The sequence below is a fragment of the Vidua chalybeata genome, chromosome 15, assembly GCF_026979565.1.
Source record: "Vidua chalybeata isolate OUT-0048 chromosome 15, bVidCha1 merged haplotype, whole genome shotgun sequence".
NCBI lineage: Eukaryota > Metazoa > Chordata > Aves > Passeriformes > Viduidae > Vidua > Vidua chalybeata.
In genome coordinates this window covers 9,627,404-9,699,114 of record NC_071544.1, presented here as the reverse complement: position 1 = coordinate 9,699,114, position 71,711 = coordinate 9,627,404, and the positions used below count along the sequence as shown (strand labels likewise).

The 71,711-nt window shown below is 45.7% G+C and overlaps 1 protein-coding gene across 1 annotated transcript; it reads right to left on the bottom strand.

The window, feature by feature from the left end:
- Positions 1–19,445: 19,445 nt before the first annotated feature.
- On the bottom strand, positions 19,446–41,188 carry TGFBI (transforming growth factor beta induced). The gene is made up of 17 exons (XM_053956894.1): positions 41,031–41,188; positions 36,721–36,819; positions 30,162–30,226; positions 29,152–29,309; positions 28,047–28,211; positions 27,220–27,366; positions 26,386–26,527; positions 25,628–25,840; positions 25,352–25,489; positions 24,966–25,111; positions 24,666–24,802; positions 24,023–24,153; positions 22,027–22,151; positions 21,014–21,116; positions 20,736–20,815; positions 20,327–20,351; positions 19,446–20,161 (listed from the first exon to the last, which is right to left on the bottom strand). Exons 1-17 carry the CDS (start codon positions 41,138–41,140, stop codon positions 20,106–20,108), a joined length of 2,040 nt encoding a protein of 679 aa, XP_053812869.1. The 5' UTR covers positions 41,141–41,188; the 3' UTR covers positions 19,446–20,105.
- Between the last annotated feature and the right edge of the window lie 30,523 nt (positions 41,189–71,711).

The window sequence follows — 71,711 nt, the reverse complement described above, 5'->3', positions numbered from 1 at the left end:
CCCAACCTTTCCTGGCCCTTTGATAGTTTAAAACCATTATCCTTTGTCCTAAAAAAGAACAATTTAGGTTAGATACAAGATTTTTACAATGAGGGTGGTAAAACACTGGCACACATTCTCCAGCCAGGTGGTGGATGCCCCATCCCTGGAAACATTCAAGGTGGGATTGGATGAGGCTCTGAGCAGTTTGGTCTAAAAGGTGTCCTGGGTCATTACAGAGATGTTGCACAAGGTGACTTTTACAAGGTCCCTTCCAAGCCAAACCATTCTATGATTCTGTGACCCATCACTTGTTGCCTGTTCCAGCCTTTTACCTCCCCTCCTTGGCACCCTGCAGGTCCCTCTCCAGACCCACAGCTTTCACTCAGTGGCACACGTGTGCAGATGTTGTTTTGATGGCTGATTGAGCAACATCTCCCTGCAGCAAACTCCAGGCAGCACTGCACCAACATCTGCTTCAAACCCTGTTTCCTCAGTGTCCCAGATGTGATTTCAGCACAAAGTCATGTTTCATCAGTAGCTGAAGCAATGATGCTCTAAGGATTATGTTGTCTGCCTCATCACACTGAGTGCTGCCCATTAGCACTCCACAGGCTTGAAAGAAACAATTCAACAAAAACCAAAGAGCTACAAAGGGGAAAATATTCCCTACAGCCAAGTTGAACTCCCACTGAATTCCCTGTAAGTGTTTCCACTGACTCCAGGGGGAATTTGCTCCAGGGCCAGTCGCTATCCAGGAGGCAACCTATAAATGGATGATATTTCTGTGTGAGTCATCTATATGTACAGCCAAATTTAGCTTCTTTCTCCACTAGGTCTTTTGTCTTGTCGTTTCTGTTTATGTAAGGAGCTCTGTCCTTCTGTCACCTCAACACTTTAATGACCAGACACTTGACATCACACACAGGGTGGTGACCATGGGCTGCAGAACATGAAGCATCACCTCCCAACTTTCTGCTTGAACATGAATTTATTTCTTCCTTCATGGAATCATAGAATTGTTTTGGTTGGAAAATACATTTAGGTTAATCAAGTCCAACCCAACACTGCCAAGCTCACCACCTAAACCAAGTGCCACATGTCTTTTAAATCCCTGCAGGGATGGTGACTCCACCACTGCCCTGGACAAGCTGTTCCAGTGTTTGACAGCACTTTCAGTGAAGAATTTTTTTCCTAATATCCAATCTAATCCTTCCCTATTACAACTTGGCACCATTTGTTCTCATCCTGACACTTGTTACCTGGGAGAAGAGACCAGCTCCCACCTGGCTACAACTTCCTTTCAGGGACTTGTGAAGAGCAATAGGGTTCACCCTGATGTCATCATTTCCTTATGAGCATCACCTTCTACAACTGAAATGTGTCCCTTCTATTTTGATACAGCACGTTGGCATGAAGAAGAAAGAGGGTTTCAGAAGACCACACTGGTTTGTAAAGGTGTTTTGTTAGATGGCACCAAAACAGGTGCTTGCCCAGACTCAGGTCCAGGGAGCACACTCAGGAGGAGTGAGGCTCCCTGGCATCTGCAGCAGTGCTGTGGTTGTACCAGCTGCAGTAGTTGCCAGCTAGCTATTGCATCCTCCCTCACTGATAACTTTGTCTAAACAGCAATGTAAGAGCATGGAGTCTGGAAAAAGATATCTGGAATTCATGATGGGAGATGGCTTTCAAAGTGAGAACACAGCACTCAGCTGTACCTGAAATCTGGTGAGCAGCAAGGGAGCAGGGAAGGAGCTACACCCCCAGCTTTGTAGATCCAGACACCAGAAATTAACCAGCAAATTCTGTGGCTGGAGAGCTTAAAAATGTTTGAAAGAAATAAGCAGCCTTATCTGTTAAAAGGGTTTAAGCAATGTGAGACCAAGAGAGCTCTTCAAGAACACCCAGAAAAACAATCAAACATAGGAAATAAATCTCTGTCTGCTTTCCCAAACTACCACTCAAGTCAATTTGAAGTAATTTAGAAACACCTGATGTGTTTGGAGAGTGGATTGCTGAAGACACTGGCAGGGAGAAGTAATGAGTAGAGAGAGAGGGCATTGAGAAGTGATGAGACCTCCCTCAGACCATGTGTTTGAGGCATAGGAAGAAATGAAAGCTGTTATTACTCAAAGGAAACATTTCCAGAGCCAAGAATTATCCAATTAAAATAAAGGCAGATAAATACAGGACGAGCCTGAGGACAAGTAGCAACTCCATATTCCCAAACTGGCCTTCTGTAAACAACGTTTTCTGCCAGAAACTGGGCTTTCTGGAAAGACACAGCCAACCCCCACTTTAAAGGGATTCTTCTGGGCAAACAATTTGTGCCCTGAAAATACAATCATCTCATTTGCCAACCTGTGTACTGCTGACCTGTACCTCAAGCACGTCACATCAAAGCCAAGACTTTTACCAGCCACATCCCTCCCTCCATGAGGACCCATGGCCTCAAACACTCACAGGCCCAGTGCAGAATGGGATGTTGTCAGGGAACAGCACCTCTAAGCAGTGTGACAGGATCACATTCAGAAAGCAGAAGAAATGCAAAAGCTCCATCTCCTTGGCGGCTGTTTTTGTGCAGGAGCCAGGAGAGATGTGCTTGGCTGGCTGCCTGCCGTGCCTGAAACACATCCCTGCCCATTTGGACCTGCCCAGACTTCACTGACTGCATTGCATTCCCGCATTACTTGGCTTAGAATCCTGGAATTGTTAAGGTTGGAAAAGACCTCCAAGATCATCAAGTCCAATCTTTGACCTAGTTCCCCTCTGCCCACTAAACTGTGCCACGAAGTGCCACGTCCATTTGTTTCCTGAGCACTGCTAGGGATGGTGACTCTGCCATTCTACTTAGCGGCACGATTGGCCAAGTGTAATCCTAGAAGGTGCTGAACTCCCACATTTGTCATAGGCTACAGCCAGAGGCTCAATGGCAATGTCAGAGATGGTCAAAGTAACTTTTTTCAAGCTATGGACACTGGGTGCGTAGTGGCTGCTTCCAGTCGCCTTCCTGGATCAGCTTCCCTACACACCTCCATGCTTTTCTTCCACACCTCATTTCTTGATGTTAGAAGTTAAATTGTCCTCACCTTGAAAAACAAGAGCTCAGATTTTCTTTGAGGGAGGAAAACATATTAAAATAGAAATATAAATGTAATATTACCTCTAAAAGAATAGTTGAATGACAGTTCATTTTTCCACCTTAAATGTAATTCTCAGATTTGAAAAAGTCTATTAAATTAAATTTAATTAATTTATAGCAACAAAATTAGAATCTAGATACCTGGAGAGATTTCCTTTCATTTACAATTCTTCTGCTTTTTTAATTGCTTGGCTCAAAAGCAAGCAGAGTTTTTCTTATCAGTCTTACATGCTTATTGTTAATTTTCTTCTATAAACGAAACTCCAGATATCTTCCTTGTAAAAGCATGCCAGAATTTACAGTGGCACCAAACCACAGCAATAATTCCTGCAGAAACTAAGCAGATTTCATTATTGTCTACGTGTTTTTCACATTATAGGAAAAGGTTGGACAGTTCAAATGTCATATAAAAGGTGGGATCATTTTACTAGAGGAGAAGACTGGAGGATCCCAGTCCCTTGATATTTTATAGGTCTAATTCCTCCCACAAGGCAGGGAACAGAACTATAGAAATACATAGAAACAAAAGACTGAAACCTTGTAAAATACTTCTAATTTCAGCAGAATTTGGACCAGCACAGGTATGCAGAAATAACCTTATTTTGCATCTCTTTCAACTCTTAGAGAAGGTTTTGGCATCACTTTTAGCTCGAGAGACTATTGCTGCATGAAACAGGTCTGCAAGGAGGTTTGTTAAACTGAGGAAGGAGCCAGAAGACCTTCAAGGGAGAAATCCATCCTGGAGGCCAATGTCTAAATTCATCGTTAATTCTCTATTCACCTTGTGCAGCCCCAGGAATTCCAAGAGTGATGGGAGATTAGATGTTTATCTTTACATCCTCTCAGAATCCCCTTAATTTTATTTCTAATTTTAAGGAAGCCTCATTTGTCTCTCTCTCCTCACTCTCTCCTGCTATAACCTCTTGTTTGAAAGTTTAGGGACTACAAGAGCAGGTCATGCCAAGGGACAGTTCCTCAGTCTGGGTGGAAGAGTACAGCAAGAGAATAGCAAATGTCAAGAGTCCTTCTTTCTTTAACCCTGAAATTCACTGTGATTTGGAGTATCTGCAGGGCAAAAAGCCCATGAGGTTGTTGGAGAAACCAAGTGCACAGAAATAAATCTTCTACCATCACACAAGAACAGAGGCACTTTCAATCTGTCATCACTAATGGCAGGACAGACAAGTTCAAGAACAGCCTTTAAAGCTAAAAACACATTGTTAAAATGTGAAAGGGTCCAGAGGAGAAACAGAAGCCCAGAATAAACCCCCCAAAACTTGAGGAGCCTCATACCTTTGGCCTGTTTTCCACAAGAAGAGACAGAGAGGGTGATGCCCAGAGACCTACATCTGTCCACACTGGAGCTCAATTTCTCCCCCACAGTTTATGTACATGGTGCTGCTGAACTGGTGGCAGAGGAAGGATTTAAAGGATTTAAGAGAATACTTTTTCCATTTACTAGCCCACACCCAGGTTGTTCCACTTTTCAATGGAGTAACAGAAAGTCCACCAAGTCCTGACACTGTTAAATAAATTGAAATCATCTTAATTACATGGCAACAGACACATATTTGTGCTGATGTTTAACAGATGATAAAGAAATTGAAACTTGAGATTTGTAGTTGATTTTTGAAAGATTTCCTAATGAAACCTTCAGTGCTGACTCCAGAACAGTTCTGTCCCAGAGAGACTGAGGCTCCAGTGTGCCTTAACATCACTAGCAGTGATTGCTAGAAATGTTAAATCAGGAGCCAACTGGTGGGTGCATGGCCCTTGCCTGGCTCTCCATCTGCATCAGCATTCCAGGTTGCATAGTGGAATAACACAACCACACAGAGAGCCACAGTGTTTGAAAACCACAGGGCCCAGGCAAAGACCTGAGCTTTTTGGTTGCAATAGAAACAAAATATTTTGTGACTAAAATCAAAGTTAAAAGCTTTCTTCAAGACCTTAGGGTCATGCTTAGAATTTAACATGTTGACTACAACCAAGGAAAAAAATGGCACATGGTAGAGCAATAGCCAGGAATCCTAATGGGTTTGGTACCTAGTGGCATTATCCTGGCTTTGGTTTTGACCAAGAATTACTATTCAAGTAGTGTGCCATCAATTTTTTTTTTATTAAAAATTAGTCACATCTGAAGGGAGGGAACTGACATCTCTTGGGTTGAGGCTCAGTGAAATCAGTCCTGGTTCTACAGGGCAAAGCAAAGGCACTTCTACTTGCTATGAAACATTGGTTAAAGTGGATCACAGGACAGTAGCCTATATAAAACAACTTTGTGGATGGTGAGTTGGCTGCAAAGGAAAACCCTGGACACAAAATATTATAGACAGAATGAAAGCTTGAAACAGCAATAAATTTAAGGAAATGTTTTCTGAAATCCCTAGGCCGTCTATGTACAGTCTGAATATATTAAATCTGTTGTGCTCTTTCCACAACTGAATACTTGACCTGCTTGGAGGAACCCTATGTGAATAGGCAAATAACTTGCTTATATTTTCTTTAGCAAAACTGCCATTTTTGATGGCACTGGACTGTGAGCATTGATACAGCAAGTTGTTTTCATTTTCAAATTGGAACAGAAAAGAGGATCAAGTAACGTGGGAGACCATCCCAGGAAAACAACACAAAGATGTGCAAAACACCGTGACAAGCAACATTCTGCAACAGCTACCTCCTGTGCCCTGCTCCTGTAGGAGAAACTTCAATGTCTGGAAAGAACAGCCAGTGCAAAGCAATAGGCATTTCCAATGAGAAATTCTAGTTTCTTTACCTGTCATTAAAATTTTCACTTTTGTGTGCAGCCCTTCCTGACCTCCTTTTCCAAGTGCTTCAAAAGAACATTCTCTTTCCATTAGCTGCTTACCCTTTGCAGGACATGGCTGCTTTGGAGAAAACAGCCAGAAGCTTATTCAAAAGGCTACAGTTTGGACATGAATGCAAGAAGGGAATATCTTTCAGTATTAAAAAGACATTTTCCATTCAAATTTAGATGTCAAGTGAGTAATTCAGCATGTGGAAGGCTACTGCTGGGAAGAGATGTTCGTGTGGTAGTTAATGAGCAGAGGTCATCCAGCCCTTACAGGCTCTGGAACAGCCTGGCTGCTGGAGACGAGACAAGAGGAGCTGGACTCAAAGTCTTATGGCCTCAGCCCAGCTCTGCAAATGAGTCATTCTGATCTGGGAACATTTCTTCAGCACAGCTGCCTTCAGATCAGAGAGCTGACATGCATGGCTGAAGTCTTCAGAGACACAGGAGAGTCAGACACTGTTTCCAACATCCCCCTCAGAAACAGGGAGTTCAAATGCTCCAGGCTCCACTTACACACCCTACTTACTCAAGTACTACAAGTGCTGAAAATGGACAAATCTTCTCCATAAGTGTTTTCTCTTGAAAAACACCCAGAGATGCAGAGCAGCAGATCAGCTTGAGGGAATGCACAGAATCCCAGAGGAGGCACCTGGGCCAGCCTGTTTGTGGGCTCTCTTGAGGGAGAGGAATCCCAGACACCTTTACTAGAGCCAGTTCTTTGCACCAGCGACAGAAGGGAGGCTAAGGACCTGCTCCTAAGCATCAAGAGACACCTGGAGACCAGCATGACCTGTTTTAAGAAAGTTTTGCAGCTACAGAGCAGTTTTCAGTTGCCCTTTGGCAGACCAAGGCCTATTCTACCAAGTGTGACTTAAATAGCTTTACCTTTATTGCCATGATTTAATGAATTCGGGAGTAGCAGGAAAAACTCCAAGTAGCTCCTATATTCATCCAAATCTTCCATTTGCTTCTGACATTTTTTCTTTCCCTTCTCCTCCCTTGGCCTCCCAGGGCCAGTAACATTCCCATGCCATAAGCTGGAAACAATTAAGGCAGAGACAACAGAAAAACATCCTTTGCAGATTAGTTCACGTAAGTAATTGCATTAGCCTTTTCAGCAAACTGTGTTGAAGCCAAAAGGCTCCTGGCTTCAGTGGCTGCAGGAGGTTCCAATTAATAGTCACCCTTGAACAAATAAAAACACAGGATTGCTGCAAGTGACAGCAGTTCTGCTCCTATAGTAATGGTGTGACACAGTTAGGACTTATCTGCCAGAGACATGGATATCTATTCTCCAGAAACAAATTACTAGAACCAGAAGAATGTGGATGGAGTTTATAGTAAACATCATTACACTACAACCTTACACTAGTGGTAGGTTTTCTACATAAGGCTCATAAAATGCAAGGCATCTGTCTGTGCAAAATATAGAGTGATGGAGGAAAAAATCCTCATTAAAATCCAACAGATGAAACACAGAACAAATTCCAGAGTCTTTGCCAGATTGAGCTAGCAGCAATTGCAGCCACTGGAGAACAAGCCTTTATAGATGTCTGCATCCCATCAGCACATGGTTACAGAAGGATGGGTGTTGGAATCCTGGATGCTGAGAATTTTGGACTTTCTGTTCTGAAAGGCACAGACTCACAAGAGGACACTACATTTCACCTGAGGTTGTGGAGAAGATTTTAAAAATTGATTGATAGTACTGGGATTACTGGGTATGTATTTACTTAACGTTTATTTGAGTGGAGAAGCAGATTGCCCAGGGAAGCTGTGGATGCCCCGTCCCTGGAGGCTTTCAAGGGCAGGTTGGACAGAGCTGTGAGCAGCCTGCTATGAAGAGGCCCAGGGGAGTTGCAACCTGGTGATCCTTAAGATCTCTTTCAACCCACACCATTCTGTGATTTGCTGGTCTGACAGCAGTAGCCAAAGCACTTTTAGGGCTGAGCAGCACGGGGCTTGCACTAGGTAATCTTCAAAGGTCCCTTCCAACCCAGACTCTTCTGTGATCCTTCCAGCACCATGGGAGCACGGAGGGGCCAGACCAGGAGCTGTCTCACACCCACACGAGGCAGGCAGGTGTTGGGGCAATCACAGAAAGGGCTGTGAGCTGGTGCTGCACCATCACACACTTAAATTCTGGATGTGGTTGAAATTTGCAAGGATAGCAGAAGGTTTCCAGAAAGGTGTGGGCTGAAGGAGACAACTCAAGGGTACATCCATGAATAAATCCCTGGTGGGTGAAGCTCTTTTAGAACTCTAACACAAGTCTTTGCTTTTGGATCAGTGTGTGGCACATACAAGTCACCAAAGGGTGGGACTGTCAGGGATAAGCCCAGCAAGACATATGTGCTCCAATCCATGGGGTGAACAAGCCTGGAATTGCTCAGAGGTGGGTGCCCAGGATGCTGGGCACTGTGCTCTTGCCTCTGAGCCTGACACTGTGCTATAGCCTGAGCTGTGTGTTGTTGCATGTGAGTAGGTTCAACCACAGCTTCCAATACAGCAGAGCCTCAGAGCCTCAGTCCTTCTGAAAGATCCAGTTTCAAAGGTCGAATGGAAATTTTGAAGTTATAGTCATTGCTTTTGTGATGAAGAACCAGAAGCAGACTGTAAAGAGGCAGGGTAAATTTTAATGCATGGGAGGATTTAATCAAGCTATTCCACTATTGGAGCCAGGAAGAGTCAAAACCTACTGAAACCTGACAAGTTAATTCTCTACATTGTGCAGCCAAGAACAGATGCAAACTTCCTCCTAAATCCCCAGCAAGTTCTGTGTGCTCAAGGGATGCCTCATGACTGGCCCATAGAGCACTGGGTGGCAGCTTAGGGTAAATCCTCTCCTCCAGAAACCACCTGGAGCATTGTGAGGAGCCAGCCAGCTCAGGAGCTGCCCGACATTAGTTCACTGCACTGCCTGAGTCCTCCCAGAGCCTTGTATGATCTCCTGGATGTCTCAGGTGGGGAAAAGCACCAAGCTGCACCTCAGGAATGGGAGAGTTTCCTCTTGCCTAAATCCATCCCAAAATACCAACCACAGTTTCTCCAGTCCAAGTGTGAGCTATGCTCTGATTGTCTCTATCTCTTACCACAAGTCCCACCCAGGTTAGAACAAGAAAGATTTCATTGTGCTGAAATTTTACATTCAGTGAATCAACAGTTCCCAGCAAAGAAGGATTTCACTGGAAAAATCCTAAACCGGATCTAATTTGCTCCTAAATGTAATAAAAATTCCAGACCAGATCCTCAAGTGCTGCAGCTCCAGTGCCCGAGGCAAGGAGGAATGATGGCACCTCAGCAGTGAGCTGGCACACAGTACTTTGGCCAGCTGTTTTCCTTTTGCTCTTTAGGGACTTCCCAGTTTACCTTAAATAACCCACTTTGCAGTGGGCAGCTGCAGTTAGATCTGTAACTTGCTCCTTTTCCCCTGTCTTGCTGTTCCAGCTGTTGGTGATCTCTTGCTCTGAGCTATCTGAAATCCTGTGTGTGGTTGTGGCTGGTGCAGACCGACATGCTCACGATTCAGTGTTTGCCTTGGTCTGCAGTGAGTCAGCCTTGCCTTCCAGGACATGGCATTCTACTCCCATGAGGTGCTCTCCACAAAACCCCACCAAAGAGACTCTTGGCATTGCTCTGCTCCTGCCATTCCCTATGAATCCATGGAGTCTGGGAGAAGAATGTCAGAATAGAACCTTTGTACTTATTTATGTTAAAATAGAATTACAAAAAAATGGGTAGGAATCAGATAATGCCCATCCAAGCTAATGGGTACAGAACAAGAAGTAACTACAGCCCAAAGCCACAGAGCACCCTGTCCTGGAAAGAGCAAAGTTCTTTCTAAGCCAGGTTCTTATTTAGAGCTTAGTGGTAGGTAGCCAGAGTTTTCTCATCAATTATGCAGAAAATGGATTTGATTGCTGGCCTTTCCAAACTGGAATTGTAAACAGAGCTTCTTGTCACAGCCATAGCATTTGACCACAGTTCAGTTGCTTTGCCTTGTATCTGTGTGTTTGGGATGCTGCTGAATCCCTGTGGCCACAGGAAGACGTTGACCATGGAGAACCTAAACAGGAGTCACAGGACAGCAGACAGGCAAGAGCTGGGGCTGTTCCAACAGGGCTGATGCACAAGGGCACAGAGCCAAGCTCAGGTCTGGGTTTCCTTGTTGTCATATGCAAGATCCACATCAAGGCTTTGAGCAGCCCTTGGGAAAGGCCATTGGGGAGGATTATGAAAAGCCATACCTGGAGGGAAGGTTTGTGTGGAAGAGCAGCCAGCTGAGTACCCAGAGTGACACTGCTAGAGCTCTAGCAGTGCATCAAAGAGCTCAGGGACTTACAGCTTACCCGAGGGCAGGGAAATGCCTTAGCTGCTTTTTCAAGCCTCTTTGGTGACACTGGGTGCTCCTAATGCTTTATTCCCAGTTAACTCCTAGTTAAGTATTAACTAGGAAAGAGACAAAACATTTCCCTTTGCTAAGAGATGCCCCTCCTGACTGCCTACACATCTGCAGAGGCTCAAAGCCACATTTCTTTTGCACTGTCTGGTTTGAATTAGACTCAGGAACTTGCTACAAATGCCAAAACATGGAGAACTCGTGACTCATGCTCCGTCATGCCTGTCCTGGCCCTGAGGATCCTGGTCCCTCCTGTCCAGGAGGGAAAGGAAAACCCAGTGACACTTTAAAGGGTGTGGCAGGAGGGTGCTGCAGATACAGGGAGCTGCTAAGGAGTCTGTACATCGTGTGTGTACTCAGCCAGGATTTGAGAGCAGAAGCCAAGCCCCTGCTGCAGGTGACTTAAGGTCTAAGATGGATACATTCCTCAGCAGGACAAACAATTCCTGAGGGAAAAGTCACTCAGGTATGACAGACTATAGCTTGGCAAACCTGTGCACTGAGAGAGATGCAGCATGCAAGGGAGCTTGAGGATTGACTCTGTGGTGACAAAGAACTACCAAGGTTTCCTGTTAAAAACCTTTGAGAACATTTATGGGGATCAGATCCAAAGGTCCCCACTTTTCAGGCTGATGAAAAATTCCACTTTGTTTTCTACATATTATCTGGAGTGACAGTGTGAAAGAGTAATGGCAGTGAGAAGTTTTCTGTCATGCATGGGGAGAGAACAGACAGGATTTCTGACAGTACCACCTGTCTGGAAGGATGGAGACTGAGCCTTGCCTTTGGCCCCATGTGCATCTCCCAGGGTGCACGGGTACCAAGTGAGAGAGACCAAACCTAAAAGCTGAAAGGAAAGTGGGATTTTAGAGATGAAATTCCCTCCGTTTTCCCACATCATGAATTTCTGGATAGTGAGCTGGCAATGTAGCACACGACATTCCCAAGGAAGCTGGCAGGGACCTCTGAGCACCTTCAGTGTCTCTGACTGCTCAGCCAGCATCACTCCCCTTCATTCCACACCAGGCTGAGACCCTCCTTTGTCACAGTTTCACAATAAACTCAACTACTCACAGGGCTGCCCCCTGGGTGCTTTATTTCCCACCCAGAATTAAAACAGATCCATTCAAGTAGAAAAGCTATGAATAAATTTGCTGCTGAACTCCACACTTTAAACTGCAATAAAAGCTTCCTGAGAACTTACTACCATTAGTCTCTAAAATTTACAAGATTTCTCAGAACTTCATTTCCTTGGACAATCTTTTTGCCTCTTAAGATGGATTCTGCTCATCAAAACCCACCCAGAGGGTGCAATGCAATTCAGTCTATGCACTGCACAGCTCACCATGTACCATTGACCTGCTTCAAAGAAAATTAACTCACATAGAGGAAGTGGATATGGATTTGCTACCAACAGCCAGAAGTTAAAACCAAACAAACAAATTCTCAGCATCAGAGAACTTTTCTCTTTCCACTGAGGTACTATAGTGAATTGGAAAAAAGAGATGAAAAATATCTGTATATGGAGGTAATTGTGGGGGTAGTATTAACTGAGTTATTTTGATGATTTATTTTTCAAAAGAATCAAAATTGTTGATCTGCACCTCATTTTGAAGATTAAGAATACAATTTCAGATTTTATATGGGCACTGAGGACCTTTGCTTTATTCCGTCTCTATTTTAATATCATTGACTAGGAAATGACATGAATCAGTTTTTAAAAGCCCAATAATGCTTTTTTTTGCCTGAAGTCGTGTTTAATGAATTCATGAATGGCAGAAGTTGTTTAAAACAGCTAATTCCAGGAAGATTTAGTGTTACTTTTTCCCCATGTTTTAGCGTTCAAAAATATTGTTTCCATAGCAAGTACTGAATGAGCAGGAATAAGAAAGTCCCAGAAAAGAACTTGAGTGGGGGAGTGGTGGGGGAGGAGGGGGGAAAGAGGGGAAAGTCCAAAACATGAAGTGCAAAATAAAACAGGGCTCCATTCCCTCAGGTGGCCACTGCCCCCCCCAGCCTGATCCCTGGCCCATTGGTTTTAAGTTGTGTATTCTTATTTTTTTCCCTTGAAATTACATTAACCATGTCTGTGTTGAGATATAACCTAATTTTCTCCTTTAAAGCCACCTCCTACATCACTGTGCAGACACACTGCTTATATGCAGATAGAAAATGGCCTGTCTGAAAGAACCAAGACTTCAAGAAATCATGAACTTCCCTCAGGATATGGAACACTGGAAGCCTGTTGCTATTTAGACTTTTTTTTTTTTTTTTAAATACTGATCTTAGCTACAGTTTACTTTCCCCACTTAGAAACGTGGAAAAGTTTGTTCAGCTTAAAATTTCCTGTTTGGCATCAGCAGCTGCTGGCTATAATATTTATAAATATTTCAGCAGACATTTCTAGGGAAATCTGGTTGCAATTAAGCGGTGAGTGATGGGGCTGTGCCGTCCCTCACTCCCAGGCAGGACCGAGGTGACCCCTGGGAGGAGAGGGGCTGCTGCTGGGTGAGCTGTGTGTGCTGCAAGGAGAGTGTTAGCAGCCAGCAGCCCGGCTTCAGGGGGTCTGTTTGCAAACAGCAAAGTGAAATCACTTGCCTGTGGTATCCAAATATAGTAGCTCAGGAGGAACATTTGGTCAGCAGGCCTTGGGACCACCTACTCTGAGCATTGCTCACTGTGCTTCCCTCGGCCCCAGTGCCCTCAGGCATCCCCAGGCTGTGCAGTGCAGAAACTTCTCCAAGCAAAGCGACCCTCCCAGCCTGCCAGCTCCTTACATCCCAGCGTGCCATCCCCTCCCTGGTACACCAACCTCAGTGTACCCCCGACGTTCATTAATATGAGCTAAAGATCAGCAAGTCAGAGTGAAGGGCAGAAGGAAGAGCTCAGATGAAGGCAAGCCTTTGATTCCTCTGGCAGGTGTGTCCACAGCTTTCTGAAGCATTCACCTCTGCAGAAGGAAAGGCAGGTTACTGCCCCTCAGGCAGCCACACCTCACTTCAGGGCTTCCCAGGGCAAATTTCTTCTCATCTCTTTTAAATAGCCTCCAATATGATCTGAATTGATCTGGTCCTTAACAAAATAAAGCCTCCAAACATCTCAACATCTCTTGGACTCAGATTTTTGAGCAATTGATGGATATCATCCTGCATGGACAGACTTTCAACCCTGGGTGTCCCACTGCTCTGTGCTGGGCAGAGAGGGAGAACGTGGCTCCCCAGTGAGCCAGCTCGCTCTGGGAGTCAGCAAACCCAAAAAACAGTCAGTGGTGTTGCCTCAGGAACCACTAACCTGAAAGAGCAGCTGCCCTTTTTACTGCAAAGGTGCTAAGCAAGGGAGAGGCTACTCAGAGGAGTGGCAGGTGGAGAGGATACATGTGCCAGTGAGCTGCTTTCCCCCCTGCTTTGGTTGTTACCTCTCTGATGCTACACCAGGGTGTAAAGCCAGGGCACCCCAGAGCCTCTCCACTGTGTCCCAGTGACACCAGTCACATAGCCAGGGCCAGCTGGGGCCTCATGGCAAGCAGAGTTTCCCATGGCCAAGCCCAGGCAGTCAGGTGTGAATGAGCATCATTCCTGCCCTGTCTGCACTCCTGGTGGAGGGCATCTCTCAAGTCTGCACCAGGAGCTCTACAGCACAGGGAATGGTTCAGGCCATCCTACTGTGGCTCACAGTTCAATGCTGATCCTGCTCACTGTCCCATTTTTTGGGTCCTTAACTCAAAGCCTCTGTAGCTTCAGAAAACTTTAGAGCACAGGTCATTTTATTACAGTTTACCTAGTTTATTTCAGAGCTACACCAGCAGGCATGTAAGATAGAGGCAGCCCAGAAGAAGTCCATAAAATAATTCTGCAGTAAAAAACTTTTATGGGAGAAGTGACTTTAAGTTCCTCATTTGATGGTGTTACGTAAAAAGAGGCAAAATATGCTGAGCAAATAAAAGGCAGAATGGCACAGCCTCACCCCCAGCCTGTTTCCTGTCCTATGCAGTGGCACCACGAACTCCTTAAAGAGCAGCATTTCCTGAGCCTCAAGTGCTCGCAGATGCTGCTGTCCTGGAGCACTTTCTGCTGATGCTCCTCAGTTCCCCTTGCCTTGCGTGACTACTCTGCAGCTTGGCTTTGTTTATTCCACTTTTTCCTGCTCTTTAGTTACGAGCCACAGAAAGGAACCAGCCACTTTTGCTGCTTCAATCCCTCGCTGCTGCCAGCGCACGTCCACGGGCAGTGGCGGGGTGGGTCCCTGCCATTCACATGAGCCACGATTGCAAAATCAGGTCCCTTCAGCTTCCAGGGCAGGAATCACAGAGTCACATAATGGTTTGGGTTGGAAAGGACCTAAAAGATCATGTAGATCCAAACCCCCTGCCATGGGCAGGGACACCTCCCAGTAGGCCACGATGGAACTACCATTGTCAGGGACAAGTGTGTCAATATTTCTGTCTGAAAACTTTGTGTTCTGGGTGATAAGAAGGGTGAGGATCTGTTGCCTGGCTTTGTGCAGGACTAGGTGTAGCCAGTCCAGTCACACATCCTGAACTTTGAGATGCCAGCTCCAGACTGGAAGCCACATCAACACCTGAGCGTGTGTGGTGCCCAAACACATGGGTAGGGGAACACACACTTGTGCTGAGCACGGGATTAGGATGCCCAGAGTTTACAGCAGATGGATGTATCTTCAGGTCACTGTTATAAAACCAGCCTTAATTATAAATTCATGACCTCTATCATGGTCATCATGATACTTGATCTTCCTTCAGAGCCATCCTCTGGCTCTTCCATTGTGGAGGTTGGTAATTTCCCAAGTGCTATGTGTACAAAGATAGTATTGTAATCCTTGAGGATTATCTGGGATCTCCACCTAAAGACTCCTGACAAAGGTAGTTTATCCCAATTGCAAACTTCGAAACAAAGGTAGAAAGCTAGAAGACTACACAGCAGCATTGGCAGAAATCCTGAAATCCAGGAATTTATCCTCCTGCCTCTGCAAAATTTAACAAATGCCCTGAGATGGCCTCCAGCTTCTGCACAATTATTTTCCAAACAGGAGATCTTGATTCGTCTCCCAGAAGGAGCAATTAAAATAGAATGAGTTTTGCATTTGCCAGCTAATAGGGCTTGATGCAGAAGCTGCATGTGAAAGAAATGTGTGATTTCCAATTTCAGATGAAATCCCCTTGGAAATGCTGAACAGAGAAAGAACAGGCAAGTCAAAAGCCAGAGGCAGCCAAGCCCTCTGAAAAGCTGCAGAAAAGCCAAGGGTAAGTGTAGCAGGACAGATGTGCATGGGTCAGCCCATGGCACTTCTGTAAAGAGCTTTTCAGTGTCATGAATGGCATCATCCAGCAAACCAATCCTTCCTGTCATTTTCCTTTCCAGGAGGTGAAAACAAATCCTTAGAATATTCTCCCTTAGCAGGAGATGCCTTCACGTGGCACAGTGCGTGGCTCACCAGACACTGCTGCCCTCTGCTCCTGCTCCAACTGACTTCTCCTAGGAAAAGTGCTGAGCTTTTGCAAAGTGATCATAAAAATCTTACAAAACAGTAAGGGATCATTCACTGTTGGAAAGAAGGTCCACCTAAATATTTTTCTTTGGAGAATTTACAGGTTTCTGAAAAATCTCTCAAATGTGTCTCCAAAATAGACTCCAAAGAAAAACAATGCAAGAGTTGCCTGGGCCACACAGCTGAATGCCTCTGATCCCAACTTCTCCTTTGAGCCTGTCTTTCACCAGCATTACCATTGCCATTGTTTTTTCTCTTTGCTCCTCCTGGGACACCAGCTAACTTTCCAATAAATCACATGTAGAAGCAAGAATTTCCCTACAGCACAAAAGCAGTAGTACAGTTTTCCAGTGACAGCATATGAGTGGCTTCCCCCGTCTTCAGGTGACCCCTTCCAGAGGTCACCCTCCTGCAGCACATCTGGCTGAGCTGCCTTGGCTTCACTCAAGCCTCTGCCTGGCCTTTGACACAGGCAAAGGCTTTTGCCTTTCCACTGCTCCCACACGGAGGCACAGAGCTGCCTTCGCCCACCCCGCAGCCCTCCCAGCCTGGCTCCCCCACCAGCACTCGGGGCAGGTCAGCTCCAAACCTCCTTCCTTAGCCAAGCACACAGAGCTCCAAGATCCCCCTGACACTGGAGGAACACGTGTTTTCCACTACAGCCCTGCATGTGAGATCTCCCTTGGAACAAAGCTCAGCGCTGCTTTTCCTCTTGCCTTAAATATCTTTGCAGAAGGCTGCCAGACAGCAAAAGAATTTTCTAGAAGAAAAGCACCTCTGGTTCATATCTCAAGATGTAAATGAGCAAAACCACAACATGAAGCTTCTCAAAACACAGCATTTTGCAGTCAGCATTTGCTTTCCCAGCCCTTCAGAGGCACCACCTTCTGTTCACTGCTCCAAACCTGAAGCACTGGGGCTCCTCTGGCTCAGGAGCGACCCACGAGCAGCAGCCTGGCCGTGCTGGCATCATTTTGGGACATAGAGCACACACTTAAAAGCTGTATTTTTCCAAAATGAATTTCTGCATGCATTTAATTACTTTGCTTTACTGGAACTACTGCAAATGAAGGAATCATTATTCTAAAAAATAAACAAGGGCAGCTGCACATCCCTGCAAATTCTCGATAGAAAAACACCCTTGACTCCTAAGGAGGGAAACACAAGATTCTCCTCTAAAAGACTCTTATTTGGTCTCAGTTTGCTGTTTTTGCCCCAGTCCTGAAGGGAGTTCCTGCGGAGCACAGACGTGGTTCAAGGTCATGGTGACGTTCAACCACATCCTGGGTTTCATGTGGAAATACTCTGACAAGACTGAGAAAGCAAACCACCCTGGTGCAGCATGGCTCTGTGCTGAACACCCCAGTGCTGTTTGTCCCTGAAGGCCAGTCCTAAATGCTGCTCATCCCAAGGCTGCCCCAGCCCTCACTCAGCAGTTTCTGAGTCGGGCTTTGCTTCTTCCCTTCCCTGAGTGTTATCTGAAGACTCCTGCAGCTCTGGGAGGGGATGGGTACCCAGGGGGGTTCCAGCTCCTCCATCACACCACAGCCCTTGGCTGGGACATCCCTCAGGTTCCCACACCCAGCTGGGCCCATGGGAGCTCTCTGCCCCTTGGCAGCACTTCCCCAGGGAAGTTATGTTTTGCCTCAGCACGAGCAACTTCCTTCTTTCTTTCACTTCCACCTTTTATCATATTTAAAAAATATTAAAAATATTTCTTTAGAAAATGACAAATAAGTTTTTATTCCCATCATTTCAGCACTCCTCATTTCCCTATCTTTCAGCTGCTCTCCTCTTGCTTCATCCCTGGGCACCCCTTGAAGGCTGAAGCGTTAACATCTCGCTCCCCTTGGTGGAATAATTGGCAGCACTCACCCTCACATCACTGAATAAGGCACAGTGACAAATCCATGGGGAAAAAATATCCCCAAAGTGTCACTGAGTCAAAGCAAGGGATACAGTCCCTACTGATCAACCCAGACAGCTCAGCCACTGATCAAATCCATCTGTGTATCCCTCCCTGAGCACAGAGGGATGAGAAATCAATTTGGAGCAGGGTAAGCATTAAGAACTCTCAAGAGTTTCCACCATGAGCTGTAATCTGGAGACACCAAAATCCTGGGGAGCTGCCCAGCAGCCTGTGGGAAGGCACCCTGTGATGGCTTCCCAGGTTGTAGGATCCCAGGGAAATGACAGAGCCAACACAGCAGGGAGAGCAGCCCCCACCCACAGCACTGTGGGGGCTGCTGCTGGCACCCCACAGCAGCTCAGACGATGGAACAGGCAGCAGGAGTGAGGGAGGGAGCCCTGCCAAAGGACCAGGGAGAATAAGCAACAGGAGAGAGCAAAAAGGGAATTGGACTGAAAGGATAATGCACCTTTATCTACTGGAAACTGCCGGGACTCATAAACCTGGTGACCCCCCAAAAGCAAGCCTAGCAAAGGCAGGCCACACAAAAAACACAAAGAAGACCATCACCCCATCACCACACCTAATACCTGCCCAGGAACCATGGAGTGGAAAGCCAGGGCTGTATTTCCAGGAGATGAAAACTGTTGTTTCAGCAGATGGGACTGCTCATGGTTATTAAGCTCATCTAAGCGGTTTCCCCTACTCCTGTCTACTCAAGTGGCTTCATTTTTCAATGAAACAATTATTCACCAAGCCAGATGCCAAGAAGCTATAAACAAGGGGCTCTCACCTGGATGAGGAGCAGACCTACTTTCCACCTTTCCAAGTTGTGAGGACTTTATATCTCTCAATTATGAAGGAAGAAAAAATAAAACAGCAGATTTGACATAGCTTTCCCTCTTTTTCAGGCTTTGGAAGGAGCAGTAATTAGTTTAACAGCAAGAAGCTGAGCCTCCCCCAAAATCCAGTCCCCTGATACAACTAATCTGCCTTAGGTTGCTGGGATTAGGTGGCTGAAAGTGTTCCTCCTCAGCCTGAAATACTAGGACTGTATCATGCCAGAAAAATAACAAATAAAAATGAGGGGGGTGGGGAGAGGAGTCATGAAGAAGAGAAATAAAAAAAGAGATAAAAGAAGAGCTGGGTATTTTTCACACATTTGAGTTATGCAGATGACTCCAAGCATGTGGGATTTCAGTTTGGGCTATTAATAGAAGGAGAACTATCAGGGTATTTCTCTGCCAGAGCAAGCAAAACAATCGGAGTCTTTTGTGTTCTGCACTTGACACCCTCTTTCTCTTTTTTGCCTCCTACTCCTGGGTTTCACCAAGGTAATAACTACCAGGGAGTGAATCTAAAGCCATGATGGGGAGTGAATGCTGTTGGCAGCACGGAATGTGGCACTGAGCTCCAGCTGCCAGCAAAGGTGGCTGAGCATCCAGCAGGAAGGATGTGCATGGCTGTCCTGTGCTCCTTGGAGAGTGCCAGTGACTGCTCATGAAAGCACCAGCAAAAAATGATGCCAGGCCAGGATCAGAGAGAAGAAGTGCTCTGCCATTCCACTCAAATAACTGTTAGACCCATCAATGTTGATCCAGCCAAATTTGATTCCCCTTCTTCCCAATGCTCAGGTTTGATCACCTGGTGCCATCAGACAATTCAAACCAAGCAAAAACCCAACCAAGCACTGTCATCACTTTTCATATTTATATTTTTGATTTTATTTTTAATTTTTATTAAAAAACAACCATTATTAAAAATTAATCATTTACTGGAAGGCTTCAGCCAGGGAGAACTCTCATTTTAAATCTCATGAACAAAATGCAGCACAGTTATAACCCATAGGCAAAAAAAAGACCCCAGTTTAAAAAAAAAAAGAAAATACTTCAAACCATAGCTTATAACTATGCAATTTTCTCAATGTCAATAGAGAGAATTTTGTTAAAAGCCTGTAGATCAGAATTTCATGGAAGACTTTTAAAATCCAAGGGAAGAAGGAAGGACATGCTTGTTTAAAAAAAAATAAAAGGCCCTTGGATGTATCTATCAAGTCCAAAAAATTGAAAGTTGGAATAATTTTATTTAAAAAAGAAACAAAACAAAAATGAAACAAAACAAACAAAAAACCTCAAAACATTTCCTTGGTCTGGGAACTTTAAAGTCAAAACCAAATAAAAATGGTCTTAAAATATATACATATATATGGCTTTTCATTTTTCCTATCCATTTCATTGCAAACAAAAATAAATTTAAGGGTGGTATTTGGTTTTTAAAAACGGTTCTGTCCTTCTCTTCAGCTGTCAGCCAGAGTGGATGGGATGGAGGCACTGACTTGTGGTTGTTCACAATGGGCTCAGAGTCCCCCCGAGTTCTCTTTCATCCTCGCCAGTATCCGGGAGTAAACAGGAGCTGCCAAGGAGAAGAACAAGTTGGGTGGGCAGACACAAACCATCCCCCTGCCCCTCTCCTCCCAGTCATGCTGCATCTTGCTTAGAGCAAGAGAACACAAGAAACCTCTCTTTAAGGGATGGGGGACACATGGAAATTAGAAATGAGCTGGAGAAGTTGTTTTACCTAGTCGAGGATTCCTCTGAGAAACCTGCATGGAAAGAAAGCACAGGGTTTGCATAAATGCAACACTCCAACAGCCATAAGAACAGTTTGCATGTCAATAGAGTTATCCTTAAAAAAAAGGATCTCCAAAAGCTATGGATGGGTGGCTCTTCATTATTGGAAGCTGATATATAATAGTACCATGCCAAGGTTACATTCACAGTGTGCTGCAAACTGAAGCTTTGTGTCACAAAATGTATTATTATTTCTTGTATTATTAAATCATGCAAGAAGAGAGGGTGGATCATTCCATGGAACACATACACTCACTTTCCTTAGAAGTCAGCATATGAATGTGACATGATCTTCCAATAATTACTATCAAAATGTGATTTCAGCAGTTTTACAGTGAGAGGTTTTTCCCTTTTACCTTGGATAATGCAGATGCCTGTTTGAAGATTTCTAATGCGGGATCTGCAGGCTCGTCACCTCTTTCTTGTGGCCTTGAAGCTAAGGGTGGGACATTGAGAGCATTGAAATACTTGTCAGAGCATGCAGGCTGCTTCCTTCCACTATTTTCTGCTGAAAATCCCACAACAGACTAATCTCTCCTCACCAAACTGAAGCAATTGCCCCATGTCCCCAATCCCTCCCAAAGCAGTTTTGCTGTAACAAGGTTGCTCTGGACATTTCTCGCCATGGACCTACCCTGTGGCTGTAAGACAGAATTCACAGCATAAATGACACCATTTGTGGCCATGATATCACTTTCAGCAACAGGCTCCTTGTTGATATGTATTACGTTGTTCTTCTGTTCAGTAAAAGAAAAAATAAAAATGTAGAAGATGAGAATCTTCTGTTACTTCCAATGTTATTTAAAAAAAACATTCACTTTGCATTCATTCATATACTGGATGGCTGAGGGCATTTTCATTCCTCTTGCCAATTAAGGAGACTATAAAGACAAATTGTAGCCCGAGCAGTTTGTCCTGGAATGGCTGGCAGGCTTTGGACTGCCTCAGTGCAACTGGCTGGGAATGCTGTCCCATGGCAGCAGAGCACATCCACCAGCACCCTGCCAGGGGGATGGCTGTGGAGATGGGACTGGGACAGGGCAGAGCAGTCCTGGACATGGGAAGAGTCCAGGATGCACACTGGCCAATTCAATGCACTTGGAAACACAGTCCCTTCCATTTTTTTTTCCCATTGTGTTTTCTTATGCATAGAGTGGGCCGTGACTGCTTATTTTCTGAAATTATTTTTTTCCTCAGTAGAGGATCCTACATTCCCTTATGTAGTGCAGAGATTTTGAAATGAAATTATATATCTAAATAAACTCTGCTGCGCTAAAGGAGCCCATGCAGAGATCATTTTCATTACACAAAAAGATATGTTAGCTGAACAAGCTATTCATTTCATTTATTTATGTTTTTCCCCCCATGACTCAGAGTTAAATTTATAGCAGCTCCTGGAAATCATTTACAACTGGTCTTCTGGGGAGAAAGCTGAAGCAAACCACATTTCATTCTTCCAGCCTGTTGAACTGAACGATGGCAACAGTCCCTCCAGTACAGCCCAGAAAACACTGGTGGCACCGTGCACACATTCAGGAGATGCTCCCACACCATCCAAATGAGCACAGACATGCTTTGGTCCATGACATGGATGACCAAACACTGGACAGCCCTGCTGACCACAGAAGCCCATCTGAGGTGACTCACCATGCTGACTTCCAGTTTGTCTCCCTGCATGGATTTCAGCCTCACCAGGGCGGTGACCGCGCCGCTCACCAGGATCTCGTCAGCCACGTGGAACTTGAGGATGTTGGCAAGCTCCTTGGCATTACCTGCAGGAAGAAAACCTTTACATCTGCAAACCAGCATCAGCAATTGCTTCCCATATCTCACATGCTGGAATGGAATTACTTGGAAAACACCACAATTGTCTGAAAGTGTGAAGAACAATGTAAAATTGAAACAATAAACCAAAACCAAAAAGTAGGCAGAAGGACCGGGTATGGGCAGGTTCCCAAATCCAGAAGGACACTCTCCCAATGTCCCACCTTGGTACCTACCAAGCCTGCCCTACACATGAATTCTCTCTTTCTTGTGTTTTCATCCCTCATTCTCTCACTGTGCCAAGTGAGAACCTGCTTCTCAGAATGAACCTGCTTCTCTTGCTGCTTTCACTTCCCAGGGAAGTCTGGGATGGGGTGGGGAAAGACCCATGTGAAATAAGGAAGCAGATAGGGCATTCTGGTATTTTCAAATGTCACCAAGGCCAGTGTCACTCGGCAGCAATCCTCACAGCTGGGTAAGAAGGGGAAAAGTGCAGGAGAAGTGACACTAATGCCTCATGGACTGATGGCCTGATACCACCCCACCCCACTGAGTCTCTACTCATACAGCTGTGCTTTGAAACAGATTTTAGGAAGATAAGGTGCTTTCCCTGCACCATCTGTTTTCCAGAAGAGGTGCTGACATGCACAACACAGGCCAGTAGCACTTCTTCATCTTCTCCTTCAGAGGACACAGGGCCACTGACAAGCCACACAGACAGACAGAGTCATGGACAAGCCCTACAGACAGCTAGTGCAAAGGTGGCCTCCATCCACAAGGCAGCTACCTCAGCAAGGGGGACATTTTCTTTCAATGCTCTCAAAGACTGTATACAAGCTTTTTTCCATTATGGTTTTCCTAGGGTGGCCATAGTTCACTCTGCACATCCTCACCAGCACAATCTACTTCTTCATCAGAGGCATAAGCTAAACATTTGTGTGAGAAAAGAACATCTGAAGTGTCTACATCTGGGAATCTTCATTCCTGGAGCCATTTACAATGGCTGCAAAACACTTCTGAAATATTTATATATTAAGCGTAAGACTGGACTGATATTACTGGTTCCTTATCCCTGCACTTAAAAGGATAACCAGCTACCACGGGCAGATGCTTCCCAAATTATGACATCAATGTTTGGCTGGGTTTTAATGACAAGAAGACATTACATTCAAATACCTGACATTGTTTCCAACCACAACCAGTTTTCAACATGAACAAAATAAAAGATCATGCTGCTTATCCAGAAGGGAGTTATTAAACATCCCCGTGCTTTTTTCCACACCCAGCCTGCATGCCTTTGCTTTTCAGGATACTGGTCTTCATCTGAGCTAGAATGGTACATTGTTGGCTTCCCAGGATTAGACTGGACCTCCTGCTTTGTCCATGTACATGGAAAAGGAGAAACAGCCCCAGCCTTTTATTACTTAAATTTCATACAGTGTAACTTGAGGCTGTATGTGGATCATGTCTTCTCTTTGCAAAACTTACTGCAGACACCCTGATCCTGTGTTGTCTAGAGTCACATTCTCACTTCTTTTATCCTTGAAAAAGGCAGAGGCCTCACTGGTTCTTTTAGAAATATCTGGGAGTTATCTCACTTATACTACCAGTACAGCCAAATTAAAAGTCACAGTGAGTTTATGACACACACTACAAACATATCTTCCAAGAACACAGGCAGTATAAGCCCCACTTGGGGAATTCAGTGCCACTCTCTGCATCCTCAGCTTCTGCTCATACAATCCATTGGGTAGGAAGTTCATGCTTCCAACAGACAGAGCTAAAGAATGAGATACAGCAGAGAAACTTGGCCATTCCTCCTGGTATCACAGCAGTCACACACAGCAGCTCATCCCCTAAATGTTCTGGAGATGCTCACCCAGCAGTTTGTTGAGCTCCCCCTGGGGCATGGCTTGGAAAGCTTCGTTTGTGGGAGCAAACACTGTGAAGGTTCCCGGCCTGTTCAGGTTCTCTGTCAGCCCTGCAGACTGGATTGCAGCCACCAACGTACTGCAAAGCAAACATGCATCAAATGCTTCACTGCAAAACACTTCTCTGGTCAGCAGCATGCTGGGTTCAAGAGAGAGCTGGGGAGTTACAGTTGTGAAATCCTGCTGGGGTCCAGCAAATCAAATAGCCAAAATGGTGGTTAGGGAGGAAATGAGCCTGTGGAGTCCAACCAGAACATCTGAGAAGTGGCAAAGCAACCTGGGAGTGCTGACTCCGTGGGGACCAGATGGTATGGGGAGTCAGAGAGGTCTGGCTACAGTGGATCTGATGGGCAGAGATGGCTTCAGAGACAGATTCTTATGGTATTAAGGGAACCACTTATTCTTGCCTCACAGTTGATTGAGGGTTATTTGAAGTTTCACTCCCTGTAATTTAGAGAGGCCATGGTTTTGGATGATCCTTCTATGCTGAAAAAACATATACATTGTCATGACTACGACCCATATTAAATATAAACTGCTTTGGCAGCTGTTCTGATTCTAACTGGCACTTGGGAAGAGCAGAAAGGTCACCTGAAGCGATGGTCTGCCTTGAGAACATCCATCACTGAGCCTGTCGGAGGAGTCAACATTTTGTCCACACTAAAGAGGGTCCCAAACCTTCCCCTCTTGTCATGGGCAGCAATGCAGGCGTTTTCAATGCAAAGGTTCTGCAAACACAATCACAGAAAAGAAGGCTTCATTAGAATATGCTTCAAAAGAGAGATGTTGGTACTTTCCACAATGCTCTTCCACTTTTTACACGATAGCTGTAGCATTAGAACACTGAGCATCACCCAGCCCCACAGAGCACAGCACATGGGGAGGACTCACATTGCGGTACACGAAAACTCTCAGCTCCTTGTCCCCCAGGGTCTGCAGTTTCTGTCCATGATACAGGTATTTAGAGGAGAGCTGGTCTTTAACAATGTGGTTCAGAAGCAAGTTTCTCATGTTGCTGTCAATAACAGGGAGTCCATCTACAGCAAAAAAGCATGGAAAGAACCAGTGATTCACTTTAAATGGCTATTGAGACACTAAAAACCATTCAAATACAGAGCATTATCCACATCAGTTTTAAATTGTAAACCTAGATGCCACTGCCTCAAGGCATTTGAGAGAGGATTTGCATATTTGTGCACTGAAATTTGGCTGAAAACTGTTTGAAGGAGATCTGTGGCCCAAATTGATGGAAGAAAGGGATTTAATCCCTGGTTTACCTTTGAACACATTATTCACTGGGGCAAGGAGGGTCACTTGCTCACTGCCAGTTAGATGAGAACTGAGACCAGCTTGTCTGAAAAGGTCTGTAGACTTGGAAACTTCAGATTCTTGTGCCAACTCAAACACAGTCTTAGCTGAAAAGAAAAGCAACACATGGTAACCTTGCATTAAAGGTTATTCACTCATCACTATGCCCTCTTAATCCAGGATTTCCTTGGCAAAACAGACAAAAGACAAGCAGCAGAAAGAATGCTGCAGAGAGGCACCAGTACCTGAGTCTGGGATCAGCAGCTCATTAACAAAGTGTACAACGCCGTTGGTTGCCAGGACATCCTTGTTGGCAATGATGGGCTTCCCATTGAGGGTCAGCTCTTCCCCACTGCAGCCCACATCCAAGGTGGTTCCTTCCAGAGTCTCCATGGTCAGGCCAGCAATGATGGCCTCAGCACACATGGCTGACTTCAGGATGTGATGGTTCAGCAGGTCTGTGAGAGAGAAGGGTGCCTTAGTGAGCTGCAAAAACCAGCTATGAAAGTATTGCAGCTTTCAGGGATCCTGTTCAGTGGCCAGGGTGTACTCCATAAAATGCAGTCATTTTTAAATTGAGCTGATTTTAATTCCACAGCCTGTGAAATAAAATGCCTAAAAAGAGTCACTTTTTATACACTTCTGCCAACTTCAAAAGGCTTAATGTGGATACTTGACTCACTTATCAGGGGAAGTTACATTGATTAGATTTTACTTTTCTTGCATCTTTCTGGATCAATAGAAATCATCACCGCAAAAAGTGGTAAAAGAAAACTCAGAAAAGGGACAGCTTCAGCTCCCTCATCCATATCTGCTATGTCTACACATCAACAACCAAAGGGAGCTTGGCTGTCCAGTTAAAAAAGATGGATTCTGTCACATTTGTTTAGTGCAGCTATTATCAGAGGGTATCAAGAACTGTTGACTTGTCCTTGAGAAAAAATTTAGAAGAACTGAAAAATACTCTTCAGTCTCTCAATAGCCTCAGTAAACAAGCACTTACCCCTCAGGGCTTCTGGGTCTCCCAGGATCCTGTTCAGTGTTTCTCGTGGGATCTTCTCAAAGGCCTCGTTGGTTGGAGCCAGGAGTGTGTACTGGCCTTGGCTTTCCAGCAAGCTGCTGAGGTCAGATGCAGCCACAGCAGTCTTCACAGACATAAGGAAAGAGGGAAAAACACATTCAGCCAGAATACAAAGGTCAGGAACTTTGTCCAGGGACACACTAAGGGCCAGACTTATTAAGGCTTTTATAATTTCAGAGGACTTAAAAAAATTCCTGAATAGCTTCATTCAGCACTTTGGTCCCTTTAAAAATTTGACCCACCCCCACGGTTCTCTGGTGTTCCAGAAATTTGAGTACAAGAGCCCTTTTTTTGGCAAGACTGAGAGCTAGTTTGAATACCCAGATATGCCTGGAAAGGCTCACACTACTTCCAGTGAATAATTCAGATCAGAACCCACAGCTGGCTAACTGCAAATCCCCTGTGCATTTTCCTTAATTTGGCAAATACCAAGGCAAATAAAACAGGACACATCAAATTGAAACAGTTAACGTCTCCAAAGGCTAAGACTGCCCTACAAGAGTGAGGAGACAGACTCAGTCTCTCTATTTTTTGAGCAGCCATAAAAGGGTGGCAATTATTGCCATAAAACCCTGTTTGCACTGATAGAAAATGCTTCTCTTCCTAAATCAAAAGGAGCTACATTGGTACAAGGATTTCATCAGCAGCTCCAGGGTCACAGCGCAAAACACTGGCAAAGCTCTTCAGGACAATTCACTGGGAGTGGGATGCCTGAGCATCTCTAAGGAGACGTGGAGCAGCCATGTGTTGACTGACCCGAAGGGTTTCCAGGCTGTCCTCAGTCTCAATGATCTGCTGGATGGTGTTGGTGGTGGTGGCGATGACTTTGTCGATGACATGGACCACGCCATTGGTGGCGTGGTGGTCGGCTTTCAACAGCCTGGCACAGTTCACAGTCACAATCTGCAGAGGGAAAGACCCATGGGCGTTACATGCACTAAAACCAGAAGGTAAAGCAGCCCCTGCTGCTTTTCTATTTCAAATGCAGCAAGCACTTGATTGAGTCAGCAAGAGCAGGAGTTGTATTTCCTTAAAATACACACCAAAAGTGAGAATGTTCTATCAAGAATGTTTGAAATATTTCAAGCTTAAAATGCTTTGAAAATCATCAGTGGTTTTGTCTACCCTCAAGACCAAGAAAGTAAGCCAGAACCAATACTTGGGCAAGCAGTTACATGATAGCGTGGGCAACTGCCCTGCAACAGCACTGAGGAGACCAGCTGCTTAAAAATATTCTTTTCAAACTCCTTTATAGTATGCATTTTGAATCAATAGCTGTCAACTTAAGCATACAGAGTCCTGGAGGTCCCAGGACAGTGTAGGAGCTGCAAGGCAGCTGGAAAGCAAGCCTGCTGTGGGTAGGTTTAATATGAGGAAGAACTTCTTTACTGCAGGTGACCATGCACTAGAACAAGTTTCCCTGAGAGGGTGTGGCATCTCCCTCACTGGAAACATCCAGAACCATGTGGCACAGCCTTGTGCCGTGTGCTCTGGGACAACCCTGCTTGAGCAGGGAGGTTGGACCAGGTGACCCACTGCAGTCCCTTCCAGCCTGAGCCAGGGTGACTCTGTGAATGCCTTACCCCGTTGGGATAGTGGTGGATCTGGATGGGCAGGTTCTGGTACATGGAGTTGAGTGTGGTCCCATGTTTCAGATCATCCGTGAGGACCCGTTTGTCCACCATGTGGTAGCGGAGGGCGTTGAGCAGCTCAATGTTAACGTTACTCACTAAGGAATCCAGAGTTTCCTGAAAATCAGAAAAATCAATTCTTCAGTACTGAGTGCAATTAGGCATCTGTTAGAGAGTACCAGGAGGTCTGGCTGCTCCCAGGGTGCTCCCAGCGTGGGGGTGTGGGCATGAATATTAAGTGATTCATTCAGCCTCATGCCATTTGTGTAAATTAAGAGCTCAGCTTTCTCAAATCTTTATCTTTTGCCTTACAAAAGCAGCCAAGAGCTCTGACACCCAGTCCTTGTCTCACAAAGGGATGATTGCAGCTCCAGAGTGGGATCATTGCATTGAAATGAGCAGTTAAGGCAAAAGGGCCACTGACAAATACACTTAAAGACCTTTCCCAATAGCATCATCCCTGCAAGGGGCTATGCTGGGGCATTTGGGACAGAAACTTGGCAGTGGTGAGACCCATAAATATCCCCCCTCCCTGCCCTAGTAGTTGTTTGTGTTCACAGGGATGCTCAGCTGGGATGGGAGCAGCAGCAGGACAGCAGTGACCACTTCAGGAGGGGAATTATCACACGACATGGAAAGAGAAAATCAAAATGAATGTAAAGGAAATGTGTATCTAATTGAGCACGGGACACAGTCATGTGGGACTTACTGAGGCTCCATCTGGGACTGGCTATTTGTACAAATTAAGAACAAACAGAATGGCAATGTAAGGGTCAACAAGAAAACTGGTAAGTGATGGGAAGCTTCTTGCTGCAGGTCTCAGTTCAATCTCTAATGGTAACAGGCAGGGAAAGCTGAATGAGGGGATTTCTACATCCACATCTCTGGTGATGGGATCCTTCAGAAGCAAAGCTCTGGAGCTGATGAACCAGTACAATGAAAACCATCCTGGAAATCCACAGTCCTTCCTCTATCAGTACTATGTCTGTCCTGCCAGACCCCTGCAGAGCTGGCTCTCCACTAGGGAAAATCAGAGGAAGCAGAGGAATTATCTTACAGCAGACAAGGATGCCCAGGCCTCGTTACTGGGAGCAAAAATTGTAAAACTTCCGGGTCCTTCGATTTCTGGCCTCAGGTTGGAGCGGTCGGAGTAGAGCTGTGTGGTGGCAGACCCAACTACTCCCAGGGTTTCATAGATGTTGGAAAGTGGCAGAGCTGAAAGAAGAAAAGGTTAAGTTCCCAAAAACATCATTCCTCCTTCTGGCTGAATTAAAGCATAGCTGGTGAGTTTGAATGGACTTATTCTGGGTTTATACAAATGTGATTTAGGCAAGCAAAGATATTGATTGCTTTCACCCAATCCTGTTTGTATTCAGGCTTTTGGGATTTGGTGTTGGACACTGCTGGTCTCAGAGTCCATTGACCAGCCCATGTGGTTAACTTGGAGGCATCAGACTTTTGTGGAATGAAGTGTTCTGAAAGCAAAATCAGAATATGACTTTCTTCAATAAACCCAGTTTATTCCCCCCCAGTATCAACTGAATTTTCTCCTAAATAAAATTTTGCTAACCCCATGCTTGCCAAAATGTTCAAGGCCAGGTTGGACAGGGCTTGAAGTAACCTGGTCTAGTGGAAGGTGCCCCTGCCCATGGCAGGGGCTGGAACCAGATGAACTGTAATGTGCCTTCTAATACAAACCATTCTATGAATCTGTGAAAATAAAAATGAGCAGAGATTGGCAGAGCTGTCTATTACTCTATCATTCCTCTGAATGAATTTCCAATACAGATATATTACTTGCTGGAATAAGTAGTTCCCTATGGCCTTCCCATGCTCGATTAAGTTCAATTACATCCAAGGTTCTAAGTTGTCTGGAACATTTAACATGCTTTGGAGCTGATCTGACTCTTGGCAGGTGCTCCACTGAGTCCATTTTGGACTTGTTCATGGCAATATTGTGCAGAAATTGCAAAAATCAAATCCACTTTGAGCAATTTTCTAACATTTCCCTTTACTAGGCAGCTGTATAATTTTAAGAAGTCTAAAAAATGTCAAACATATTTTTACCAGCTGGGCAGCCTTTTTCTCCAGGAACTTTTTCATATCCAGGACAGCACTCGTAACTGATTACTCTGCAATAAGAGATGGATACAGCAGATTAACCAGCAGTGTCTCACAGCTTTTTCTCTACTTGATATAATTCTGGGTCCATCCATATTGGGGATGTTTCCAAGCAGACTCTCCATTAGAAATACAGACTTCAACAAAAGACTAACCATACTTTCATCTCCGTCAGGGCTGCATGTTGCCAGTTTCTCCACAGAACAAAAGCAGACAAAATTTCTTTTCAAAAATACCCTTTTCAGGAGACTTTATACAAATGGTGGGTGGAAACTGATTCCACAGTCCCAACAAGACTGCCAGTGCTGGTTCATCTGGGCACATTTCCCATGGGATCTGGGGATCTCCTCGGCTGACTGCTGCTGTCACATCTCATCACTGTTCAGGCAACACCCGCAGCTCCACCGTGGCTGTGTGACCAAACCAGCCAAGTGTTTCCCTCTCTTTTCACCCTGTTTCAGTCCACCACCAGAAACTATTTGCTTACATATGGCAAAACCCACAAGACAGACCTGGAGGGAAAGGAGAACCCTGTTCTCAGGTATGTGCATTGGCACAAGGACTTAAGAGAAGCCCTGCCAGGAGAAACTCCACCAGGGGTGGGATGTGCATCCACAGGCAGCCCGGGCAGTACCACAGCTCAGCTGTGTCCCTGTGAGCAGCCTCAGAGAGCACTTCCTTCTGACTGGCAGCACTTTCCCCCTGTAAAACCAAAGGGGTCAGAGGCACCATCCCAGGCTGTCCTGCTGATTTGCAGACCCTGAATAAGCAAGAGCTGCCTGAAAACTGCATCCATCATCTGCAGCTCAATGGGAAACAATTGGCTTGATATTAAGAGGGAGAAGAAAAAAAAAAGAAAAAATGAAAAGGGAAAAAAAATCAATCCATAAGTTGCCTGCTTATTTCTCCCAGGGGATTCTTTTACCAATTGCTCTATGCTTGGTGTGAAAGTTACAAGGCCACCTGATTGATTGATTCCCAGGGAATAGGTGTTCTTCCAAGGACAAGCATTTCCTCTGTGCTCCTAGATGAATTTAAGCAAGCAGGATGCTCTATTGTTAAGGGTCAGCATACTCACTCAAAGAGAGAGGAAAATCCTCCAGCTTCAGATATTTGTCATCATTTTAACAAACAGTAGAAATGCCTGGGTTTTAATAGGGAATTCTTCAGGGTAATTAAGAGCCAGAAAGTGAAACAAATACCTGCTTTTGTGTGACAGAAGCAAATAAATTCTGTGTCACGGTTTCCTAAGAGAATTACAAACCAAACCCAGACTGATTGTCTAGACATTATATATTCCATGTGGGAAAGAGTTTGCCTAAAGCAATCCCTTCCTTTGACTACTGGAGATCTTAACACCCTGCTGCTCTGCTTTCCCAGCCCCCCTGTCATGTGTTCATTGGAAACACACACTTTCTCCCCCCACCACTTCCCTCCCCTACCTCCAATTTTGCTTTTTTTCACCCTAGAAACTAAATCCAGTCTAGACAGTTCCCTTGGTTCGGACCTGTAATCAAAGATGAAGAGCTGATTAAAGAGAAATCATTCCAAAGTGCTGATGAAGGCTTTAAAAGCCTTACTTATAGATCAACTGGAGATTAATGAGCTGCTTCAAAGGGGCAGGACATGGATGCAGACAGCCTCTGACACACTGGCTCAGAGCTGCCCCTGGTGCTTGCCAGGAGGGGAGGGCACAGGGAAGGGATGCAGATACCTGGTCAAGTGGAAGGTGTCCCTGCCCATGGCAGGGGGGTGGAAGTGGATGGTTCTTGAAGTCCCTTCCCAGCCACACCATTTTGTGATTCCATGACTGCACCTCCTGCTTTTCACTGGGTTTGTGGGCATCTCCAGCAGGAAGGGAAGCTCATGGCAAGAAGCACCAGGGCAGAAACGGGGCCAGCTCCACTTGGGCAGGGACTCCCTCGAGTCCCCTGTCTCACCCTCCCTCTGAAGGTGGCCTTCAGCATCACCTGGTGTGTGTCTGGCACATCACCATTCTGAGCTCTGCCAAACTGCTGCAAAGGGCCAGAGGAACACAGAGGTGCTCAGCCAAGGGTGGCACCTACAAGGAGCCAGAGATGAGGGTCATAAAACACAGCTTCAGCTTCACAGCTTCAGCTTCAGGCATTTGGCCTCCCATGGCTGGTGTGCCAGGTGGAAACAAAAGACCACTCAGCCCACACAAAGGCACCACTGAAGGGGTGGCTCAAGAGCGGCCCCAGGGCATGTCCCCAGCTGGTCCTGCAGCCACCTCCAGACCTCAGAGAGGAGCAGCAGAGCCGTGGCTGAAGGATGCTCTGCATCTCCGTGCTGCCTTCCCCCACACATCCATGGGGGAGGGAGGCTGCTCTTGACACATCCTGCTCCAGCTGGGTGAGAGCCACAGTCTGCTGCCCAGGGAGGAGAACTTCCCTTGAGCACCTCCCAGCCACTGCTCCACACCGTGGGTTCTGCACAAAAGCCTTTGGAATTGCCCAGTCCCTCCCTGCTTCTGCTGTCTGCTCAGGGGCCACAGCCCAGGCACCGGGACACAGCGGTGCCCGCGATGTGGATTAGCTTAGCACTGCCCTCACACAAAGGGCATTTGTCACCCACCCTGCAACGCCTCAACCACAATTTCCTGACCTCCTCAATGAGTAATTTCAAGTCAAATCTATAGTTTTTTAGCCTCTGGTTTTGAAACATTATTTCTTTAATGTCTATTTGTGTCTGCCTGCAGAAGAAAGCTCCTTTAGTTAGGCTTTTATTAGTCATTGTTCCACTGCTGTTGCAGTCTTAGGAGCTGAAATTAAATTTAAAGTGCATTTTTCAAGGTAATAAAAATAAGCTTAGGCATATATTAGTGAAAAAAGATCCATTTGTAATAATTTCCTGTAATAAAGCCCATATGTTTTGTTTTTCTAAAATAAGTGCCAGTAATTTTTTTCTAAACTGAGGAAAGTACATCACATGAAAAAAGGAAAGTTAATTTAAAAGGGGGAAAAAAAGGAATCTATTAATGGGGTATTCCTCAAAAAATAATCAAAACCAAAATTTATGAGTTGCCTTCATTCTCAAGACAAAACAGTGTGTGGAGATGAGTTTCATTGTAACCCCAACTCTGGAAGAATGAGCCCAGTGTACAAGGGAAGGAGGAAAATATAAAATACACAGGCAAAATGATGAAAATATACTCTTAATGAACTATTTCTTTGACTTTGGAATAACCAACAGTGGAAAGTTACCTAATTACCAAAACACTTTTGTCTCAGCACTCTTTGAAATCACAGCAGTGTCAGACTTCTTGCCAACTATCTTATCTCACTTCATCAGCAAAGATAAAAACTCTACATAAATCCTCTACCTAATTTATCTGTAACTGTGTGAGCCAATACTTCAGCAGAGAAAAAAAAATTTAAAAAGCAGATAAAGAGGTAGAAGTCTCCTTCTGATGCATGAATTAAAATTTCCATTGTGCATGAACAGCCCCAGTGGAGTTATTCCACCCTTGTGGGCCAGAAAATGCCTCCCAACCATCAAATCTACAAAGCCCCCAGAGTCTCCCCACCGAGGTGTAACCCCTGTGTTTGTGCCAGCAGCCACGGAGGAGCTCAGCACTGCTCCTGCTGCTCCCCAGGTCACTGAGCCCTCCCAGCCTGGAGCAGCACCCAAAGGTGAGGCACACTGAGCCAAGACTCCAGACCAAGCACATCTGTGTTTTTCAGGCTGGCTTTCCTTGCTGCTCCAGTCTCTCTAAGCCTCCCCATGCAGGATGTGATCCTTCCACAAGGAGTGAAGCTGTGCTACAGGCTGCAGCAACTGTTCTGCCTTCCTTGCTGGGGGATGAATTTCCCTGCTCAGAGCCAGCTCTGCAGGAGCTCAGCTTTGCTCCTCGGCAGTTCCTGCTCCCTCACTGACCTCCCTCCCACTACCTGTTTGAAAAAGTGCTCAGAGCAGGAAAAGGAAAGAAACCAAAGCAGTCAAACCTATCGTCCTAGAGCCAGGCATTTTCACCTGCAACACTCACAGCTTGTGGCACCACTGACCCTTCAACAAATACAGGGGAAAACAGCCAGGTCAAACGTGGTAGATGAGATGGGCCAAGTGTCTTCTCCCCAGAACTGCTGCTCTCAGGTGGGAAAAACCTTTCAGGAGGAGGAGAAAATGACCTTGCTTATGCAGCTCCACCATCCCCCCGGGGCTGATGGGGGATATCCCCCTGCATGTGAAAGGACCACCCACAGCTTTAGGAGAGGACTGCTGACTAGAGATCCCAAGCAAAGGCTGGATCTGCCCAGTTATGATAAATGTGCCAAATCCTGATTTTTTCTAGGATTTAAGGGTGTTCTCAAAACCTCTCATGGGCCAGCTTAGTCCAACAGGAAGGGCCAGTTTGGAGGCTCATGCTGAGCACCATCAGCTGTGCCCACCTGATCTCGTGGGTTCTGACAGCTGAGCACGCCACAGCATCAGACTCCTGACACTGCTGTAGGAATTTGACTGCTACAGCATAATGCATCCTGTCCTTTATAGCCCAAATGACTCCTGATTGCTTCCATATGCCAGGCACACCACGTCCAGTGGGAGCCATTCAAGCAAACATTTGTAATCAGAGCTGTCCCAGGGCCCCCCGGAAAATCTGAGTCAAGGCACGTGTCTTTTGTTCTGCACCAGCACTGCTAAAGGAGAAAGCAGGGCCCAGGCTCAGGAATGACTGGGAGGAGAGAAGACAATAACACCCATTGTGGAGATGATGTAAAGCAAAGAATAGTGAGCAAATTCTGTGGATAATGGAAAGATTACCTCATAGGTTAACATGCAGGTTAATGGTCTGTGTGCTTTTCTCTCAGTGATGCATCACTGGGTGAGACACTTGGGTAAAAGCAGAGAAAATGAGGTAGAAGAGATCACCCCGTCTCCTCAAATGAAATCATGAAATACTGCCAGATGCCAGTTATTCCACCTCCTCCTTGAGATAAGTGGATGGGTTTGTCTGTGCCAAATACAGCTGCACACTTGGTTTACATAAGGTTAGTTTCTCACTTGCTTCAGAGCTAAAGAAATCCATGGCTGGGCTGCTTTGCCTTTCAGTGACCACAGCAGCAGAACTCTCCCACATCCACAGCTGAGTCGTGTTTTCTTTGGAGACGTACTGAGCTACTCCGTTATCAGAAAAGGCAATAATGAAAGGCAACTTGTCCATTTCATGTCAAGAAGCACCATTATTCAGCCAAGATGACAGCCTGAACTCTAATCACCCAAGCTAAGCCTTTCCAAAATTTTGTTTGTAGAATTAAGGGGAGGGAATCTGGTTGCTTGTTTTTATATTATTGCTTCTCCCTTTTTTTTTTCTGAAAAGACAATTGGACATAAGGAAAGCAATGGTATATGCACACTACATGGTACAGGCAGCAATACATCCTCCTGAAGTACAGAATTTTCCTCCTTAGGGCAAATTCATGTGAAGTACAATGAAAGGCCAAAAGCTGTGCACAGCCATGTCTCCTGGTTTGCTTCCCTCCTCCCCACACCAGCAGCACACATGAATCCTGACAGCCAGGTGTCACAGCTAAACCAACAATGGCAACCCAATGCTGCAGTGAAGAACAGCATGTTGCTATAAATCTAATTACAATTTACACTGAGCCATAAGGGAAACAAATGAGATTATTTTCTTCTCTCTCTTCTTGACCCTGCAGATCCAGGATGAGACCTGACCCACAGCTCTGATCCCACAGCCAGGGCTGCTCAGGGAATCTTTGCACTGAGCCTGGGTGTTGTGATGGTCCATGCTGTGGGCCAGCAAGGGAGTCCAAAAGCCCAGCCTGGAGTACAGCAAGGAAAAGATTCTCTGCTCCTGCTCTACAGCCTGGCAGATAGTCAAGCATGCATAGCCTTAATTATCTGCTGACTGCATCTTTCAAAGGAATGTCCCGAGGCTGCTCACACAGATTCTTCATGCAACAGCTACTTGAATATTATTGTTTGCAATGTTAGACGTGGAATTGGCCTGCAAGTCTGATTAACTTTCCTGGTGGAGTCAGAGAGTGTTGGCTAAAGCTGACACCTCTTTCCATTTATTTGTTTTCCCTTCCAAAGCAAACAGATGGAGATGAATTTTACATTCTCTCCAATATCCATCAGCTTCAGGCTGCCTTTTTTCCCCTTTTTTATTTCTTAAATCTAGGCAGCATTGAGCCTATCATGGGGACAGACGGTACTAGAAAACATCTGGCACACACTTCATTACAGCACAGAGAGCTGTATAAGTATATATAGAAATGCAATTAGAATAAACCATCAGGGTTTACGTTTACGTGGCACTTTTCATTTTTAACATCAAAGTGTTTTAGAAAAACAAATATTTCTTAGGGGGTAAAAAGCTAAAACAATTTTTAACACAGACACATGTGACCCACACACCTTGGGCTCTGACATCCCACATCTGCTGTCTGCTTCTGCAGCCCAGCACCCACCTCCACAAGGGGGTCTTTGGGGAGACCCTGTCTGGCACTCAGAGACTTACGTGGACTTCCCGCAGATCTTCCTCTGGTACCACTGCTTGCAGTTGGTGAAATATTTCCTGTTGGTGCCGATCAGCTTCTGCACCGCGCACACGTTGGGGCTGCAGGGAACAGAGCAGGAGAGGGTCCTGTAAGCCTCCCTCCTTCCAATGCTGACCCCCAATGCACAGCCAGACCCCACCTGACAGTGCCTGGAAAGCCCTGCTGGGATGGCAAGGGAGGAAACCTTGAGAGCTGCAAGTCAACTTGCTCAATTTAGGCCTACAATGACTATGATGAAGTGGAGGAAGCAGTGAAAGAGATCTCTCCTGACTCTGCCAGAGTGTCTCTTTCTTCACTGAGTACAAATTCTTGACTTTTTTCCATGTTCCACCTCTCACCAAAATATAAAGAAATTAAGTAAAAATCCTTTGGTCAGAATTTCCATGGTGAGCATCTACTTAAAATTCAAAACTCAGATAAAACCCAAGAAAGTTATGCAATAATACAAATCCTTGCAAAAGAAACCATTATTTTATTATCTAGGACATAAAAAAAGATAAGACAGATATTGATCAGTCTACAGACTTGCATCAAACCCAGAACTCTGGCTGTATGATAGACTCAGCAAATTCTGGACATGGATGCTGAGCTGAATGAGGGGGAAAGGAGCAGTGGCACTGCTCTCCCCTGTTTCAACACACCAGATATGACAGCACAGATCAAGAGGGGCTGCACCAGCCCATAAGGTACCAAGAGCTCCTCCTTAGCCAAAAAACCTGGTGGCTGGTGTTCCACGTGTGAGTAACCCTGCTGAGAGCCGACTGCAGCCCTGCAGCTTTCTAAGAAGTGGTATCACCGTGAGCAGAGATGTGGTCAAGCTGGAGCTGGGAATTTCTCTGCTGCTGGTTTGGCCAGCACAGCATTTCCCTGCACTGCCTGGCTCACCATCTCTGTGGTTTGTGGCCAGCAGCCCTGGCCACGTGTGTAGGCAAAACGTGGTCAGCACAAAAAATATGATTTATGGATCTGGGTTGCAAGGCCATCAGCTGCCTCTGGGCTTGACCAGAGGTGTAACAAATGCTCAAGCAGGCTGAGGATGCTTAGCTCAGCTGAGGCTGGATTCCACCACCATGTCCCAGTTGCAGCAGCATCACTAAAAGTATGCACAGTATTGGCTGCCAAGCAGATGAAGGGAAAACAAATAATTAAGCAAAACACATAAATCATCACTTCAGCCTGTCAGAAGTGCTCTGTGCTGTCCAAGGCAGATTTTTCATTTGCACAAACAACACTCCCAATGGGGTCTGGAGATGCTCTTGTGAAGGTCTTGATGTGCTCAGGAGAACAGCCTGTGTCCCGCTGCGTCTGACCGAGGCGCTGCCCGCTTGTCCCCCAAAATGAACAAAAGCAGAGTTTGCAGCCCAACCACCAGGTCCTCCTGTGGCCGTGCTTACTTTTCAGCGGCATCCCAGAACGGGCCAGCCTGCCATCATTAGCATGAATTAACCTGAGGGTCTCCTATACGCTGGCTGACTCCAGTGCCAGCCTCCGCGGGAGCCTGGCTTGCCTTCAATGAGCCTTTGTTGGTGCGGCTGCCGCAGGGCCCTGCGTGTCCCAGGCACCTTCATCCTGCCCCGAGGGGAAAGAGAGGACCTGTGGGACCTGGGGAGACTCAGCTCATCGTTTCTCTTATTACTGCCACGTCCAGTAATGGTAGTTTGTTTCTTCATTAAAGGATTTCATTCCGTTTCTGTATATAAGGCAGGGAACAAGGAGCAAGAACCTACTGAAAAAAGGTTAGAAATCACAAAACCAAACTTTCAGCTGGTGCAAACTGGCCCAGACTCAGCAACTTCCAAGCCAAATCATCACTTAGAGAGACGTCTGTGCTCTCTGACTCAGCCCACCTTGGCCACCCGGCCCTGCCGTGCCGAAATATGGTTCCAATTACATCGAAATTCCAAACCTTGCCTCGATTTTAGCATCTGGCTGACGGCAGTGGACAATCCCTCTAATATTCATCTTGACAAGCCTGGCTACTGAAGGACTTGTTTGATCACTTCCCCCACATCCCCAGGAGCAGCCTGCCAAGAAAACTCTTGTGCCTCCAGGACAGTACTTAACTTCGTTGCTCCCTCCTCCCTGCCTGGGACTGCAGCTCTGCGGGGCTGCTCCTCCCTCCCTGACTTATGGGGGAAAACTTCTTTCCAGTTTTTCCTCAGTGTGGAAAAATCCCTGCTCAGGATTGTGTTATCAATGATTCCCGCAGGCACGCTGTAGTAGCGGCTCCCCGCATTGCATGTTCTGGTTCCTTGCCCAGTCTGGCTTAAAATTAATTTGTCAACACTCTTCCCTCTCCTCGTTGGAGTTCATCACCTCTGCCATGCCGTTCCCAGCCAGCCGCGCTGACTCCAGAATAAAACTGCCTATTGTTCCCCTTCAGCCAAAGCCTTTTGCTTGGCAGCAGCAGCTGGGAGCTGCTGGGACAGGGGCTGCCCTTGGGAAGTGGCTGAGAAAAGCAGGACTTAATGTACAGCCCCAGATACCTGCAATGGCTGTGGCCACAGCGCTCCCCAGCAGCACGTTGTGCCCACAAAGCTGGCTGGGTTTGGGAAGAACACTCCTACATTTTCATCTTCAAATGTTAATGTTCCTTATGCACTTTTCAGCTCCTCTCAATGACTTGAGCTGGTTCATTTAAAAAAAAGTTAATTAAGACGTACAAGTTTTGCTGTAGAGCCAAGCTCTGCCTCCCAACTCGCCCTCAGCTCAATAGGGGCATTGATGGTGTGGGGGATGCTCACAGCAAAGGGTGGCAGTGCTTGTTGCACATCCCTCTGGAGCTGGCTCCTGCAACACACCCCACATCCAGAATGTTTTTGGCTGGTTTTGTGCTGCTGTATCTCTTTGGCACATCATTAATCAATGCTCAAAATTCCAAGTATGTTCAAAAGTTAGCTTGGTATAAATCACTCTCTCCATCAGAATGGGAGCAGTGAGCAAAGAGCTGTGGTCAGCTACACTGGGTTTATCTCAACTCAGATGGAAGTTCTGGCATTCCAGTTCCTTGTGTTTTCCAAAGATCTCGGGCACCAGAGTGGACCAGAGTCACATCTTACCCAGTGCCTCTGGTAATCGCGCAGGGAGAAACGTAACAAGCTTCTCTCTGCAGAGATGAGTGCACTGCTTTACACCAGGATTGCCCTAACTTACTCAGCCTGAGCAAACTTCAATCTCAGGGCTATCAGCAGAACTATTTACTTCATTTTGCATCACACAGAAATGGTGAACAAGATTCACTGTATTTCTACGTAAATCACTGCAATTCTGGCATTACTGACCTATTACAAATAAATATCAGCTCAGAACTTGCCTGTTGGATTGTGTCCCTGATCAGGCATACAAACAACACATCCCTTGTCATAAATTCTGACCTAGATCCCTGCCAGAGAATGTATCAAATCGCAATATTTAAATCTTGGGAGTTTTTTTTTTTATTTAAAGCATTTCATGACCCTGCTTCCAGCAATGCACTTAAACAGAAGCTTCAACTCAATCACTGTCACCATCCTGAGAGATGGAAGCCAGCTGAAAGGTCTTTCATCCTTTTACCATTCCTAATTCTTAATACATTTTAAAAACACTGGGAACAACTATTAACACAGGGTTATTTTTCTGCCTATTAATGAAGACTCAAAGTACTCACTCTGTAACAGGCTGTGTATCAAGCAAGAGAGGTCTACATGCATTTTTCCATAGGCCTAATCTTGTAAGGTTTATGAGTAAATAAGTGATTATTTTTGTCAAGAAAACTTCTAAGACTAACTGAGGTTTCCAGCCAAAGAGTAAGTTGGTGCTGACTCCACAGAGACATTGAAGGGATTTTCCTTTTTTTTTTTTTCTTACAAATTAGTAAAAACTAGAATTCTTTCCATAAGATCTTTAATGGCTCAATATCTAGGGATTTTTATCCCCTTTTTCCTTAACAGAGATAGACTGATAAAGAAGCATTGAAGGGTCTGAACTGACATCTGCAACACTAAGTTTCGTGATGGAAAGGGGGAAAAGTTACCGAAAGAAAAAAGTTACCAGGGGATGAAAGAGAAGGAAACGAAAGCAGCGGTTGTTACCGAGAGAGCTCCCCACGGTGCCCGCACGGCCCCGGCTCGGCGCCGCCTCCGCGCCCGCACAAAGACCCCGCGGGGCTGCGCGGGACGGGCGGCACCGCACCGGGCGCATCCCCCGCGGCCGCCCGCTCCCGCCGGGACTCGGGCAGACGTAGGGAAAAAAGGGTCTCAAAGAGGTTTCCCCCCTCCCTGCCTCCCCTTACCCGTGCTGCCGGCCGCGGAGCCGGCTGTGCTGCAGGACCTGCTGGTACGGGGACTTGGCGGCGGCGGCGAGCCCGAGCGCCAGCAGCAGCAGCGGCAGCGGGCGCGCCATGGCCGGGCAGCGGGACGGGACCGGCACGGCACGGCTCGGCACGGCACGGCACGGCACGGCACGGCACGGCACGGCACGGCACGGCACGGCGGCAGCGAGCCCCGTTAAATGCGGCGGCAGAGCGGGGGCGGGAGCGGCCCCGCGGGGGGAGCGGAGCTGCCCGGCCCGGCCCGGCCCGGCGGGGAGGAGGGGAGAGGGGAGAGGGGCCGCCCCCCACCAAGGACATCCATCCATCCATCCCTCCGTCCGCCCACCGCCCTTCCATCCCTCCGTCTTTCCACACGTCGCTCCGTCCGTGCCCCGGGGACCCGCCGCGGCGGGGAGGGGAGGCAGACAGGGATGTTTTATATCCCCCTTCCCAGACCAGCGCTTCGTCTTCAATTTCTTCTTCATCCGGACTTTTTCCTTCCATCCTCCCCCACGTCGGGACTCAGAGCGGGTGTCCCACCGACTCCAGCCCCTCCGTGATCCCCCTGCCCGGGGGCTCCCCTGGTTTCAGCCCAGTCCTGCCCACGCAGGGCAGAGATGTCACCCGCGCTGCTGCCCCAGGTCCCCTCAGTGCCTGCCGGTGTCGACCCATTCCCAGCCACTTCCAGCACTGGCAGGGGTCACCCCTGGTAAGAGGTTTCTTGCTGCTTTTTTACCAAACCAAATGACACCGGGAGCTCTTAGGCCGAGAAAGTTGAGGGTGTTCAGTCTGGAGAAGAGAAGCTTCAGGGAGATCTTAGAGACTCTAACAGTACCTAAACCGGGCTTACAAAAAGAAAAGAGAGCAACTTTTTACATGGGTAGTTAGGACAAAGGAGAATGGTTTTAAACTAAAAGGGGAGAGATTTAGATTTGATATTAGGAAGAAATTCTTCTCTGTGAGGTTGCCCAGAGCAGCTGTGGTTGCCCCATCCCTGGAAGTGTTCAAGACCAGGTTGGACAGGGCTTGGAGAAACCTGGAATACTGGAAGGCATCCTTGTCCATGGCAGGGCGTTGGAACAAGATGAGCTTGTAAGTTCTTTCCAAACCAAACATTTGTGTGATTCTATGATTCACTGCAGCATCCCAGTGTTTGTAAAGGATTTGCTCTGATTGGACTGACATCAAAGTTGAAGGGTTCTTTCCTCCCTAAATCTGCCTGGGAAGCAAAAGGGGTCCTTTGGGGCCACTTGCCCTAAGGGACAGATCTGTGCAAAATCCTCCTGTGGCTTTGCAGACTGGGCAGTGGCCAGCAAGGGCAGCTGCTCAGCAAAGGATGGGAATTGAAATGTGTCCAGCGAGCAGCTGCTGAGCCAAAGAGAAAAAGTCTTTAGCAATATCAAGCACTTTAAATTTACAAAGATTTTTTTTTCCCACAGTAAATAAATCAGATCTGCATAAAATCTATTAATGCTTATTGGGAAAAATTCATTAAACCATTCCTCAGTCAGGTTTCCTCTCCCCCAGGGAGTGTTTCATTACTTCTTCCATCTAAGTAGGTAAATAATGAAATCTTACCTGCAAAGGCTCATGACTCCAGCATAAAAGATAAGAAACAGAGGTCTTAGGTCTTTCTGAGGAAAAGGTGATGTTTTAAACCCTCTTGAGCATTGCCTGAGAGCCTCAGCTGCACCTCTCTAAAATGAAGGCAATTTTATGAGCCTCTGGTTCTCTGTTTAAAAGAGAGGAGTGGTCTATGCTCTGCCCAGAAAGGGGTGATGTGGTTCCCTGGCTCTGGGCAAAGATTTTCAGCTGTGAAGCCTGATCTGATGGTTGTGCATTTTTCCAGGCCAGAGTTAGACCCCTTGGTCCAACTCCTCCTCCACAAGCTACTGCTTTTTTTTTTTTTTTTTTTTTTTTTTGCCAGGGGAAGGCTTAAAACTCTTAAAAAAACAGAATGAAAAGTGGAGGGAAATCAAGCAAAGCCATTGCCAACTCCTGAGGCCTCTGAAAACAGCAGCCAATTGCAATTTCCCTGAAGAACATCAAAGATCCCACATGGTGGCAGAGCCAAGTCCCTGGGTGTAGGCTCCTGCCTTGCCCCCACGTGCTAGACTGCTGTTTTGGGAATCACAAGGTCCCTTTCACTCACAAAGCTGGTTTATAGATGTACGAGCTTCTCTCCCAGACACCCCAAGGAGCAGGAATCCAGGTCCTCAGAAGAGCATCTTTCTCCAGGAGCACGGGGATGAGCTCACCAGGACCCCCGTGTTCCTATCACAACCTTCCAGAACAAGGGTTGATGTCCTTGAGACACCAAACCCTGCACTGTATCCAGCACAAGTTTGTTGAACCCAAAATGTTGGAAATTAACTTGACAAAGATTTTTCCCAGTGAAATGTTTCCCTGGAGATTAAGCCAACAGGGAGTGAGGAGGGCCAGGCAGCTGTGAGGGCTCAGGGTGAGTGTGGGGAGGGATGGGACAGCTCCACTGCCATGCTGTGCCCAGCACTGACAGGTTCTGGCTCCCTCGAGTCACATGCAGGCAAATCCACTGGTTTTACCCACCACTGCTGGTTTACTTCCTCCCCATCCCTCCCTCCCGGTCCAGCTGCCTCCTCGTTCTTCTTCAGTGCATCTTTATTCATTATTCCTCTCCAACAGGACTTTCTGTACTGACTGAGCTTTCAATTAGCTTCTAGAATCTGTTTGAGAGCAGTTCAAGTGTTGCAAAGAAATATTTAAATATTCTTGGCTATCAGACTGTGACAAACCTATTTGTGAATAACCAGTGCTTTGATTTGCACTTGTTTTAACCTCTGCCTCCAGACGGATGTTTAGTTTGAAATGAAATCCACGGGCAGTGGACTCTCTGCACACTCATACAAATACTCTAAAATCAATCACGTAGAAAATTGCTCTTACACAAATAGAACCTTCTGTACACATTTCTGACATAACAGCTGCTCCACCAAAAAGGGAGGAACCGAAAGACATACCCTAAGCCAAACAAAGAAATCTTCAGCAATAATAAACATCTATTATTTAAAAAGCTTTTCCTGTATAAACAAAATGGAAGGTTGAAATTACTGAATCATTAAGACCATAAATATTTTTCATGTTGTTCTGTGAGCTGCACAGAAAGGCCAGAAGGAGAGCTTTTGGAGAAAAAACACCTTTCCACCTCTCTAGTAATTGTTTCAAGGTAAATAATCAACAACATAAAATTAAAAGTAGTTTCTTTGTATTTGTCTGCCATATTAAATTTCTGCTATCCTCAGAAAAATCTCTAATTCCCAAAATAAAGTCACAGTAATGTTTGGTAACCCTCACATTCCTGCAACGGGCTGAATTTCCATTTCATTCAAAGCTTTAATTAATGGTGATTTCAGGTGGAATTTCTTTTCCCCCAGAGTAGCCTCTGCTCTTGTTTTCACAATGAGAAAAAGCACTGAACATAGCTCTGAGCATGTTTGTTGTGCTTTTGTTTGAAACTCAGCAGAATTGATTTGGAAGAATAAGAAGGTGATGTTTCATTCAGTCTCTCCTGTCTGTTCCTGGGATGCCAGGCAGAGATCGTTGCCACGCTGGAGGCACAGTCCTGCAAGGGACACAGCAGGATCAGAGCAGCTCCAGCACGAATGGGGCTGAAGCAAACAACAAATGGTCCAGAGAGGTGGATTTGGAATATCACAGAGCAGTATTCCCTGGTGACAGCCAGCGACTCGTGCCTGGTTTGGGCTGGGAATTCAGAGTCAGTAACTGGTGGGAAATGACAATGACCACAAGCCTGTCCATACACTGGTGTGAAATACATCCCATCTCATCCCACACCCTCCCTGTTCCTGGTTTTCACTATCCATATTAACATCAGGGGAATATATTTCCCTTCTGTGTCTTTCTAGTTCTTTTGGAACAACTTCTTCAACCCAAATGCTCCCGCATTTGCCTTTTGGGTCTGCTTTCCTTGTCCAGTGTGTTAACGATGTGGCAGATGGTCCTTCACACCGTGCTCTTGCTTTCACACATCAGTCTTTTAAAAAGATCCTGATAAAGATCACATCATTCTCTTAGCTTCCCTTTGCTGTGTCCAGATCGTGCTGGAAAAGGAAGAGAGCTAATCCCACTTGCCTCTACCACACACGGCAGGGAATTAATGGGATTTATGTTCCAACTCCACTCTAAACTGTGTCCAAAAGGCCCTCTATATATTTGAAGTGTTATTGTTATGTGCAGTAGCATACTAATAAGGTAGTAAAATACATACATGTACAGTAACATTCAGTAATGTACATAACAGGCCAGGTTGGAGGGGGCTCCGAGCAACCTGGTCTAGTGGAAGGTGTCCCTGCCCATGGCAGGATGGTTGAACAAGAAGATCCTAGACCACATGTTACAAACTGGTTTAAACACAGAAGAGCAAAGAAAATGAAATCTCTGTGAATAAAACAGATCGAACACAGAAAGGTTCAAAATATGCCCCAAAACTTGATGAAAACCAAATGAGGCTAGATGTTGGTTCCAAAGAAAGTGAGATATTTGATTTAATAGCAAAAGTGGCAAGGAGGAGGAAAGAGAAAAGAAAAAAAGAAAGAAACAGAAAAAGAAGTGTGCGGGTGCGGGGAGGGCAGAGGGAGACTGACAGGAGTTAGGTAGAAACATATCAGCCTTCTGGGGGTCCCAAGGACATCCCGTGGTTTCCCTCCATCTGGTCTTGGTGGTGTGTGTCCCCTGCCGTGGTGCCGAGTACAGAATCCGGGGGACTGACACACGTTTGGGCCAGGTGGGAACGCCCAGGTTTCTCCCTTGCTGGGCCCCAGTTTGGCACTGTCCCTTGCAACACTGAGGGTCTGTTGCAGGGTCTGGGGACCCCTTTGTGGGGGCCTTTGGTGGGCCAGGGCACCCCCTCTGCTGTCCTTCACATGGATTTTTCATGGGGTCCTTCAGCTGAGCTGCTCTGCACAGCAGAGGATGGGTGTTCACTGCCTCTCACCAGAGGCTTTTCCACCACACACCCAAACCTCTTCTCACCCTTTGGTGTGAGGGTCTGTGCCAGCCTGGCAGCTGATGACCCCAGGGCTGTGCCCTCCACCTTGAAGGTGTTCAGCTCAATCCCTCAGTGAATATTATTCTTCCTCCAGCCCAGACCTGAGTCACTTTATTTTATTCCATCAACGAGCAGTCCAGGGCTTTAGTCAGGGTGTGGTGGTCTTCTTTGCAGCTTTTATACAGTTTTGCTATAATAGGCAAAAGTCCTTCATGAAGATGTTTTAGCCATAAATTGTAACATTTCAGTCTCTGACACCAGGTTGTTCAAAGTCCCATCCGACCTGGCCCTGCCAACAGCCACTGGCAATCTGTGCCAGGACCTCACATGGAAGAATTTCTCCCAAATATCCCATCCATCCAACCCTGCCCTCTGTCAGTTTAAAACCACTCCTCTCTGTCCTGTCGCTACATGCCCATGTGTAGGTACTGTTTGTTTGTCTCTGTTCTGTGATTAAAGGTGAAGATACTGTTTAAGTCTTGCTAGATCTGGCCCAGTTAATCTGCACTGAGCAGTGCTAAAGTGCCTCCCCCAAGCATTTAAGCAGGGTTGTTGCCCTGAGTTAGATGGGACAGGCACCCCTTGTCCTGTCCTCAGGGGCCTCAGGAGCGCTGGCCAAAAAGGCAATTACACACAATACTCTGCTTCCTTTTAATATTTCATTATGATGGATTAAATACGTGCTTTATCTTCTCTTGTATAAACAAAACAATTCTCTTACTTCATCGTATAAGCTTGCAAGTATCTTCCCACATTAGATACTTTGAGAAAAGTCGTTTTAAGAACACTTCTCTGTTGCTGTTGCTCTCTCATTTGCTGACAGGCACACACACAAAACAAACCCACTGAATCTCAGGAGTAGAGCTATGGGCCAAGCTGGTATCTCGTCACCTGTTTTCTATTTTCCCCTCCTTCCCATTGCCCAATACTGTAGATATATGATACAGTAGATTTACAGAGCAGGAAGTCACAAGAAGTAGCAATTCAACTTTCAGGGAATAATTCAGTGTCACTTATTCATATAAGTTTTCATGTATTCATTTAATTTTTGCATGTATTCATTTATTTTCCATGTATATGAAAAATAAAGAAGAGAGACAGAAAGCTGCTCCCACAAGGCATTTCTAGCTCTCGCATGTTCTCATTTTATTCTTTATCCTGCAATTTATCTTCTTACTTTCAGCAAGCCAGCAATGAAGTAGAAAACCCCAATGAAGTAGAAATCTTATTCTGACATATCTTTCTGGGGAATATTCATTTCCATGCATAGCTGCATAAGCCATGGAGAAGTCTGTGGCATCACTGGAGAGCAAACCACTTGACAAGCAGAATCTGCAGACCTTAAAATGGATAAAAGCAAGTTTTTTCTGGCCTGCTCCATCTGATTTAAAGGTCTGATAGACACCCAGCATCAGCACAGTAATCTGCTGAGGCTGGCCCCAGGCCATGTTGTAATGCAGGAAGAGAGCAAACGTTGGAGCATCCTGAGCCAAATTACAACTGACTGTTATTTTGGGATGCTAAGCTTTGAAATCTGAATTCATTTAGTTTATTATGATATATTGGAACTTCCTTAAAAAAGAAAAAAAAAAAAAAAAGAAAGGAAAAAACCAAACAAAACCCAAGGTACTCATTAATTCTGGTTAAGTAGAACAGGCAGAAGGAGGCATTGCCTGCCAAAAAGATTATGTCAATAGACCATCTCATAACCGGAGGTGCGTAGCCAGAAGGCTGCTCCTGTTGGCCTACGGACTCTGGATGAAGTTCAGCTCCCTGAAAACATGACAAAACTCTGCCTTCAAGGCCAGCCTCAAAAAGTGCCTGTGTGGCTTAGAACAATAATTTCCAATTTTCACATTTACTATACTGGACCCCACATGGCAAGGTGGGCATTGCTCACAGATCATGAGGCCTCTGCGCAAGAATCTCTCCATGCATTGCTTGTGTTATGGAAGAGAAGAAAAAGAGCCTTAAAGCATAAAAGTGCCAGCATGTTCCCTACTGTACATTTTCCAACATATTATCCATACTTCTGAAGTAATCCCAAAGGCCCTGTGGGTTCTTGCAGTTAGGAGCATATTAAAAATATTTAGAATCATTAAATTCTGGGAAGGTAAGAGACTGGAGAACAACAGAGTGTTTCTCAGGGCTGCCTTGCCTAGTTTGAGTCATACCTTAAGAAGAGATGCTGCATCTAAGAGAAGAAATAGGGCTTGAAATAATAATGAAAATTAAAAAATGATCGGTATCTGTTACATGTAGTATTTGCACATCCCTGATATCCCAGATCTGTAGAGTTATACAAATGTTCAAGAAATGTACTGATGTGGCCCTGTGGCACTTAGGGACATAGTTTAGTGGTGGGCTTGGCAGTGCTGGGTTAATATTTGGAAGTGATGATCTTAAAGGTCTTTTCCAACCTCAATGATTCTGTTTGATACAGACCTGACACTGGAGAGACCCTGCACAACTGGGAGGGAGAAAACTGACAGATCTCTCCTCTTGGTTTCTGTAACAGCTTGGAAAGATGTCACTGGCCACCTCCACATTGATCCCCATAGGGCTGGACTGTGTAGGTACAAGAACAAAACAACCTCATGTGCTCTCATGCCTGGCATCACACCATTGGCAGCAAAACACCTTCCTTCAGCTTTGACATCACAACTCTGAAGGTGATTCTATACCTCACCAACTCCTCCATGTCTGGATTTCACCTTTTCCTTCTGCTTCCTCAGACAGAAACACACCATTCACCACTGTCTGCTCTGGGGCTGCATGCCCAAAAAGCAGTGCTTTCCCTCAGTCTATGATGTACATGCACCTAGAAACCCCAAAACCGTAGGGACACACACTTCTCAATTAGATATTGCAAGTCCATCATCACCATGAGGAATTTTGGGGGACTTATGCCTCAATTGAGTTGCAGTGGTTTTGTCGTTACAGCTGAGCAGATAACATGACAAGGCTAGTGATTGTTTCTAGGAGGGAATGATTTAATTATATAATCTGCAGTGCTTGCAGAGGCTCCTTGATAAAGGGCCAGGCAGAGCTGGAGTGGTTTGGATCCATTTCCTCACCACTGCTGAGAACGAATGTTGCAATATGTGTCAGGAGGGTTGAATGGAAAATAATTGCCTTCATGATGCAAGTTCAATGTACAGACATATGTTCCTGGATAAAACACTTTCACAGCCAGCCAGGGCCTTGTCGCTTATTTTCCATAAAATATGAGGAGCAGTGTTTTCTACAGGTTTCAGTCAAGTATTTGAAGCAGGCACATGCTGATTTGTCCTGCAAAGCACACACACATTTCTGAGCTCACATGCACGAAGGTTTTTGGCTTTTTACAAGAGATGCACGTGTGGGAATAGGTCTTGTAGAGGATGTCTGAACATGCACCAGGACTTTGGCATAGCCAAAGCAGTGAGAAACTGGAGACATGGATTTTATAGGAGACATAGCACGTTGTAAAGCAAGACATCTTGGGCTAAAATCCAGTTCCTCTTCTTTAGGTGAACTGAGCTCTTGATTTCGGTGGGGCTTCTCACTCAGAAAGAGTCAACAAACTCAGCTTTGAGCATTGACAGGAAGAATCAGAGAAGTGATTTCTTTGGTGTGATGCAATAGGAGTTTGTATTCCCATTAGCCCCAAGTGCCTGAAAATCTGGAATTCAAATGAAGCAAAACCTCACTACAAATAAAGATTTTCTTAAAACCAAAGTAGTTTCCACCACTACTTTTAAAAAACAGAGCTGCCAGCTACTGAGAAAGTGAGTAATTGATGCTCTGGCCTGGGAGGATTCCAGTAGGATTAGTCTGGCAGTTCTAACACAACCAAGACGGACTAATTTCTTCATTATTAGTTTTTGATTCTTCTAAGTCTGCTTTTCACAATGGTTTGGCATTGTCCACACTCATCACTCTCCAACTCTGAAACTGGCAAGTGGACACATTTACTTCTTTTATTACAGCACAGCGATGGGCTGATTTACACCAGGAGCCCAGCGTGCTGGCAGAGCCAGGAGAAGCAGGAGGACAACATTCCCTCCTCCAGCTGCTGCAGGAGAGATGCTTCATCCATGAGCAGGAACAAATATTTATCAGATGGGCTTTCCAGTCATATGGTCCTAATCCTTGCAGTAATGTGAAACTCCCTGGATGAGGTCATGGTTGCTGAATCCCAGATTCCCGTTTTTCTAGAGGCCAGGTCAGGTAGGTGGAAGATGGAGCACAGTTATCCCTGCCTGGGGCTGGCCAGGAAAAAAAACCACAGGGGTTTAGGGACATGATGTGCAAACACACACCTATGAACACGCACAAAGACTTGCTCCAGAGCACGACAGGGCTGCCAACACTGAATTCCCAGCACCAGCTCTGGGCACCCATTGCTCTAACTTTCCAGAACTCAGCGAAATCCAACTGTCAAACTTCCTGAAAGCTCTTTTAAGCAAAAACCTTTCTTAAAAGTGAAGAGTATGATAGAATATTTTTTTTAAAGTCATTTAAAGGCCCTCTGAGCTGATTACTGTTGGGAATACTTGTTTAGCTGGCTAAGATATCTTTGATTTGCTCATTAGCTTTCACTGGCCTTTGGTGATTTACACTTTAAACTGAAGAACCAGGGAATTCCCTGACCATTTTCCTCCAGTGACTGTTTGAATCCGAAATTGTCCAAATTAGGAATTGTATGTGAATCCTACTGAGGTCTGAGCTCATGGGTCCTGGACAGACCCTTATTATTTTAGCCCAGATGGTACTAAAAAAAGACCATCTCAAAACCATGAGACGTCCAATGGTATATTTTTGGAATGCCATGCTTAAGATAATAGTCCAAATAATGTGTCATACTCCTAGAAACAACTTACAATATGTTGCTCATCAGTACACAATGTATAGCAGCACCATGTCTAGGCAGGAGGTTATCTTGAGCAGGACTGAACCAAGGGAAAGAACACAACCAACTTATTGTGGATGGCATTTGCAGCTGGAAGGTTTCCCAAACCTCAGTCAAGATGAAATTTGAGTCACTCAGAAGAACCTGACAACCAAGTAGTCAAGGAGATTGAAAAGGCAGATCATGTCCTTTATTTTGAATCAGACTTCAGCTGTGCCTTTTTCTGTATGACTGAGTGATTTCTGAGCATGACTAACCCAGAGCAGCCCCTTACCTGCAGCCAAGCTCAGGTCTCCCACACACGAGGTGTGTCCCAACCACCAGCCCCCAGATTTGACTCTGGCTGGGAAATCTCTCTGCTAGTTTTTGCCATAACTCTTCTTTCTTGCATCACAGGAAGATGAAACCAACAGCTAAAACCTCTGTGTCCCTGTGTCTCTCCCCCAGGTCTGCAGCAGTGGGAGGACTTCCACGTTTGTCTCAGGTCAGCAATGGGGTGTGCTGGGGTCATCCTGCACAAAGGCAGGGTCACAGGCTGAGCCTCAAAGGTACTCACAAAATCTGGGTGAGAGTTTGTAGCAGGAGGTGGTCTGGTGTGTATTTCAAGCTCTGCTCACCACCTCTGTAGGGAAACATCACTGAGCCCCAAACACTCTGTCCAAGAGGGGAAGGTGGCTGGGGAGTCACAGAGGGGAGAGTCCCTGAGCCTCCACTACCCTGCAGAAACCCACACCCTGTGGGTCTGAGTGTGTTTTGCTTTTGGCACATTGTAGTTAACTCCAGTAAATAACTGGAGAATGGAAAAGCAAGAGAAAGTGGTTGATGCTGCAGAATGCTGTTGTTTACCCTCTTTCCTGAGCAGGTCCTTTATTTATTTCACATGTGGGAAGAATCAGCTCTTGGATCTTCAGTTTTCTCCTTCTACCTCATTCCCTTCAATCCATCAGCCAGTGAGTTTAGCAGTGTCACAGGATCCAGACCTTTCTGCTAAATCCCTTCCAGATGTCCAGAGCCACAAACATGTCAGTCACTGACAACAGCCTAATGACAAGTGGCTCCCTGTTCATTAGTGATGGCTACTGTTTCCTGGCAGAAGCTTTTTCTGCCCTGCCTCCAAAAGCAGGGAGGGTTTTGCAGGGAGGGTTTTTTTTTACTGCCCCAGAAACAGGACTGCTGTCTGATGGGTCATGAGGAGATCTCCATCCCAGCTGATCTTGAGACCTGCCCTAGAGCTGCTGCTGGAGCACTGGCACAGGGCACCACATTGCACAGGCATTTTAGGATCTGTAGAGAGGAAACAAGTAGCAGATCTGTCTCCAGCCAGTGGGGTTTGACAGCCCCAGGCTGTGAGGTTCTCCAAAAGTTTGGTGGCATTGGACTTCTGTGCAGGTAATGCCAGCCCCAGGGAGCCAGGTTGGAACTCAAGCAGGCACTGAGGTCAGGATGGCTTTGGAGAAAAGGAGCAGGTGGGAGGGCTGGCTGGGAGCAGGTCAGGATAGGAGAGGGAAATCTTCTGACTGTTCCTTCCACACAAGCAAGGAGAGCCCTGTGGTGGGGTTCTTGTCTTGCCCATGGAGAAGGCTGTGACTGTGACAAGGAGCTCTCTCAGGCACAGAACACATCAGGATTTTGGTTCCAAGCCTGCCTGCCAGGTCCTTTTCTTTGCCCAAAGACATGTCATGGTTTTCTTGACCTGTTGCAATACATCAAATTTCATCACTGTCTTCAATTGCATTTTGATCAGTTTGTGATTGCTGTGTTGGATTTGTCTTATACCTCCATATCCACACAAGCTCAAGAGGTACTTTGTCAAGCTAAATTATCCTCAAAAAAATCAATAATATCCATTGTGGAGATTTCTCAAAGTTATATTTTCCCCTCCTTTCATTGCAGTTAATGGATAGAATTTTTAAAGTAAGCTGGACAGGAAGGACTGTTTCTTCCATGGAAAGTGCCAGTCTCCTTACTGGGATGGGCAGGCAGGACTGATGCAACATCCTTTGCCATGCTCCCAACCACACCACCACAAGGAAATGTTATTCAGCAGCCCATCCCACCTTGGCACGGAGACTGCAGTGAGATGCCAAGCCAGAACTTGTGCTGAAGTCTCTGAGAACTGTTCCTTTAGTGCAGCTGCTTATTAACATGACCCTACTTGGGGAGATTGCTTCCTTTATCCTTTGAATTACAAAAACCATTCCAAAACTTGATCCCCGTGAAGGCTGGGCATTGTGTCAGCTCTAAGAAGCTGAAAATAGTGATGGGTTCTTTGCAGTGAACAGAAAAACCCACTTGGAGTCTGTCATTTGGATTTATGAATATGAAGTCTGCTCTTTTGACATAATCTTCTTGATTTAAGCTTGTGGTTTCTGCACACAGTTTCCATTAAAATTAATGTAAGTCATCTGAGCAAATCTCTCCCAGGTTGACAGGATGAAATGTTCATGTCCTGGAGCTTTATTCCTTGTCTATGGGCTTCAATGCTGACCTGTGCAGGACCCAGCCCACAGCCTGTGTTGGAGTTAACAGAACCCTCAGTGATGGGGTACAAGGTGCCCAATGGGGACACACAAAGCACCAGGGAAGGTGGGCAAACACTTCTGAGAGTGTGAAACTGAGTGCAGCCTCAGAACAAGCACCAGACATTTGCTAGCTAAACCAAGAGGTCAGCCCTTGCTCACCTCTTTGTGCTGTAGAGTTGTCATGGGTTGAGATGTTCTGCCTGGTGTAAAACCAGCTTCACCATCAGCACCACTTCCACAGCAATGTATCATAAATGAGGGAAGCAGAAAATAGAGCAACTCAGCAAAAATCTCAAACAACAAGGTTTGGTTACAAAACAGGACAACCATGTACTGTAAAAGAACACAGATACCTTCTCAGAGACATTAGTGCCTCATTTTAACTCAAATCTGCTAGTTTTGCAGAGGACAGCTCACATCACATCCATTTGAAAAGCCGCTGGAGGCTGAACTCTTCCCATATTCACATCAGCCAGGGGAGCCCAGCATGGCCAACACTGCTTGGAACCAGTCCTCCAAATTTCCTGCCATAAAAACCACTAGAAGATGTGTCTGTGTGACACTGAGCCCACAAGTGCTGACTCAGCTCATTGCCTCTCACACAGTTCCCAGTGATGATTTATTTCCTTTTTCCTTGGCCCTAGGAGAAGACCACTGTCTCTCTCCAAAACAAGATCACAGAAGTTGGGTGCTTCAGGTTTTCCCTGAGGAAATGTGGGGACACCTGTCTGCCAGAGCCCTGTCCCTCCTCTCCCTGCCTGGAAGGTGGGTTTGCTTTCCATCCCCCCACCCTTTCCCATGCTCCCTGTTCCCTTCCCCAATGCCCTGGGGAGTTGCCTCATAGAAATTGTTCCTTAAAGTAAATGGAAATAAAGGAAATCTCATCAAAACCCCAGAAACCTGAAAAATGGGGGTCCTCTGTGCTAATATAACATCATGCCTCCTTTCCCCTGAGCCCTGTGCATCCCCAAGCCTGCACCCAGCAGACCTGCCTCCCAATGCCTCCCAGCACCTCCCTCCTGCCCTCCTCAGGCTGCCTCCACCTCCTCCCATGGCTCATCTCGGTGATGGAGACTTTGGAGCCTCACTGCAACTCTTCTGAGCAGACAAGTATGGTGGAAAGCACAAGTGCCACCTTTTTCCTCCCCCATGAAGGACAAAACCATGCAATTCTTTTCCAGTGGGTGATAGGGTTGGTTCAGAACACCCAGGAACTCCCAGGCACTTACTCCAGCCTGGGAAGAAAAGTGGGATGGAAACAGAGACCTGGAGGGAAAAAGGAGATGGGTGAAAGTGGGGAGCAAAGCAAATATTTCGTTTTGACACTTGTAACAGTGGTTATTCATTTTCCAGTAAGTCTATACTGCTCTCAGCCAAAATAGTCATTGTGCAAAAATGGCATTATGAGCCCTGGAGGATTTATGTGAAGTGTTTATGGCAGAGCACTCATGTGTGGAGTGTCCTGCAGTGGCTGTGATTGCTCCATGGCCTGGGGACAGCCTGCAAATGGGGACACTGCCACCAGGAGTGGCAGCCCTGGGGGAGCCTGACCACAGCCCCACACCTCAACACTGAGAACAGGGCTGGTAACCTCCACCAGGCAAAGGTTTTGGATTGCTTGGTTGTGGTAAGAAGAGCCTGATATTCCTATATATCCTGATTAGTGGATTAATGAACCACTGCATTAAATTATTATTTTTAACTATGATTAATTTAGTATTTTTTCTCCCTAAAGTTTGGAAGGCTCTAAGTAACATAAAGGAAGAAAGGAGGATATGGGGCAACACTGATTTTAGTAGGAGGAGAGGTCCAATGCTATCTAAGTACTGCATTTAAACCAAAAATCAGAGAAGGAAGCAGGCTCCATACCTGCCATGGGCTATTCAGCTCTCATTGCTCAGGTTTCCCTGCTGTCCTTGGCTCCCTTGGCTTTTGCAGGGCACACACTGCACTATTGTCCCACAGAAGCCTTAGTTCAGCAAATGAGAAACAAGTTGCAGAGTCTGACATAATCCCAGGCCATGATTCACCCCGTCCTGCTACCTGTGGAAGGCTCCTCGCTGCCATCGGGGCTCCTTTGCATTCCCAGCTGCCAGCAGAGGGGACCTGGGGCTGCAGCTCTGGGCGTTACCTGTGGGAGGATGAACTCATCAGCAGGAGCAGTGAGAGGAGCCAGGGGAAAACAGCACAGCTGCTTATTGCTGTGCCACGTCTGGGATTAACCTATCCCATCAAATTGTCACCTGCAGGCCCTGAGCTCTCCGTGCTCCCCAGACTGTAAATCCCAGTGTAATCCCAGCTCTGAGGAGCCAGGGATGCCTCAGTGCTGCTCACAGATCCACACACACCAATGACAGCTGAGTACCAGGCCCTTGCACTGCATTGAGCCCTTGGGCATCTTCACCGAGGGTTTTTCATATTTTTCAAGTTAGAATTTGACTTTCCTGTTTTGTCTGGCCACTGGGAAATGTCTGGCACTAATGTTAGTCCCAATTCTATTGCCTCATGTTCTGCTCAGTCTGTAAAAAGCAGAAAAAAGGGAAGAAATTGTCCTTCCCATTTAAAGGAAAAAAAGAAAAGAAAGGCAGAGTGGGATGAAGAAAACTCAAAAGCATTGAAATAGTGAAACCTAGTCTGTAAAAAAGTCATCAAGAAAATTTCCTGCCAAGTCATAGCTCCAATTTCTATTTATCTAGGAAAAAACCCTGCTTCTCTTCCTTCCAAAGACTATCACATTTTTTCAGAATAAAAAGCAAATAAAGAGCCTAATGTGAGAAATTTGAGCTAATGTTATAAACCCTGTAAGCAGTTAAATAATTAGAGACTTTCACTGGTATTACATGAAGATAAATGATTCCATACAGTCCAAAGCTGAACCGTACTCCTGCTAAGTACCTTAGTCTTAACTGTAGGAATATAGGAATATCATATATAAATCTCTCCATCATCTTTTCATGTGGAAAAATGAAGTGCAGTTGGTTTTGAAGATCAATAGAGTTGCTGTTTTCATTTTATTTTATTATGCAAGCATGCCATGTGGGAATTTTGGCAGCAAGCGATCCGAGAAGCCTAAAAAATACATTCGTTGGCATTAGAGTAGTAAGCAGGATTTTTATCAGTGGTAAGGTATTATTTGTTCATATATATACACATGCATCTGCACATATATTTTCAACATGTTGCCATAAATCAGGTGAAAACACAGAGCAGATGTGCTGTGCTTGTGGGGCTGCCGTGCCTTGGTTGTGCTTTCCTGGGAGCCGACCCACAGCAGGCTCAGCAGAACATGCCTGGTGGATAAAGTAATGGTGCTACTGGAAAAGAACACTTATACATGGGGCTAACCTGCTTTTTAAACACGAGAGGTGGCTTGTCTGCTTCGTCAGCTCCTCGATGAGTCAGACTGTACGCAGATGGTTTCATTAGAAGAGTATTTTCCAGTAATTGCTCATTTGTAATGGTCTGTACATCCAGGGGACAGGTTTCCTCAGACACTTCCTGGCCCATGCAGGGGGATGCAGCAAAGCATGGTCGTGTTTGAAACACTGCTGGACCCAAAAGATGAGTAGCCAGAACAGAACGAGTTAAAAATGACTGGTCAGAAAAACTGTTTACAGATTGCAAAGTCTTGAGGTTTCCATCTTTCTTTCTCATGGGGAACTGCACATGGGGTGCAAACTGGTCGTATTTATCCCCACTGTGCCCAAGCCAAAGGATTTGTGTATCAACATCCCAAATATGCTGCCTGAGGCAAGATCTAAATAACTGTTTTTCTGAATAAACTGTTTAAATTCTTCTTGGCTCACTGCCCATATTTCTAAGGGCAACACAGTGACTGCAGCAGAGATACACTGCTTTGCCATCCGTGTTTCCCTACACCAGAGGCTGTAGGGACTAAAATAATAATTCTCTCTATAGATACATAGCAATTTATTAGAAATTGAGGATTAATGCAGCAAAATCCTCAACAGCAGCAAACAAAATACAGAAACAAATTCACCTTCAAGCAGCATCAGAAAGACTGTAGCACAAAGCAATTCCAGAAGTATAGATACCTTATAATATGCATTTCTTAGATTTTTCCAGTCTAATCTGCCATCACAGCTTCCACGCTTGAAAAAACTATCTAAAAAACACCATAACTGGGTATTTGTGAGGATCTGGGCACAACAGGAGACCAGCAGAGATCCAATACAAAGATTTATGTATAGAAAGAGTTGGGCAAATGGGTCACAGAGGACCAGCTGATTGCCAGTTTGGCTCTTGGCAACATTTCCAGCAATGTTTCCCACATATCTGGGGACCTTCCCTCAGGACAGGTGACTCTGGGGATGTCAAGAGCACATTCCTGTGGGGTGGAGGGGCAGAGGGACACCTCAGCCCAGTGGCACTCACAGCACAGGGAGAGGCCAATCCAGCAAGGTGAGGCAGGACCACAAGAGAAATGTGGCAGAATTTGCAATGCCCCTGCAAGTATTTTCCCCTTCTCAGAGGAGAAAGCCAGCAGTGAATGAAAAATTAGAAATGTCACATGCACACGTTTTTGGTTTTTTTTAAAACCCAAACCCACCAGTTTCTCTGCTGTGCTTGCCAAGGGGCATCTCTAATTCATCCCCTTGGCCATCTCTGTTGAGTTTTCCTCTCTACAATTTGCTAAACAGTGGGATTTCCATGGTTACCACAGCTTGCTGTTGATAGGACTCAAACACACAGTGCATTTTTGCTGGGGGGTGCAGACACCCAGAGCAGTGGGTGCAGCTGAGACCCCCAGTGAGCCCTGCTGAGGGCACAGAGGGGGTGTCAGGCACTAACCCAGGCCAGAGGTGATGGGGACAAGGTGCTCTGTCCTTGCTTCTCCTTGCTCTGGGGTAGAGATGTGGCCACTTGCTGTGGCTTTAAACATTTGGCAAGGCCACAGGGTTGACCCTCAGGTCCCTGCTCTGGGATTACCCCTTGTACAGGCACCAGCACCTCCAGCTAAGGCACCAGCACGGCTCGGGGTGGCCAACTGCCAGCATCCAAATATTTTTCCCCATCCTTTTTTTTTTTTTGGCATACACGTACATAAACAAACACAGACGTATTGCATCAGTAGAGAGTTCATAAGAGGGAATTGCTATGCTCAATTCAAACATTTTTAAAAAAAAAAACAAACCAATGCAATAATCATTTTCCACCAAGATCATATATTTTCCTACTTTTGATGTCTAATAAGCTAATTTCAATCAAGAGGTCATATAATTTCCTGGTTTTGAAGTCTAATGAGTAAATTGCATGGAAACCTCCATAAAACAGAGAACTCATTAATAAATGTATAGTCTCTTTGTCCAAGACTTCCAACTTTAAATCAAACACACAACAACCAGATGTTTTTCACATTACTGCATTTCAAGATTTTACTGGAAGTGATCTCATCATACATACTTAATGTAGGTATCCAACTGTGCATGTTATTTGTATCACGAATCAGACCTTGCAGCTTTAGGACACCGTGTGGCAAACACAGCTATTGTTTAAAGTGGATAAAATTTATGCTAAGCTTACCACAGGGAGATGAAGGAGCCCATACTGGATGCAATATGCTGATTTTGATGAGTGTCAGAAGTGAGGAAATTGTATCATTCAAATGTTTGAACTTATTTTTAGGAAACACTGAGCCACTGTTTCTGGAAAAGATATTGAATTTAGACAATCTAGTAAATCAAAGACTTTTCTGTTTTTCTTTGAAGTATGAAATTAACTGCAAATGCAAAAAAAAATTGAGACCAGGAGAAAGCTGAAACAAGATGTACTTTTTTCATGGAGAGTGAAAACTTTGAAGGCTCACTTGAAGGGGGAGGGGAGGTGGAATAACTTTTCAATAGGAAAATACTGCTTCATCAGGTCTGAAGAACAAATCCTAGGTTAGGATTTGAACTTTTTGCAAGGAAGCATGTCAAGCTGGGGGAACAAGGTTTCCTTCCCTGAAGGGATGCAGAGCACAGGATGCAGCTCAGCTTGCACACCATGGCTTCAGCTTGCTTTGGTCATTAGGGAAATACCCCAGTGGAGCAGTGAACTCAATACCCTGTTGGAAACACCCACTATGGAATCCTATTAATTGGTCACCTCTTAATTGCCAGCAAGAGCTGGCTGAAAGTTTTCCAGGGCTGTTTATCACCAGAGCAGGGCAGTGGGCAGCTGTTTGCTCAGGGCAAGCTCACAAGTCCTGCTCATTGCAGAAGAGCCTGAGCAACTCCTCTTCCCCCCAAGTCCAAGTCAGACTTTAACTTTACTCAAGAGTTTAAAAAATGACACAGAAAGGTGTCTCAGGGACTTCATACTCTTTTTTTTTGTTCCTTTTTTCCCATTGGAAATTTGCTGAAACAGAGTTGCTGAGTCCCCCACTCACCATGTCTCCACCCTGAACCAAGAGCCACTGGAGACAAGCAAGAAGGAAGGCAGGGAGGAATAGCTTTAAACTGCCAGAGAGGAGGGTTAGATCAGATATTAGGAAGAAATTCTCCCCTGTGAGGGTGGTGAGGCCCTGGCACAGGTTGCCCAGAGAAGCTGTGGCTGCCCCATCCCTGGAAGTGTTCAAGGTCAGGTTGGATGGGTTGGAGCAACCTGGGATAGTGGAAGGTGTCCCTGCCTTTGGCAGGGATGTTGGAACAAGATGAGCTTTAAGGTCTTCTCTAACCCAAACCATTCCATGATTTTATTTCAGAAATATGTGAAAGGATCTCATCTTGCCCTCCATATCAATTAATCCCAACCTGCACTGACACCACCCTCCTGCAGAGATCTCTTCTGCTCTGCTACTGCATTCCAGGCCACCCTCAACAGCAAATGGGGGGTCTCAGCCCTTCCACAGAGAAATTACCTCCAGAAAAGAAAATGCTGACCTTCACACAGGTCAGCTTTGACCCACAGCATAAGTAATGGGGGAACTGGAATACTGACTGATCAGCATGTGGCTGGTTTCCTCTTTGACAGATGTGGGAAGTTTACCCAACTTCTCAGAGCATTCACTGGGATGGGGAATTACTCATTTTCTGTTTCTACCAGGGGAACAGTGACAAGGAGCTGCTGAATTTGTGGCTCTTACTTGCAGCTGCATTGCCTGACCCCACCACATCTGAGCAGGTTCAGTGGAAACTTTCCAAGCCTGGTGTAAAAATGAGGATCATTTTGGCACATACAAACACAAAGAAATGTCACATTTAAATGAGGGAATTTAGAGAAATAATGGGCTTTTCAAACAAATTAGCAAGCCCTTTAGTGATGCCTAGAGACAGCTCAGAATAAAGAGATCAATCAAAGAGCCGTAAGCAGGAGAGCACGTGGTCCCAGGGGAGCTGTACCCAGACCGGAGCCGAGCTGTCCATGGGAGCAGCAAGTCTGAATATGGAAGCTGAAGTGCTCAGTGTGGCTCCTGCAGGAATTAGATCACTCTTTGGCCCTCATTAGATCAATGCACACGGCTGCTGCAGCAGCCAGGCAGCGAGGGGGGCTCTGCCTGGGTGCACCAGCACACACAGCATTGTCGAGGTCTTGGCTCTCTCTGCCTTTGCAGGAAGAATAAATTTGGTGCATTGCTCACAACACACACACTGATAGCCCATCAATAATCTTTGTAAGATCTGTAGCTCATTACGAAGAGAATATAAACTTATATTAGGAGGCTGAATCCAATTAGGCTGCATTGAGTTGCCATGTTCCAGGTCCTAAAGAGACCACAAAGCCCCACCCCACTGGAGATGTACAGTTTACATGCTGGCTGTTCAAAGAGCAGATTTTGCAAACCCACTGATCATTTCTGCAGCAGTCCTCATTATCCCCATGCCAATTCCTGTCAATCATAACTGGCACTGTGAAATAAATAAGCCCCCAGACTGCTGCAAAGAGGTTGGGAACCTTCTGGAGACTTGGCACTCATGTCACACTGCTCGCCAGTGGGGGAACTTGGCACAGAAGCTCCTTGCTATGAGAATATCAAGGCCTTGATCAACACAGCCTGCAGCATCAAACCCTGGTCTGTAATCTAGGGGAATTATCCTCTGCCCCCTCTCACCAGGCACTGGCACGCAGAGGCCACAGCCCGCCTGGGCAAGCGTGTGGTGAGGCTGCCCGGCTCTCACCACGGCTGCTCCTGCCTGACCAGGGCCAAAGGGCCTTCAGGCTCTTTGCAGGATCAGTGCTTGAGGATTTTTGTTCTTTTATTATTCTTCTTTCTTTTTTTTTCCAATTTAAAAAAGCATGAAACCAGACTTTGCTGACCAAAACTTGACCCCCAGCAGTTCTCTAGCACAGCTTGGTTGACCCTTGTTGGCAGAGGAATTATTCACAACTGGTTGATATAAGGGTTATAACCAAGCTGATGCCTTGGGGTGGCTACCTAGAACAGAGGCTGGACAAGGTTAAGAGAATAAAGTGGGAATTTATTAATGGCCTTCAATAGGTACACCTTGAGCAGTCAGGAGCCTCTGAGAGGGGCTACACCCAACATGGACAATAGTCACAAGTTTTTCATACCATTATAAGTTTGGTTTTTTTTGCATATCAGAGGTTAATCCTCCAATTACAGCTTCAGGTAATGAAGTCATATTCCCCCAGTTCACTCCCCTCTAATTCACTTTTGTTTATACTTTTCAGGGCCTGAGGCTGTAGGGTGTCCTTGACCTTCAGGCCTAGAGGGATTGTTTTGTCTGACCAAAATGTGAAGACAGTAGCTAACGCTCTATATGGAGTTTAGAGTTATGCACTAATGCAGTGCAGGATTTGAAAAATATAAAGGCTAAAATCTTAAAGCATCAAAGTGACTTCTGAACCCAGTACCACAAGGGAGGGCTGCATCACTGTGGTATCACTGTGCATAGAGCATGGACACTTTTTAAAACTTGCTATTCCAAGGAAAAAGCTCATATCAGTCTATAGCAACACTGGAAGGAGCAGCCTTTGGGCACTGGGAGAGCTTTTGTACTTGCTGCAAAGGAAAGCTAATTTTGCACAGTATTTGCATTTTGGAAGCAAGAGTCTAAAGTTGAGATGATCCAGTGGATAATGTTCTCCTGTGGCACCTGTGATACTGAGAACTGGTAACATGAGGAAGGAAATATCCTGCTCCCGCTGCAGACACTGGGATCAGCACACCCCAAAAAGTATTACAAAATTGTAACAGCTGCAAAACAACTTGATAGATAAAGGCTTCATTAAAAAATGTAAGATTAAATATAAAAGGACTCTTATAAACCTCCTATCTGTTGCCTATTGACAAAGGTTTCTGGCAGCTGGATATCAGAGTGTTTGCTGAATGGATTATAATACTGTGATATTTTTCTCTAAGATTAAGTAGAGATTGTTTTTGTTACAGGCATTAAACAACTTCAGTTTTCAGGAAGCAAAAGGACCTTGCAGTCAAACAAAAAAGGATAAAGAGAAGTGAGGGAAGACAACCTTTCCTAAAAGCTGGCTCTGGAGACAGAAAAAGCCACTGCACCCTCTGCTGGAGCCTGGAGAGGGACTCCTGGAGACTGACTTCAGGCAAGCTGCACACATTATGTGTTGTCCCATACAAGAGAAATCAATTTTTCCTGACTATGTCTTTCCAGTTGTACGGCACAGATGAAAGCACAACATGAAAGCTCTCATCCCAGTTAGGGATGAACAATGCTGCAATTTGTGCTCTAGATAGCAGGAATTATAAATTCAGTGTCAGCCACACCTACAAGGTAATGTGGCAGCGAACAAGTTTGCTTCCAGCAATAATTAAAATTAAATATCTTTTTAGCCTAAGTATCCAAAGTGCTCAGGGACAAACTTGCAGCAGCATCCAGGAGCAAATGGGGGAGATCCAACACTACTGGCTTGGGAATATCTGAGTCAGGAATGCTGGAGAGGGCCAGGCACCCCTGGGGTGCTGGGGTGAAGAGCACCCACAAATCAGCTGAAGCAGCCCAGGGCATACTCCAAACCCGAGCAGGTTTTGGGGATCCTCAGCCCCATGGGAGCCCCTGATCACATCCCACTGCTCTTGGAGGGGCATGGCCAAGTTCTGAGGGGAAACAGAACAAAACAGAGGCATCATCGAGCTCCAGAGCTGGGCAACCATGGCCTGAGATAGAGAACTCCTAGTTTCCATAAGATATCATTAATCCATGAGGTTTTCTAAAGCCACAGGTCTTCCCCATTTCACAATATGAACAACTAATCCAAAGCTGTGTGTCCAAGAAGGATCTTGCAAAAAAATAGAAATTTCTTATGAGAGATGCAGGAGCATGCAGACTACCTGGAGACAATTGATTATTTCTTAAAAGGGAGAAAAACCCCTGCCCTATCCCTCATTGCAGCAAAGCACCAAATCCTAGGGATGTTGTAATTAATCCTCACCCACCAGTGAAAGGAAACTCCTAGCAGGAAATACTGTTTTCAGAAAGAACTCATAGAGGAAAGCTATCAGCACAAAGGTAATAAAACCACAGGGAATGATCAGTGAATTTAATGGCACAAGAGGGAGTTATTTACAAACCCTCTCTTCATGGTGAAATGTAGTTATCAAACCTGGAGCACGTGTTCAGCAGCAGGGTGCTGATACCACTGGAAGTGGCATTTAAGGTATCACGAAGCAGCTGTGACCCCACAAATGTATCAAGGAAGACCTTGCTCAAGTCCCCCACTCTGAGGGATTGTTGCCCACAAGAAAGACTTGCTGCTGGATACTCATTGGCAGGTCAAAATTAAATGGGATGTATTTTCTAGAATTTATTTTTAATTAAACTAATGCACTCTGTCCCCAGCCTTTATGGCTCTACTGTAGATTACCTCCTCACTCAGAGGAACCCAGGCTCATTTTCTGGCTTGTCAGCATAACCACATCACTCCTCTCTCTCCATGGCTCCCCCTGTTACGTCAAACATGTCGACTCATCTTCATCTCAAAGCTCCTCAGCTCATCCCAGCACTGGTCTTCTCCCACGTGCTGTCAAACCATCAACACCCACCTGCAATCTGCCAGCCCCACTCACCTCCACTGCCAAAGGCAAACTCCAGCCAGGCTTGGCTGCCTCCTCTCCATCATCCAGCTATGCTCCTCATGCAGGAGAGCTCTTCTCCACCACCCAGAAACCCTCCTCAGCTGTCCCCTGGAAGTTTCCTCCTGCCTGGAAAAGCCAGCGGAGCCCTTTCCCCTGGTGCTGGCCACCGTGGTGTCCCTCTGCTGTCTCCCTCCTGTGGGTTCAGCCCCGTGAACCCCTCACTCAGTGTGGCTCTCACACATCCCTGGGGCACGGTGGGGACATCAGCCGTGGAGCAGTCACTGGGCAGTCACTGGGCACACCAACAGCACCACGAGTGCCATGCAAGGCTCCAGCTTCTGGCTCTTGTCTTTGCTGTGCGAGTGACAGCTTAACAATGCCTGCCCTTCATTGTCTTACCAAGAGACTTCTGGGTAAAGCAAGCAAATCCAAGCTCTTGAGCCAGATTCATGAGCCCCAAACAGCCCCAGGCACTTTGTGTGGAAGCAGCTCCCTGCTGCTTGCCTCCACTCCGGGAAAATCCAGCACGGGCAATGGAAACAGGTAAGAGAAATGACATTTAGACAGATACCTACACTTTAGCAGTATCAGACTTTTTCTACTTTGAATGGCAGTGCAAGCTGGTCTTTTTTCTTCATGCCTGCAATCCAGTCCCCTCCCATGGGAAGGCTTGGGCAGAGGCAGGGAGAGAGGCTTCACTGGAACAAACATTTCACCAAATCTTCCCTGAATCAGGACCATAGACCTTGGGAGGGATTACTTGACCTGGAGTCAGCAACTTTCTCCACCAGCACTAAAAATACCCCTGAATGAGCCGTGGAAATGTGATAGCTCAAACATTAGCAGTACTTCAGGCTAGACAGTGGTTTATAATGATATGGTTTCTGCTCAGGGACCTGCCAAGAGGCCATTCCCACGCAGTTTGTATTTTAGTGAGGACAGAGCTCTGCCAGCCTGAAGGTGAGGGGAGAGGTGGTGTCTGCCTTTGCCTATCAGCAAAACCAGCCCCACTGCAGCACCACATTTCTGTCTGCAGCTTTTCTAAATCCATCAACAGCTCCTCTTAAAGGGTAAAAGAAATCTGCTGAACACAAAAGAGTAGCAGTCACCACAATAGCTGTACAACTTATTTTTATAGTCTTCTTTATGTGTTTTCATAATTAGATATCCAGTGTATTGCAGTTCTCCACCCTGTTAATGCCAAAGCTCTGAGAAGTTGTTTGTGGACTGATCCCAGAAGCTGAGGAGATTTGGGATCCTGGGCAACACAAGACCTGTTTGAGGATTTTGACTTAAACTATTGAAGGTGAGATAAATATCTCTTCCTTCTTCCAGATGAAAGCAAAGGTGCTAGAGCATGACCTTGGATGCCAGGAGGGGCAGGGATAAACAGATGTTGAAATGAAGGGGGAAAAAAGCAATTTTTCCATTTTGTCCACAAACATCTCCTATTAGCAGGCACCAGGTCATCATTTCACGTCAGATAAAAAGCAGAGGAGGTAAAGGGACTTCTGCACTACACAGCCCTTCCTCAGCACACACAAAACATCCCCATAAACTCCAACAGTGGGGCTGAGCTCCCCTTAACAAGGGAATGAACAGGACAGGTGTCAAATAAATAAATAAATTAATAAAAATTATATATATATATATATATACACATGCACACACCACAGAGACATTTTATCTCTACCTATACACACACATGAGAATCCAGGGAGGTTCCAGGGAAGTCAGGACAGGCTGCTCAGTGGAACTGCCTTCACCTGCCTTCCATCAGAGGGCAGTGGCAGCCCTGCCACTTCCACTGTCCCCTGCACAGCCCAGTGCATCTCACCAACATCTTCCTGCTCTGGAGCACGAGTGCTGCCCATCCCTGGCTCTGCAGTGCCCAAAGCCAAGACCTGGCTGGGACCAGGTTTCCACAGGCTTGTCCTGGATGAGCCTTGATGTGCCAAGGTGAGCTCTTGCTCAAAAAGTACTTTGGGAGAAAAAAGCATCTAAAAATACTCCCCAGCCCAGCAACAGGACAAGAGCAGAGACAAGACCAGTGATGGAGACCACAGAGAGTGACCATTAACCTGGCGTGACATGAGGGACATCTTGGCACCACAGCAGGACACGGGGCTGTGCAGCTCATCCCTGCCACGCTGATGGGCACCCAGGACACCAAAGAAATTCCTTTCTGCAAGAACCAACAGCCAGCTGTGCACAGAAAACTGCAGGATTTTAAACTGATAGTGGATAAATAATCAATGTGGTGCAGAGAGTCACTAATAGAGATGGCCTTGCCCTTGTCCCTTCTCGTGGGACAGGCAGAGGCAGCTGTCCCTCAGCCAGGGCAGCACTGGGGGGACAATTGCAATGCCAGGATTGCACACAGCAATGCCGTTGCTCACATTAACTAATAAAAAACCACGATGTGTTTCTGCAGATTGAAGCAAGGCTTTTTGAAGAACCACAAACCCCTTCTTCTCCACAGGCAGAATGTTTCTAAACTATTTCCTCTGAAACTCTGCAGTAAAGTCTCTTTCTAAATTACACTCATTAGTGAAATTGGGTTTCATTACCATCCTCTCCCTCAGAGCCCATTACACAAGCTGGATGCTGCATTTCAGGAATCCATTAAATGCTAACAACAATATTTCCTTTGAAAAAATAATTTTAAAAGTCTTTTTGATGCTAAATGATATCCTAATTTTTTGAAGGTCCAAAATGTTATCAGAGAAGGGAAGACAAAAGCTGCCTTTGGACATCAAAGTGCCCTCTAGAATGCCCCTCTAGTTCATCCAAATTATTATTTTTATAAGCATAACCAACAGAAACAATAAACAATGAGTTATTATCTCCATAAACAGCTTTTTTTCTTTTTTTACACTAATTCAGGCCCTCTTTTATGCAGTCTGCAGCATCTAGGAAAGAGAAGTGACACAACTCAGAGGAAAAGTGTGCTGGCACATGAGATTGCAGCTTGTCATTTCATATGGTTCATGTGGCATTTATCACCAGCAAGAAAAAAAAAATTGATGAAAAATAAGACATTGCTAATAGGCATCTGCAGTGCTGTGCCCCAGGGCTTATCTCCTGTAAGAAATTAAACTAGAATCTTGCCAAACCTGGATATTTCCAAAACCTGACATTCAGGAAAGCAAATCACCCTCTATCCCTCTCTGCCATCTACCCATACCCATGGATTTCACTCTCTTTGGGTCTCTGTTGAAGCACATTGAGGTCTGTCAGGTTGTACTGACTGGTGAATGGATAAAGCAAGAAGGATTTAGTCTGATGGGTCAAAGGCCAGAACAGGCTGTGAGTTTTTAGACACCTGTCTACCAAAAGAGCATTTTTAGCATGAGCTGGGGATTCACATCCCTTAGAGCATTGCCAACCACTTTAGTCATGCCTTGGTACTTGGTAAAACAGAAAGGAAACTATTATAACTACTTGTGTCCCTTCCACAACAGGGGAAAATAACTCTCCTATTGCTAAGTGACAGAGAGAGTCAAGCACTTCCTCTTCAGTGAAAACTTTATTAGATCTCAGCATGGTTACGATTTTGGAAATTGCTTTTAGAGAGTTTATGAGTTTGAGAGCTAGAATTTAATGCCATTGTCTTTTAAATTTAATCTTCCTTGAATTACATTTAATTTGATTGCTCTGTGGTGCTTACTTGCACATAAGCAGTTCACCATTGTTCTACTTATTTATTCTTTTGCAGGCAAGGCACCCACCCTCCCTGGTGCAACCCCCAAATACAGAGCAGTGGGAATTCCTGCCCCACAGGGTGACCTGCAAAGCCTACAGAGCTGCAGTGTTTGGGGTTTGCTGTCCCTTTTTCCCCCTTCAGACATACACACTCTGTAGGCTCTGCAGCCACAGGTGAAGAGAATTGCCTGTGCTTCACACACACCTTCCCCTTTGCTCAGTGTCTTCCAGCACAATTTGAGGTGAGGAAAAACCCATCCTGCCTCACTCACCTCCCACACAATTCCCCCGTCTCCTTCCCAGTGAGAGCTCCTTCACTCTCCCCACCACACAACCCCTGCCCTTGCTTTGCTCCCCTTGTCCTGCTTTATCTCTTCCACATCCCTGCCATCAATGCAAAATTCAGTAATTGCCAATCACTGCCACTGCCAACATTTTTTCCGCAAATTTAAAGAAAACGCTTTTGATCCACTTAGGAATAAGCAAAATGTGAAGAAATTGGTTGGTTATCTGCATTGCTCCAAGCCTTGGGATGTTGTTTATATACACAATAAGGCCAAACCCCCATGAGACGCAGCATGGTGGGGGAGAAAAGGCGGGCAAACATCCACTGCTCTTGCACAGCTCACCCAAAACCTTCATGGATCACCCTTTACCTCCCTGATCTTTATCTCAGGGTATAATGCAAAATGTCAGCAAGTAATTTGGTCTTTTCCATGTTTAATTCACTCAATGTAAAAACCTCTCATCTCAGCAAAATCAAAGTGAAGCCAACAATTGTCCTGGGGGTGCCAGGAGCCATGCCTTGCAGACCCTCACCATCTTCTCCTCTCCCACACTAGTGGCAGCCAGGCAGAAGCTTATTAAAAGACCCCAGAAAAACCAATCTGCAGCCTGGAAATCCAGATTTCCATAGAGCTCTTAATCTAAATTTCCCCATGTGGCACAAGAGCTGGAGCACATTTTTCTGCAGCCCAGTGTGTTGGTGACCCCCCTCTGTGGGGACAGGAGCACAAGGCAGCTGTGGTGGCTGCTCTCCTGTGGGTCAGAGGAGTATCAGGGATGTCATGGGCTGGTGACCTCGCTGTTGTGTTTGAAGGATGCCCTTGAAGCTGGTGGGTTTCCCTGTGGCCTCTCACCACCATGCATTCACCTCCACTGCTTTAAACTGAGTGTGCAACAAGAAACTGAGAGTATTTAGCCCTCATGATGTTTATTAGAAGAATTAGGAAAAAAACCACTCATTTTCTGAGGAAATGTAAAATTACTTCACTCATTCTTTTCTCCTGTTTGAGCTCTCAAACAAAATTAGTAATTAACAAAATTAATTTAGGATGGTGCAGTGTTATCTGCCTTGGTTTAGCTGAGCCCTGAGCATGGGAAGCAGTGCACAGAAGTAGCTGCTATATATTTTTTTGCCTATATAGTCTGCCTAAACATCTTGTTTCAAAATTTTACTGTCAAATAGATTTTCCCCTCTCTATGTATGACATCTGACAAGCAGGAAAAGTACACCTAGAGAGTTTCTTCTTGAGGAAAAAATCACTCAGGGATCCAAATGGGAGAGCAGGGTGTGGGAAGACAGTGGGGGCTTAAAACCCCTCATGTAACAGGACCAGCACGATGCCCCTCTGATCTTGCTGATCTCAGGGGGTTGTCTGGAGCTGAAACACCTCATCTGGTCTCCACCAGGCTCTGAAGCCAACCCCAGCCCAGCATCAGCTGGTCAAGGGTTGTGGAAAAATTTTCTTGAAAAAATAATGTTGATTAAATAAACAAGAATCAGCTGAGGCATATTGATTACTGCCTGCACGCCTGGTTTCTTAAAAGCCTTTTACTTGACAATCAGTACAGAGCATGTGCAGAGATGTTTCTGTCTTTAATGCCAGCATCTTTGACTTCACAAAGAATACACAATTCACAAAATAAATGAATACTGCCTAGGGCCTGTGCTCTTTTACTTAGGGAAGGCATTAGATATTTCCTGCACTCTTTTAGGTCAGACCTCCAGTGCCAGCATATAATTTTCTCTTCCTCTTCCCAGAGCCCAAAGGGGATGGTGCCTGCTGAGCTCTTCCCACACACAAATGTCAACTCTTTGTTTCTTCTTAAAGCATTGCTGCTAAATGTCTTATCATTTTATTGTCATTTGTATTTTGCTACTGAATGTTACAATTTTGGCAGGCTTTGAAACCATTTCATAGGAGGAAGTTTCTCCCTCTCTCTCTGCTGTGTTAACAGGATTCTGCATGAAGATGTTTTACATCAAACCCATCGAGTGCAGTGGCCCCATAAGAAGGGAGTGAAAATCAGTGTCCTGGTGCCCACGCAAAGGGTGACTGAGGAGTTATATTCCATGGATGTATGGATATTCCATATCCAGAACTGTGCCTCAAGAGATCCTGTCCCAGCCTGTGAGCAGGAGGCTGCACATCAGGGTCAAACCTCCAGCCCCCCACTTGTGGGGCACTGCTTGGGCACAGGTAGTCACTCCAGCAAAGGGGAAACCACTGAGCCTCAAGCAGTTGTTCCACCTCAGAGGTATCCATGAACAAAATCCTGGTGGTTATCTGAGCAAGAGCAGAGTAAGGTACAACACCTGCCTTAAAGCTGTTACCGTGTCCAGTCCATCACATTTTTTTGGGTGGGGGCTGAGGCAGCAGGGACAGGGGATGGTGGGAGGAGATGGATCCTCAATGCTCAGCAGCCTGAGCCCTGCTGCAGCTCACTCCTCTTGGATTTCACTGCTTTCTTTCAGCCAAAAATGAAGATTTCTTTAATAAGCCAGAAATTTCACTTGTGCTTAAACATGGAAAATCACATTATTAAAGGGCTGCCTCACTACAAATTGCTTTGAATTTCTTTGGTGCTGTCATAGAGTTAGGGCTAGGTTCTGCTTTTTTAAGGCAGCTGGGGAGAAAAAAACCTGTATATAGCTGAAACCCAAATCTTCCCTGGGGCCCATCACCAAAGCCATAAAACAACACTGATGAAGTAACTCGTTCCTTTTCCCCAGACTCCTGCCTCAGGATTGCCTTGGCACACTCATGTTTCTTTTTGTCCAAGTGAGGCATTTCTTTCCATTAGTAAATCAGCTGAAGACTTTCCTGGGACAACAAGCTCTTGTTAACAGGACAGGGCTTCTCAGGCCAAGGCTGCCAACGTGCTACTGGGAGTGTCAAGGGCTAAAGTGCTCTGCAAGTGCTGTACATATTTCCTAGCACAGCTCCTGCCCTGGAGAAGCAGGGAAGCTGCTTCTGTGGGGGCTGTGTATGTCCTGGCAGCATGTTTATTTCTTCTAACTACAGAAAGGTGTTTGCTGCACCTGTGAGAGGTGCTTAACCTGCTGTGTCTTATTCATCCTCCCCAGGAACCACTTTCATTTTGCTATGAATGAAAAAATCAGCATGTCCACATAAATATTCAGCCCCACCTGCAGAGGCAGATAGTGAGCAGACATTGAAGGAAAGTCAGTACAATTGAC

What these genes read in the sequence shown, in the direction of transcription:
- TGFBI (XM_053956894.1), bottom strand. Translation starts at nt 41,140, where the DNA reads ATGGCGCGCCCGCTGCCGCTGCTGCTGCTGGCGCTCGGGCTCGCCGCC. An exon ending in GAGTTTTCGTGTACCGCAAT is followed by an intron (nt 24,803 to 24,965) that starts GTGAGTCCTCCC and finishes TTGTGTTTGCAG; the next exon opens with AACCTTTGCATTGAAAACGC. An exon ending in AGGCATCTGCATTATCCAAG is followed by an intron (nt 20,352 to 20,735) that starts GTAAAAGGGAAA and finishes CTTTCCATGCAG; the next exon opens with GTTTCTCAGAGGAATCCTCG.